Source organism: Melanostigma gelatinosum (assembly GCF_949748355.1).
Source record: "Melanostigma gelatinosum genome assembly, chromosome: 6".
Classification (NCBI taxonomy): Eukaryota; Metazoa; Chordata; class Actinopteri; order Perciformes; family Zoarcidae; genus Melanostigma; species Melanostigma gelatinosum.
Genome location: NC_136639.1, coordinates 22,389,314 through 22,459,949, shown reverse-complemented (window position 1 = coordinate 22,459,949; position 70,636 = coordinate 22,389,314). Strand labels below are relative to the sequence as shown.

Sequence of the window (70,636 nt, the reverse complement as noted above, 5' to 3'; positions counted from 1 at the left end):
TTCATATATAAAGAAGCAAGAAAAACTTGATTTCAAGAATCAAATAAAGAACATTTTGTATAATCCAAACGTTTTAGTGAATTTAATGTGTGATGGCAAATTGTTCCGGTGAAGGGAAGCCTTATTTGTTTTCGGTCGGACAGGGAAACAGAAGAGGATCGGGCTCTCTTGGTAAACACACTGAGATAAAGCTGTTAAGGCTGCTTCAATTTAAAGTGAATAGCCTGCATTTAAAATAAATATGACAGGTTATTTTCTTTCTTCCTTTTTGTGTCATTTTAAGACAGACAATTAAGAGCCTCTTACACAATTGGGTGTGAAATGACCATTTTAAGATGCGGGTACACCGCAGACAAGTGGCATTAGCCTCCATGTCTGAAAAATCAATAACAAGTGGCGTGATTCACCCAACCACTGCATTTTAGCTGCTCCACAGCCTTAAACCACCCTCCCACCCCACCGTGCGCCTTCGACCCCTCTCCTGCCCCCCTATTCATTGTAAATAACTGTTCAAACGCACAATGCGCCCTGGACCGCTTTATTCAGCCTCACAACTTCCCTGCGTTTTCATTGGTCCCCCGAAGATGCGGTGACAGCTGATTGGATGGAAAGTTTATCCTCTAGTCCGGACCCCCCCCCCCCCCCCCCCCCCCCCCCACACTCGCAGATATTCGTGATCCGGTGCTACTGTGAGTCCAGTTGTTTTCACATCGCCTCAACCAACAAAGAGACCCGGAGCTGCTGTCTCTTATCTCCAATGTGGTGATTGATGCGCAACTAACGACCGACGCTCCTTCACGTCGAGGCGAGAACTAAGAGATAAAGAGCAGAAATATACCTTTGCACTCCAGAAGACACATTTGGGAGAGAGTTTTAAAAGTTCCACACGGACTTGACTGAACGCAAAGAGCGAAAATGGTGTCGGCCGGACTGGAGATCCTGGGACTATCGCTCTGCGTATTCGGCTCGCTCCTGGTGATGGTGTCGTGCGGGCTGCCCATGTGGAGAGTGACGGCGTTCATCGAGGCCAACATCGTGGTTGCTCAGACGATCTGGGACGGCTTGTGGATGTCGTGCGTTGTGCAGAGCACGGGCCAGATGCAGTGCAAGGTGCACGACTCCGTCCTCGCGCTCAGCCACGACCTCCAGGCGGCCAGAGCGCTCACCATCATCTCCTCGGTGATGGGCGTGCTGGGGCTCATGGTGGTGATCGCGGGGGCGCAGTGCACCAACTGCCTCCAAGCAGAGTACGTCAAAGCCCGGGTAGTGAACGCTGGAGGGGTCATCTACATCGTCAGCGCTCTGTTCGTGCTAGTGCCCCTCTGCTGGATGGCCAACAACATCATATCTGACTTCTACAACCCGCAGGTGCCCGGGTCCAAGAAGAGGGAGATCGGCGCCGCGCTCTACATCGGCTGGGCGGCCACGGCGCTGCTGCTGATCGGGGGATCGATGCTGTGCTGCTCCTGTCCTTCCAGCGGGAACTCTGGATACTCGGTAAAATACGCACCGACCAAGAGAGCCACGCCGAACGGGGACTATGACAAGAGGAATTATGTGTAGTTTATGTGTGGCTCCCGGACGGCGGTGCGTAAAAGTGACCTGCAGCTATTGGAAAAACTTAATATTTGCACCTGCAGTTGTTGTTTTTTGTTTTAGAAATCTGAACTTTGAAAATCAATGGAGGCACATCTGCTGTTTTTTATACACTGGCCATTCAAAACGCTCGGATCACACATTCACAAATCCTTTTTGTATCTTCAAGAGATTTTTTTTAACAAAGACTATCGACTACAAGACGTATGCTCTCAACAAAAAGGAGGATCTTTGTTAGGTACCTGCTTTTGTTTCTTAGACATTATTAGTGTTTTGACTTGTTTACCGCTGTAACTGCAAAGTTGTTTTTGTCTAGAGGAGCTCTTGCCATCGAATACATACACTCTTCTTCTTTTTTTGCCTTGATGTGCATTGTCAGCACAAACTTGTAACCGAGAATGATTGCACTCCCACACATTCAAAGACCCATTTCCTCGAGTGGAACTATACGCCGACATGTTGAGGACTCCAACAATGTCTAACAGCAATAAAGAACGAGGAGGAAAAGTGCGTCAATGAATCTCGGCCAGGCTTTTTGTGTTGTTTCAGAACTTGATGGCGGTGACTGTGAGGTTTTGCAGACTATCATTTTGGACCTGTAGATTCGGGGGGAGTGTGGGATCTGTGGGTCACAAATGTTATTACAGTCCGCTATTCGGCTGCACTGAGCACCTGCGACGGTTGTTTTTTTTGCAACACTGTCGCTGCAGGACGTTTTTTGTTTTTTCATAAATCTTCCGAATAAACTTCTTCGTTTTCTGTTTTGTTTGTTAAACTTTGATGTAATGATTCACTATTCGTGTATATGAAGATGCAATATTGTGTCCTTTTATTAAGATTAAACTGAATATATTGTCTTGAAATCTTCCGGTTAAAGTGTGTTCTTCAGTTGTGATGGTCCGCAGACGGCTGCGTAGAGCCCTCGCGCGGCTGTGCGTAATGCGGACCGTTCCCACCGTGGATCCATAAACCCCCACGGTGGGAGAAAGTATTTTGGTTAGCCATAGAAATCCAGATAACAATGCCCATTCAGCCAGAGTGGGGCTCTGCTGTTCAACTCACAATACTCCACAACCTCCCCCCTTCAGACCCCCCCCCCCCAAACCCGCATGCAGTCAATGAATGGCGTTCAAATCGTGGTGAAAGTTCCTGGAATCGTCTTCCCGCGAGTCACTTCATTCATCCGTCGTCGCAGCTGCCCATCTCCCTCTATCAGGGCGGTGCCAGGATGGATGCATGCGGGCTTCACCACAAAAGATGACACGCTATCACTCTTGAAGCAATTCGTTTATCCACTGCTGCATGGGCACCGCGTTTAGCATATACACTGAGCGGTCATTTACAATATTGAGATAAAAGCAATATACAACATCAATGGAAAAACAATCAGAAAAAAACCCCAGAAGATATTTCAGTCTTCCAGTAACAGTCCTCTGATTTAACACTGTGACTGGATTACAGCAGCTTTTGCTGGTCACTTCAGAATCTTAGCAGGTCATATATCTCTTAAAGGATGAAAACATGCAGAAAGTCTGATTACAGCCAGGGGAGTGTGTGACTTCACAACAGAACCTCAAATGCAACCAATGCTCAATCGGTTGTATTCTACTGGCTCACTGTATTATTTACCAGAGAATATGCCCCTCATTCCCAACAAATACTGTCCAGAGCTTTCAACCAATTCACACAGTCTTCCTCAGCGGATGGGGTTTGCTCAGTTGCCATGGAGATGGATCAGTTGACACTGTTAAACTCAACTGTTGTGATTTCAGCACTTTTAGGTCTTCTCATGGGTTTTGGCCAAATAGTTTAAAAAAAATGAAAGTTCCTTCTCGACCTTGGAAATAGTTTGACGAAGCAATCACAACTCAAGTTCCTCTTACAAGCTTTTTGTAGTCGAGGAATTCTAACGAGCCGTGCACACGCTGATGACCATATGATTTTGGATGAAAGGTCTGGGGGGGGGGGGGGAGTGTCGTAAGGCTTGAGTTGGGATTGTTTTGTCAAATCATATCATAATCATAAACAAAATTATTTCACATTTAGATTGTGGATTAATCAATTTGATCAACAAAAAATGAATCTTTGAAGTTATTTTATTGGGGAAAAAATGGCAAAAATGTACTTATTCCAGCTTCTAAAATGTGAATATTTGCTGGTTATCAGTCTTATTTAATATTGAACTGAATATCGTTGGGTTTTGGACAATTGCTTAAACTAAATAATTAAAATATGTTAACCTGAGCTCCAGCATCTGACACAAGCAAACAAATAATCGATGAATTGACAATACAATTGACAGAGTAACTGGTCGTGAAAAAATAATTACTTGGATACTTTCATGCTGCAGTCAACTGAGAGATGATACCATTTTTAACCAAGTTAGATTGTTGAAACGACGACACAGGGTGATGTCATTCAGAATACTGTGAGTATGTGATTTTGTCTCCGAGGGCTGCAGTAGGCGTTCCTACTTTGGGGTCTGTATGGGTTTTTCTACACAAAGACACTCCCTGGAAGGTCCAGTCTGGTCCGCCTCACTGAGATGTTTTTGTGGGATTGTTAGTTCCACTCCTCTAGTCACCACATAGAGGGGTGACGAAGCGCAGGGTGTGTGTTTGGGGTGAGGGGTGTGTGTGTGAGTAAGGGGTTAAGTGAGTGTATGTGTGTGTGGAGAGTTGGGGGTGGTAGAAGGGTGGGGGGTGGGGGGGGCACCTTTAAAAAAGGGCCCTCATTCCAATGAGGAGAGAGGCAAATAGGGTCTGCGACGTCACTCAATGGGCGCTCGCCATGGTAACCAGCTAGAACCTGCAGTTGCCTGGTTACGGAAGCCTATAATGTGGTGGTATGGATGAGCCTAATAAAAGGCCTGGCCAGCAGACATTCCTGCAAGCATGGACACACACACACACACACTATGCACAGCAGTCTAGAAGATGATGGGGGGATTTACTTGAAGCCCGTAATGGTCACCGGAAAAAAAGAGCTGTGACAGCAGAAACACGTTTGTTTCATTGTGTTGTGTTTCAGTGTTGCCGTAAAATGTCGCACGTCAGAAACACAAACATTTCTTCTGGTCGACGCGAGGAAAACCATGAATGAGAAATAAAAGTCGCTGATATCTCAGAGAGGATTCATAGAACCCCTTTTACCTTTAAACTTGAACCTCCCTGAGCCCGGCGGAGCGGGGGAAACTCGGTTAAGGTCATGTCATGTCAGAAGAGGGTGTTGTGACGCTGGTTTCAGATTTCTGCTGCAGCCAGTGAGCGTTGTGTGTGTTTTTTGGGAGGTTGGGCCGAGGAGTCCTTTCTCATGACGTGAACTTTCAGCTCTGAGTCTGGCCTTAGGTCGGGTGGGTCAAAAGTCACTCCCTTCGACCGACCAGGCATGATCTCATCGAAGCAGAATCCCCCGCGTTTGATGGAGGGGTCACAACCCTCAACCCCTCGAGCTCGTCACACCAGCAAAGAAGCAGCTACACAGTCTACTAATGGAAAGTTGGGCAATTTGAAGTTAGAATTTCATTTAATCACAGAGATTCTTCAAAACAACCACAAATGTAGCAGTTAGTCATTATAACAGAAAGTGGATCAGTGTCATTAATGACTGACTGCAGGTGCATACAGTCTGCAGACGTCCCAGCTGGATGGAGCTTAGTCACAGATAGCGAAGCCAAGAGTCAGCAGGTGGTTAAACATGGACAAAAAGTGGCTTTGTATACAGAGTTAAAGACCCCATGAGCCGTTTGTTTGAGAAACAATGTAAGAGGTAAGAGATGGAGATCAGACAAAAAAAACACCACGTTTCTTTTCTCCTGCATGTCCGCAAAGTTTATGGCTCGTGACTCACAAGTTTTTGTTGCGGCCCAGTAGCACGACCAGGCTTCCTGTGCAGCAGACAGCGGAACAGGAAACAGGAAAGAACATAGAGGGTGTGGGAGAGGAGGAGGAGGGGAGTTTGTAAAGTGTGGTGGTTAAAGCACTCGCAAACACACACACACACACACACACACACACACACACACACACACACACACACACACACACACACACAGGTACAAGAGAATTATGTATGTAACTTGGTCATCTTTTTCATCAGTAGGATTTCCAGTCAAATTTTTCTAGACTGTCTGGATCAGAAAATATGTGATTCAACAAGCCAATCAGATTGTATTTTTTAAAAGTGGAGTTAAGTACGTTCAAATGAATGACAACACTACGTACAGTATCTGCTGGATGTGAAAGTGTTTGCTAACAAGTTCGTCATATCCAATTCATATATGTCAACGAGGCTGGTTTCCTTGATCCCCAAATGACCAAAGAAATCAGTTATTGCAACTTTAAAGCTACCTCAAGATTTGAAACGAATAGTAAGGTCATTAATATTGCTACATCTGTCGGATCACACTTGAACACCCGAACATTTCTGCCAATATTCAATCGCACCTTCCCAAAACAGAAGTGTTGATGTGTAACGTGAGACAGGCCAATAACTTTAGTAATTTTACAGTAACAAACAAGTGTTTTATCAACAGAGTGATAAATAGTGTGCCGTGAAGGTTTTATCTCAGAAATATGAGAGAGGAGTCGTCAAAAACAGGGAGTTTCAACTCCTTTCATGCCTGACTGAGTGAGATCATGTTTCCATTCAGTACATCATCATCGGGAGGAAATTTCAAATAGATAGTCTCACGCGCACACACACACACAGACACACACAGACGCACACACAAAGAGGTGAATGACAGCCCTCTGCTGAGATGAAGAGGAGGCCTGGCAGCATGAGAGGAACGTCTGGGTGGGATCAGGAGACATTTCTGATTTGGCATGGTTTGCCAAAAATGTATGTGATGTCAGTCAGGATGGGAAAAAACCCTCCTCTAACACCAGTGTTTATACACCAATCACAGTGGCACAGGTGGTGTTGCTTTAAGATAAAGATAAAGGTTTTTATTGCCATTGTAGTGATACAATGAAATTCCGTTTGGTAGCCGTCAGCAGCGAACAACAATAACGATAACAAACAATATACAAGATAAAAATACATGAAAGGAATAGGGTTGGTTATTTGGAGTCCCATCTTAACATAGGATACGGCAATCAGTGGCTAAGCAAACTAACAGCCCGTCTAAAACACACACACACACACACACACACACACACACACACACACACACACACAAACAGGATTTGGAGTTGTACTAAGTGTATTGTTTCCACACTAATTGCATCTTGCAGGAAAACTCTTGCTTGTTCTTCTCAGGAGTCAACACATGAAACAGTGGAAACAGTCACATATACAGCAGAACAAACCCACGTGAAAGGTTTTGTTTCTTTTCCTCTGTCTTTGTGCATGGGACCGCAGTGTATTTTTCAAGAATGAAAGTTGCAGTGCATGTCGTCCACTAAAGGGAGTCCAGCATGACTGAGCCTCCTACCGCTGAGAATGAAAGAAAAGTCACCCGGCTGCAGAATGAAGCTGTTGTGTTTTCAGCCTGGCCTCCTTCGCCTCTTTCTCCCTGCCCATCCCAGTGTCTGTGTAAGCTTAAATACAATTTGAGCAACACACCAGCTCAGGTTTTCCCCCACTGTGGAATAAAAAGCAATCTGTGGAAAACATATTTACGCATAAACATACTCAACTTAACCCTGACCCTAAAAGCCCCATATGTGGCAGTAAGTTTTTGTTAAAATCATTAACTGTAATTTTGTTTTTTGAATATGGAAAGCACAATATTAACCAACATAATGTGTTTGCTCAAATTACCTTAAAGCTAAATGGGGCAATGCAATGCTCCAGAAGTACGGGGATAGTTTACACAGGAGCAGACAGGAACAGCTAGTTATTGGGGTCACGGAGCGCATTAATCCAGCCATTAAATTACTATTATTTTCACAGGATTTTTTTTAAGTGGCAATAATGACTTTATTGATATAAATGGTAAATGCATCAGGATCACAAAAACTAATTTGGACTGCCAGCAGGTTGTAAGCCTTAATATAATGATTAAGGATTGTAAAATATCAATAATTCGTCAGTAATAATGGAACTTCCAGGCGGTCTATGTGAGGGATTCTCTTTGATATATTCAAGCCAAGTTAAACATCAACTAAGGGTGTTACTTCACTTGATGTTAGGGTTGGTAATGTTGAGAAACTAGTCAGACTACACTAGATTACAAAAAATTATCCAAACAAAAACCCAGCTCAGTTTGGCCAATTCTTTTCCAATGAAAGTAGCTCGCAGCACTAGCTCGAAAAAGTTACTAAATCTAGCGGGAAAGTTGCCAAGTCGGCAACACTGACAAGCAGTTGTCATTCCCAGGTCGTCAAATACCGACGCTTTGTCAAGCCCCTCGGCATCTGATACCAACGCACACCAGACCCTTTGGCGTCTACTGTATATAAGACGCTCAGGTCTTTCAAGTACGGTAACTACCATGTAAACCAATCTGCCTCATTATTAGAGGCGCAGAGAAAACACTCCGTGATAGGGGGGGGGAGGTCAAAGCAACAGGAGACCGGCGTTCGCGTTGTTGAGTTACTGTAAAGTTACTTTATCGATGTTTGTGACGTGTTTTCAGCACTTATATTACGTTGTGTTTGCTTTACTTCGTTTACGTACTTATTTTAAGTCCAACCAGGATGTTATTTTTCCTGAACCTAACTCAGTGATTTTGTTGCCTAAAACCTCAGTAGGCCTAAGTGTATTTGTTTGAATTCCCAACGTTGCCCACTGCGTTTACTGCGACCGTGTGCTGGGCTTGTGTCAGAAAGTGGCGCCAAAGGGTCTGACCAAGCATCAGCATGTGACGACTTGGAATGAGAACGTGTTGTTCAGGCCTCTCAACGCCCCCCCAAAAATATGTAACTATGAACATACACAATGCACATGGCTATTGTTAGCACTAACAGCAGACAAGCTAGCAGCTAGTGGAAGACTTCTGGGACTCACAATGAGTGCGTCTCTCGTTTTTATTTAATTCGTCGATTGCTGTCTGGATGTACATGTCACAGCCTGGCCACTCAACATTTATGGATTATAATGGATTATCACTGATCCATAAACCATCATTTGGTCATAATTTATGTACCAGTATTTAAAATCAAACATATATGAAAGGTGGCACAGTATTTAACCCTCTGAGACCCATGGGAATGTGGCATTACAGTCTTTAAGAGGCTGTCTGACGGTTCAGACTTAAAGCTAGAGTGAAGATACTGGGATCATATGAAACTACGCAACCAAAGGAATCCATGGTACCAACCAATCAATCAATCAATCGTGTCATGCTAGCTTTTAGGAAATGGGGCCAAATAGCACCCCAATGTCAGGCAAAGGTTTAGCGAGGGAAAACTGGCATGGTGATTTTGGAAGGGGTCCCTTGACCTCTCACCTCAAGATATGTTAATAAATATGGGCTCTATGGGTACCAACGCGTGTCTTATTTATAGACATGCCCACTTTAGGATAATCCCATGCATTCATATTTGAATATTTCTTGGAATTGCAAAAGACTCTTGTGGATCCAATGAGCCCAATCCTATTCCTGTGTGATGAAGTTAGTCCCAATAGCAGCATTCAACTTGAAGTCACTGTCACCTGTTGTGACCTCTAGGATAATCACAGCCTCATGGAACTGTACAACCACAAACTACAGACCTAGGGCCTTCAGAGGATGTATTGCTTCTCTATGTACATTGACAATGAGGGGGTTTCTGAGAAAAAGTTTCCAAAAAAGAAGTGCTTTCCCTTTCAATTGTCAAAATATGAAATTCTTGCAAAAATCTCCAAATGTCAAAGGTTTTTGATACCAAATCACAGAATGACTTTTTCTTTGGTGTTCCTCGAGGTCTTGGTGTCTTAATGTGGTAATATAAAGAGATCTTTGATCATTTTGATCAATTCCCAAGTGGTAAAAAAAAACAAAGGTTCACAGCTTTCAGAGGATGTATGTGGCTTCTATGTGGCATCTACTGTTGTCCTGCTATCTCCTCCTAGAGATCCCCTCTCCCCCTAAAACATAAAAAAACAGGTCTACGTGGGTCAGACAAATCCATAGAGATTACAGGCTTTGCAAGAGTCTCAATCATGAGCTGGCAGAGCAGTGGAATAAAAAGACAAATAAATGACATAAGTATGTATTTCAGATGGTATTATTATATATTGATATTGACACCTTCACAACAGCTTTCAGTGGATGTCGGAATTAAGCCGATTCAGCCACAGAATTCCGTCAACATCAACAAGTGTCAAATTCATGCGATTTTTCCAGGCAATGCTAATCTCTTTTGCATGAAAGCACTTTGAAACAATGGAAGAGAGGAGAGCGATTCAGGGCACAACACCCCAACTGTGAGAGGTCACGAGGGGTTAAAGGTCACAGGGGGTTAGGGATCATTAAGGGCCTCTGTGGGCCGACAGGCTGACATGAAGCTAGCAGCAGGTCGGAAGTGGGGATGTTTTTACTTGTTCTAAACGTGGCGGATTTCTGAGAAATGTTTGTAGTTTACTATGTACTGAGCCTGTGTGTGAGCGTACATATGCGTGTGTGTGAGCATCCTCTCACAGCATGACGGGCAGACAGTCAGCTGTAGGTCTTTGTCTTTGTCTTTGTCTCCGGCTGTCCGGTAAAACTAATCCTATCTGGAATCTGGGATTGTTAGAGACGCACGAGAGGAGCAGGATGAAAATAGTTGAGACTGTTGGAGAAGGATGAGAGAGGAAAAAAAGGAAGTGGAGCAATTCGGAGTGATTCTTATTTTACAGGACATATTACAAAACTCCAGCAAAGAGACGAACTGAACCATCCACAGATTTTATACTCGCAGGGTGAAAATAATTCAACTTCAGCGACAGTGGATTTCAATAAAGGACACTGTCTTTGTCACCAGTGGCAATAAAGATACTAGTTGTAATGGCGGCAAACATCGAAGCAAATCGTCAAGCTTAATATAATAATGTTCTATAATATAAAAACACACTAGTTATTGTGTTCTGGGAATTGTCCGATTTTTGTGATTATGCAAGGACAATATCGTAAGTATTAAGCTGCGTTGAGTTGCAACTATATAACAACGGTTGTCATATGAAGACTGCTGCAGCCTGTGTGAAAGAATATTATAATTAACATTCAATCACTCTTCATCTTACCCTAAACTAAACGCAACAGGTTTTTATGCAGGTTTCATACAGATCAATATGTATGACAAGTGGCATCTAGCCATGTACGTACAATAACAAAGCTCGGACTGGTAAGTGCATATGGATAATATGGTAAAATACTGCAAAAATAATCATATAAGCCACAACATACTGCATCATTACTTCCCACAAACATCCCCGAGAGCTCCACTCAGCAGCTCACCCCTGAGGAGCAAAAGGCAACGCGCCCGTTTGAGTGGGAGGCCTTCAGAAATGCTGCTCTGCACATCTACACATCGGCTGTATGATCCTGTGCCGGGGGCGGGGGGGAGTATGTTCCACTCAGTGTGTGTGTGTGTGTGTGTGTGTGTGTGTGTGTGTTGGGCCTGTTGCATGCCACATTCCTCCAATGCAGAGCGGCGGAAAGGCCAGCGGCCCCACTTCACCAGAGGTGCAAAAAGGGGGGTTGGGGGGGGGTTGATGGCTGAGGAGAGAAGAAGACCGAATGATGGGCTGAAGAACATGGTGGATCTCCTCTCTGGAACACTGACCGACCCTCTGTGCTCACTGGCCAGGTGATTGAAATCAGCAGTCGTTGAGTCAAAGAGAGGACTTGTAGAAACACTGAGGAAAACTAAAACATGAGGTTCAAAGTTCACTCTTGACCTCAGAAACTGCATTTGGGAAAACAATCTCCAGACTCCACTGTATTTGTGCTGCTGCCATACGTTTGAACGTGTCACAGATCGACACTTCAGTGGTCTCATCGCGAAAAGTGAATACATCGTGCCAAATTGTACGATGTATTTTGCGACTTATGGCCACAGTGGTCACTTTTTAGCAAATGTGACATCGCCCCTGTTTAAGGATTTCTCACCCGTGTTGGTTTATATGCTTAGAACACCCCCAACTGAAGGGACCCTGTTCTCTACCGCAGCGTCATGAACTTTGAACCTCGTTTTAGCCAACACAAAAGCCTCAAAAGTGCTCGACTTTAACATCCACAACATTGCGATTCCATCAGCTGATGAAGATCATATAATATGATCTTACTGGACTCTTTTGAAGAGTTAATCCAGGAGTTTGGCCTCCCTCGATCCAGTCGATGGCAGTTAGCACTATGCTGGGCTCTCAGAGAGAAGCGCCTGCTCTCTGATACCATGAACATATTTGGACTGGGTCATGGGTTGGGGAAAACAATCAAATCATGTTGAATCGAGGTTCTGATTATCTAAGACTTTAAATTGTATTAATGCCACAGGCCCCATGTTTATTTTGTGTATAACTTGGACTCAGTTGTTCCTGAAGTCACAGAGTTGACAAATACTGAAAAACCTTTTTTGTAAAGTGTTATTGCAATCAGTTGCTTTAACTCTTTCAAATATCAATATCCCGTAATCTTGTACCCACTTTACTCTGCTTTCCTGCCATGATCTGCAAACACCGGAGTAGATATCATTATTTGTTTCTATTATATTTGTTTTTTAGAACTGTGCAGTGCTGAGTGTCATGTTAAAAATTGAAAAATGGCAATAAAAGCTCCAAAACAGCTCGCAGTGGGATTCTCTTGTCTAACTAGAATGTTTAAATTACAACCAGAGCAGAAACAAAGACAAAAAAAGGTTAAAAATAGAAGAGATAAAGAGGATGAGCAGACACGTTTCTCAGCAATCATGTCTCTAAAAATAACCCTCCTCTCCGCCCTCGTTAATGATATAAATGGGTCTTCCTTTCAGTTGGGGGCATTAATTCTCCTGGATAACATCACGCTGCTGCGACTGTAAACAGCATCATTATGGATGTAAATAGTTCTCAAACTGTTGACTCAGAGGAAGCGACCAGACGCAGGCATTCATACACAATTAAGTGATGATGATGATGAGGCACACTAACTCGACCGCCCCTTGCCTCGGCTCGACGCGGATCGTTTCAGTCCCGCCACTGTCGCTCAGTCCAGGACTTTTCCGTAAAACAACCCCGCCCCAACACCCTCCGCTCTGTAAGGTCACCATCGCATCCTGATCCAAGAGTGATAAGGATCTTAATGACCCCACAGAGAGCGAGCTTAGGCTCCAGCACTCCAGTCGCTCTCTGGACCGACGGCTAAATCACCACTGGGAGGCCCCCGGCCCTACTTTCTCCAGCGCGCACGCGCACCAGGGCCCACGGCCCTCACCTTTGCCCCACATGAGAAGATTGAGCTCAGGAGAAGAAGTTAAGTTCATTGAAGCTAAAAGAGTTTCACACACACACAATTAATTTTCGTGGAAATACACAGGCCGTGTCAGCAAAACAAGAGATTGGGTCCAGATGAAAAGACTGTAATCACTTTGGATCGCTCTCTGCCACCGCACGCTGCGAGTGCCAACAGAGGACACTCACTGCCAGATCTTTGTTTTCACGACACGAGAGAAAGTTCAACCTCACTCATGACGAATAGATTAGGTCCTTTTTGCACACAAACCAACAATGGTGCTTCTTAACGTGGCTCAGTGGGACCATCAAAAAATAATATACATATATATACATTGCCACCCTCTTCAGGATGATTATCTTTTTTCTTCTTTATGACAGTTCCTAACAGTCACACACCAGGCCATGTTTTACTGACTGGCAGGAGAAACTGTCACCTGATAGCTCCTTCTTTCAAAATTTAAGTTTTGCTCTTTTAGCGCTGTCATTTTTAGGCGACGAAATAGAAGACAGGAAATGACAAAAAGGACAAGATTTGGAGTATTTGACATTGTAACTTCTGTCCAAAATCTCACACTGCAAGCCTCTCAGTGAAGTAAAACAGGTCATCCATGTGGAACGTGGGATCACTCATTCAGAGACTGGCCAGCAACAAAACAACTATAAAAGGCGTGTAGAGATAATTAGAGCACCTGCTAACAATATGAATCTAAAAAGATTTTCCACATTTCACGTCTCAAAAACTCCAAGAAACAACATTCAAGTAACAAACTAAGATTTATTAAACATGTTTAAAATGTAAAAATGTGACGAGCGACTCACATACAGACGGGAATAAAAAGACAAACGTGACAAGAATTTAAAAGCAAAAATAAGACTTCCACACATTTACAAAGACTGTACAATATACACACACGTTGAAATCATGGAGAAAGCTCTCTTACGGGCGGCACCGTACATGCCCGACACAAACTCTGTTCAAGACCCAAACCTAGACTCAGGCTCATGTTCCCTCTCACGACAGGAGGGTGATGAGTGCGTCCAGGAACTTGCTCCGGTCCTCCGTCTTCAGTTCAATTACTGCAGAGAAACAAAACACGGGTAAGAATGAACGAATGCTGAAGGAAACAAGCGTTCACATCTAACAGCAGCCAAAAGGTAGTTTGGGATAAACGACTCCGACAGGAAGGAGTCGAAATACTCAACAAATCTTATCCTGCATGTGTGAAGTTACATTAACGTTACAACCTCAACTGATGCACATCACAAAAATCCCCTTTGTGATATGAGCGCTGAGAAACTCTGCTTGAAATGAAGACGAGGCTGCCCCCTAGTGTCTGATGAAGAGACAGACAACTCCCCACTCGTAAGGACTTTAATGAGGACCAGGACACAACACATGAGAAAAGTAGATGTCAGTCTTACTTGAGGTGTCGAAGTTGTCGTGAAGAGTTCTGGAGCTGGTGCTCTCTGCGGCTTTCTCAAACGCTCGACCGAAGAAACTGTTAGAGTACAGGGAAACAAGGTGGAGGGTTGAGGGAATGAGGCATTTCAGCCACACGCAACACAAAGTGAGTCGATTACATGATTCTGTGAAGAATAAATCACCAAAAGTTGCGAGAGAAAAGTATTAATTTTATCTCCAAAGCATCACATTACATAGCGGGAACAGAATAGCAAAAACTATACCAGATATGTAATATTTTACTGTTCAGTAATCTCAGATTCCGGAGTTATATTTTACACAAAAAATGAATGATGATGACAGATATTATTTATTAAGAACATTCCTTGCTCTGCTCATATCCCACATATTTAAAAAAGAAAATGTGAGGTCTTACTTCTTCTTGTCAGATGTCTCAGACTCTGGCGGGATTCCCACAACAATGACGGAGCCCTTCTCCACGTCCTTGGGAGCCGCCATGATGAGAGGAAGCAGTTTGCAGCGCTTATTCCTCGTCTAGGCCACACACAAAAAACAAAAAACACAACGAGTGAGGCTAACAGCAGAGCGTTTTTTCCAGAGCGAATAAAAGCTTCTTCCTTCACAGTGCAATGCAGCAGACGACAGTAAGCTACTCACGGAATGGACAAAAGCCTTCAGGAGGTACTTGCAGAGCAGAGTCAAGGCCATGGGCTTAGAGAAGAGCTTCACGTCCGGTGTTCCCTACACGTGAAAGAGCAGCAGGAGGAAAAGTGTTGAGCCGAGCAGCACGGATCTGCCGTTACAGACGCATCATTCGGACACTCGTACCTCCATGAGGTAGCAGTAGAGGAAGGGTCCCTGCGACACGATGAGGTTGGTGCAGATGCAGCTGGCGACTGTCTGCTGGATGGCCATCAGCTTCTTCTTAGCCAGGTCAATGCCCGAGTGTAGACGGTCGAGGTTGCCCCTAAGAGACACACCAACAGTTCTTTTCCCTTCTTATATAAAATCGGGTTATGAAGATTTAGACACTTTTACAGCTTTAAACCACTCGTTCTGGTCGTCTTTATCAAAACGCGGCCACAAACCTGGAAAGAGAGTCCAGAGCCTTGATGAAGTTGTCGCTGGCGCTCTCATCTTTCTCAGTGCTCTCCAGCAAGGCAGCAGTCGCATGCACCATGTCACTGGCCAGGAAGCGGTTCTTGAAGCCAAAGTGAACGCCAAATGTCTGGATGCGGATGTCCTTCATGCTGATGGAGGGGGATAAAAAATAAAATAAAAAAAAGACGAATAATTTCAGGCTGCCGGTCAATAAATGCTTCAGAGAGTCTTCAGGTAATCTCTGGATTCATACCCATATTTATTGGAAGACTCCTCAATGACATCCCTCAGGTTCCCTTTGATCGACATGTCCATGGAGTTGAACTTCTGCCTCACTTGCTTCAGAGGCAGCCTGTTGAAAAGCAAATGTCAGCCATTAAAACAAGCGAGGCAGCTCTACTTCACAAACAAAAGTACTGACGTCCAAGCAGTGGCCCTTCACCCCATCTCAGCTAGGAACTCCTGGAGCTTCTTTTGGCCATTTAACGTCCACAGCTTGAAGTTGCACGACGTGTAGCAGGAATTACAGATACTCTCATACAGGGACCAGTGCTGGTAGAGGGCGAGACGGAGGCTGAAGAAGAGCGTTAAGGAAAACTATGACAATGACACTTGACCGTAAAAAGGGTAAACAATATAAAAGATCCACACCGACAACATGTCGGGTTAATTAAGGATACTCGTATTCAAAGGAGATCCTCATACAGTCGATGGAGAGCGAGTTCTCCTCGTCCTCGTTCCGGTGGTTGTGTCGGGAAACGTGACGCTGCATGGTGGCGATGTCAGTTACATACTTCATACTAGAAAAGGAACCAGGCGGACAAGAATAATTCACATTAAGCAAATGCATCGTGTGATTAAATTCTAAGGAAAATCGATTGATGTTTTGAAATATTGAAGATATTCTTACTGTGTGATTTTATCATGAACCCACTGGTCCGTCAGGCCAATGACGGCCCACCTGCAAAGACAAAAAAAAAACAAGATAGTCCACCTCTAAGTCTGGCCAGTGCGCTTTCACAATTTCTATTACATTTAAAATAAAATGACATAGCTTACCAGAGCATGTCCTTGGTGTCTTTGGTCAAAACCCACGCCAACTCAAAAAACATCAGCGCAGCCTGACATAAGACACATGAAACCCACGATTAAAACATCAGTATTCAGGGTATAATAACAGGATATGTAAACCATAAGTCAACATACAGCTGAGCATAATGAACTCTCTGTGTACGGAGATATTTAAAAAGATTTCCAGAATTCTAAAAGGATGAAAAAGTACATTTTAAAAAGTGTCTGTCTACTCACAGAGGTCCCGTGATATTCATACTGCTCATAGTCAAACAAGATTTCCCGCCTGAGAAATGAGTGAAACATTAGTGTCAATTCACAAATTGTAACGACTATAAGACAAACACCACTCAATCTCTTTAAAAACACTTCACCTCCGTGCCTCCCACTCCCTCTTCGCTCGCTGCCTGTCGATTCTCCTCTCAACTGCCCCCTGCAACGACAAACGCAGTCACACAACCATCAGAGCCACGTCAACACCCTTCTGATTTATGTCGGCGACGTATTCAAAATACGCACTTCATCAAATCTCCGCCGTTTCCCAGACGGCTCAGAGCCTTCGGCACTCTCATTTCCAGAGTCTCCTCCTTCCTCGTCATCTTCATCTCGAAAGATGTCGTCGTACGGAGGAACGCCGAGATCATCGTCCTGTTTGATTAGCAGCTTGATCTGCGGATGAGATGACGAGAGTTTTCCACAAGAGTAAAGCATGAAGCATGGGAGCACGATTTCCTTCCTTTGTTGTATCGCTTCCAAGAGATAACATGGAGGACGTGCTTTGCCACTGCAGAAGCTAATAAAGACAAACAGCTGTTTGAGCTGAATTGATCATTATGCATCACCTGGGAGTCATTGTAGACATTGACCACATCTACAGGCCGGTGAGTGTCACAGATGAAGAAGACTGAGTCATCATCCGGCTGCAGCATCTCCAGAAGGTCAACGTTCGCCCCGCAGTTGATGAGAACAAAATAGCGGAACTACAACACACCAAACACCAAGATTATACACTTAACAGTTTAAAGTGACAGTGTGGGAAAGCCTTGGTTCTTCCTTGCTCATCCTTCTGTTATTTAAGCACACATACGCTCACCTGCTCTTTGTGTTCGAGGAAGGCCGTGCTGAGGTCCTGCCAGCCTGTAACTGGCACCAGTGTGTACTGGACCTGGTCACAGTGGAATAGCCCCTGATGAAGAGACAACATTCAGCAACATTCAGTCTTTAATTTACGAATTCATATCAGCACAGAGTATAAACTTTTTTTCTAAACCAACATTTAATGTGTGCGGCCATTGCTTTGGTCTCAGAAACATCCATAGTTTAAATTTAACCAATCAAAGGTGCAGCAATTGTAAACAACATAACGCTAGATTATATGAGGAAGTGCTGCTAAAGTGTCACAAATAACTAATTTAATCTAAATGTATGAAGGGATACAATCTACAGAATAGCAAACACTACTGACGTTACTTGTTGATAAAGTAAAACGAAATGCTCAACCGGTGGTCACTCATACAGCAGGATACATGATATATTTAATTCAGGGGATAACAGTAATGTTGTTATCAGTCTGAACAGAGGTAGCAGGAGCTAATGTTTGCTAACGGTTAGCACGTTAGCTTACCTGTAGTATCTTACAGGCGCAGAGAGCGTCGATGTCTGACGCCACCAGGAGTGCGACTCTCTGAAAGCAAACGTTTAGTGAAAGGTAAACGATATAATATAAATACGTTGCGTCTCAAACTGACTAAAAGGTCCGCTGAGTAACGTTAACGCAAACAATACTTCATGTTTCAAGTTTCAGTCAGTTGCCCTTCACAACTCACCTGGTTGGCAACAACTTCATAAAATTCCTTCCTTATGTCCGTGATAAACATTTTCAAAAGCTTAAAAAAGTTTTTAAGATGAGGACAGACCGGGTAAAATACCGCTAAACCGGCATGAACAGCGGGATGTTTTCGGGTTGCTGTCAGACACGGAGCTTTCTTTGCTGTTCCTTGTTGGAAATGTGGCGCCAAATCTGCACGTCACATCCAGGTCAGATTCCAACCAATCACTGAGAGGAAAGTAACATACGTCATATGTTCAAGCCCGCGCCCACCGAATGAAGTCAACAAAGAGGAGAAACCGAGAAACCTGTCAAAGAAACCAGACTGCAGTTTGTACGGATTCCCGCGACAGTATTCCCGGATCTTGTACTTTACTCAAGTATTTCAAATGTGGTGCTACTTTATATACTGCTCAAACATTGTACTTTTTACTCCACTACATGTATCCGACAGCTTTAGTTTGACTTTGTATAATACATTATTAACACAAAAACATAGATCAACTTATAATTATGCCATAGTATTATGGGGTAAGCTACACATCAGTATATAAAGTAACTACAATTGTCTCCACCTTTACCAGCTGCATCAATAAAGTGAAGAACATATGAATGCATAATCAATTATAATCAAGTAATTTAATTGATTCTGAAATGGGCCATCCTACATGAGTACTTTTAGTACTCAAATACTATTTTGCTGCAAATACTTTTGTACTTTAACTTAAGTAAAATTCAATGCACTTTTACATTGTAGTATTGCTATTTCTACTTTTTTAAACTATTGGAAGACTTCTTCCAGGACTAGCAAATCCTGATTGGGAGGGCTGAAGGAACTCAACAGTCAGAGGACTCCATCTTCCCCGAGTGCAACCCCACTCCCCTAAGAAATAATCCCACATTACATGTTAAAACTATTGCTGCTGCTGCTTACAAACATGACATTAAAAAGTTGCCACAGTAAATTTCGTAGTGTCTAAACAGGTGCCTGTAATCATCACACATTTCTGAAAAAATACGCAAAAGACAGTGTGTATTGCAAGATTATTTAGAAACATCGTTTAGTGTCACCAAAAGAGTCATTAAAAGCATCACAACATGTACAATCAGGATACGGTTTCAGCACGAGCGGCTGCTATATGGTGCTACAAGCCAAGACAAATCATGACGAGCGTGTTGTAAATGAAGCAAACGGGGGAGTTTTAGCAGCATCCCTCGTCACGAACAGAAGCGCTGAAGGAGTCCAGACATAATTAACAACCCGATGCAGTATTCATGAACTGAAAATCACATCAAATCAATAGAAACAGATGGAAATGTGGGGAATTGGAAGAAGGTAATGAAGAAAATATGTTGCTATTGAGCTGTAAAACATGCAGGATTTTTCAAATGGAATTTGTCTGAAAGAGCCCTCTAGAAAGCCAAGTGCCCACGAATATGATTCATTTTTTCATTAAATAACATGACCACATTTAATATAAACAAAGACATATTCAAAATTCAAGTAAACTCCCACATGCCCCAAGACTAAATACACTTAGACCTGTACACCATGTCATAAATATCAGTAAAATCGAGCAACTCAATTCAGATATTAGTTGTCTCAGTTTGTAAAAATGTTTGATTTTTTTACACTCTTTAAATCTTCACATTTGACTCCATCGACGCCAACATTTATGGAAAGTACAGGTTTTTTTCTGAGGTAAAGAAAGGCAGCATGCCACATTTAAACATCATGTCGTATCTTCCCAGCTGAAAAGAAAAAGAAAAAAAAAAAGATGTAAAGATTAAAAACAAAAGTTGTGTCCGCAACGCGACAGAGAGCTTACACCGTAACATGCAGTCCACACTTCATTCCTTCACAAAGTCATGTAGTAAACAAAGGCACACGGTCATCTGTTTGGTCTGAAACCACTGTGATCAGCTGATCTCAGCCCGACTCACAGCTACGAGCACAAGTGCTCAGACCTGGCAAAAACAGTCATGTCTGCGGGACATGTTGATGTTTTCTTTTCCAATTGAACACCCACCGAACAAACACAACAGAAAGAAAAATCTGGAAGAAAAAAAAATTAAACAGAAAGACCATAAAAAGAAAGTTAACATAAAATCTGAACTGAATCACAGTTAAGCGTTCACTGCTTTAAATGAAAGTTGATGAAAACTACCAGGAAACTTTACCAGCCAATAAAATGAACAGGATATAAAACCTGACCAGCAGGAGCACTGAGAGGCTAGCACCATCACCTGGAGAGGTTCCAGTCTGACCTCACTCAGGTTCATCAGAAAGATCCCCCCCCCCCCCCCCTTCCAGTCATATTGGCTGATGGTATGATGGTAGCAGACGTGCTGTCCAGTCAGAGCAAAGGTGGGATCATTGTTCTCGTTTGTCACAACGAAAGTGCAGCAAAGCAACGCAGAAACCGTGAGGGGAGATGAATGGAGCTGCTACATCGGCGCGATATACTGAGGGCTGAGCATGTGAACCCTGTCCAGATATTAATCAAACAATCTGTGCATGGAAACATTCAGAATATAATATAGGACGACAGATTGAAAGCCCTGCAGATGGAGACAGTAGAGCGATGTGCAGATATGAAGATATGAAGCTCACCGCATGGTTTTGATAAACCTGCTCAACACATCGAGGTGCTGTCAGAGCGGCGCCGGCCTTATGTTGATACGTACCGTGTATGTAGATTTCACCAAACATTCTGGTGATATGAAGTATTTTTGTCAAAAAACAAACCAACAATGAATTGATCTTTCGAATAAAGTCTGACATGTCTTATTCATTGGTGCCGTAGACCTCCATTGTTAATGTAAATTACTCCGTAGCTGAAAATAGTCCCCAACAAATGCCCTATTTACTCCTGGTTGCATTATGTTTACTCAAAACTACAGTGCCCAGCTGGTTTAGTAAAGTACGGAGGCTTTTTTTTTTTTTTAAGATATGAAAGTACAAGTCATGATTTAAAATTACACAAAGTTTCACATTCAGGTCTCGTGATCCCACCTGAACCAGCTCCATCTGCTGAAGAAGACTTGGAGAAGCTCTCAGTCATTAACAAGTGGATCTTTTTAAGCTTAGACTAAAATCACAATTATTTTCGTTATCCAATATCTCAATTATGTCTTAAATTCATTGATTACTTAATTATTTAGTCCGTTAAAATTTTTCAAAGCTCCAAATTGTTAGTTTTGTCTTACCAACAGTCCAACCCTTGATTATTAAATCCCCAACAATAAAAAAGCAGCACAAATTATTACATTTGAGAAGCTGTAACCCCCGAGTGCTTGGCGTCATTGGTCGATAAATAAAAAGAATAGAAGAACATAAAAGATGGATCAATTAGCAAAAGCATTATCGATTAATCGCCAAATCGTTTTTCGGCAACAGGTTGAGCTCTGATTCTCTTCTCCATATATTGTTTCCCCCGAAAGGTCTGGAACCAACATCAGCGCACCGACGTCAAACACTGAAGACTTTCCTTCAACCTGCTTGTTGAAAAAAGCTGCAAACTTTACAAAACAATCACCAGATAAGTGTCCTTTACGCGAGAAAGCCGCTGTTTGATGGGCAGTTGACTATTAGTGCAGAGCGTGTGTGTGTGCGTGTGCGTGTGTGTGTGTGTGTGTGTGTAGGGCTGGGCCTTATGAAACATAATAAAACGTCATGGTATTCACCAGGCCCTCCAATGCTAACAACTTTTATATGGAATATGACGTCCGTTGTTTATGGAATTGTTAAACTGGGGGTGTTTTTTTACAGCAACTCTCAAGTGTTTCATACATCCCCACGATACACTTAGAATGACGGATGACAAACGATAGATATTGGTGAACTGGCCGGCCGCGGAGTGATAGGATGTAACGATAAGGATTACCAGGTAACCCGGTGTGAATGATACCAGTAACGGTTGCGGCTGCTCTAAAGGGGCAGGATGTAGTTGGAGTTGGCCAGCTTGCGCTCCTGAGCGGCGGGAACAGTCTCTCTGTGACGCAGCGGTCTGTGGCAGTCGGCGTCCCGAAGAGGAGGGTAGTGCTGACGGTAACACAACCAGGCGAAGAGGAGGCCCAGCAGAGAACCCACCAACACGTCTGCACGGAGGAGAGAGAGGACACACGTGTGTGAGGAGTTTCCTCCCACAGCTTCACACAAATAGTTCTATATATATATATATATATTTCTTTTTTTTTTAGCTAACGTTTTGGGAGAATATCAACCCTCAGAGAGATGTTTGAGGTTATCAGATTCAGTTTACTTAACACAAGCTATATTTAGTTGTTGTCATACGCACAACAATTATAGAGAAGCATTTGTCGTTGGAAACGTAAATCATTGATCTCAATACTCATTAAATATGTATAAAGTCAAATTAAAAGAACTGAATCTAAGACATAACATAGTGCGAGTTACAATATCGGGATAAAACAACAGACGGACATAGTGTGAGATATACATTGGACTCAGGGGGACAAGTTCAAATCTGAGCCTGCCACAGACTTTCCCTGAGCTCACAAACCCTGAGATACACAACATGTAATGAGCATGAACACGCATTCAAAATATTACATATTCACGTGTAAACTAAATGCTGATACAAGAGGAGGCTGGGGAGGTTAGGTCTGTGAGCAGCAGCGAGGACGCAGAGCTCAGTGACTGAAGGGGCACCGAGTGTTTTATACGGGAGAGAGGTCGTGTGAATACATGGCAGGAGGGTACTAGTGCAATAAATCTAAGAACAATGTGGACATTTGACTTTTATTCCTTCCTGGTTGAGTTAATATTTTACAGATAGAAGGGTAAACACTGGTTTCCTGTTCAAAGTGTCCTTACAATATGGACAGAACTGAATGCATCAAGGTAGATTTGAAGGAAGTCTTTTACTCTGAAATTCCTTTAAAAAGTATCAAAGTTCAAGAGTTTTACCATCTGGAATGAATTTATATTAAAAAGATTTAAATGAAACAAATCAGAAGATTTAACTGCATAAAATATCCAGCATTTTAGTCGATGGATATGTATCGTTACAAAATAATTGCTGCATTAAAGTAAAGGAAAGAATGATAATAATATTAATATTAATAATAATAACTCAATGTAAATCTTATGTTCAATGCCACAAAGGTCAAATGAAGAGGTTTGTAACCATAATGAGGCGTTGCATTTGAACTGAGAGCGGTTACCAGAGTCCAGAGACAAGCCCATCAGAGTTTGTTAGCAGAATTATGAACACGACCATCTTCATGTGGCAAAAAAAATGTACACGCAAAAGAAGGTCACCAGCGTGGATGAGGTAAATACTGCTATACAGGCTGGTGGAAGTCGATTAAAGGAAATAACAACTCTCATTAAAATGATCCCAGCAATCGCCCCCAGTAAATTGTGTTCCCATTCTTCTCACATGCTCTTTCACTGGTTTCCCTTTGAATCATCTTCCTCTACTGGTCACCAATTGTTTTTTGTTGTTTTTATATGATTGACATTCTCTGTGACTCTGACCTTGCCAGTGGTGTTTGTAGTCGCAGGTCCTGGAGAGGGCGATCACTGTAGCGATGAGTAGAGGCGTGAGGAAGGCACACAGCCGCCACGCTCTGCCTTGGCCCGCTGTGCTGAAGCAGCGCAGCTTTCCCGCGACATACAGCGCCGTGAAACCCAAACCTGCAAAGGCAACTGGGGCCGAGGAGAAAGGAACAAAAGGGACGATCAGAGCCGGGGGACGTTATTTTATACAGAATCAGGGAGAACACAAAGAGAAAACAAGTAAAAAGAGGAGGATTACAGATGGAGTTTGGGATTCTCTCATGCTCATGTAACAAGATAAGAGCCTGGAGGCTAAAATACACTTATATACATGAACCACTGTCCTTCCCACTTTGTGCTTTCCTCGTTGCCTGCCGATGAAAGTGTAACAGCTACAGTCTGAGGCATTATCGAGCATAAAAAGGCCCTTACAGGAAGAGTGCCCGCTGGGAAAGCTCTTCCTGCCCTCCACGACAACATCTGGGTCACCGCTGCAGCGCAACTCCAGGTTCATCTGACCGTCTGGGAAACAGCGATAGAAGAAGTCGGGCCGTGGCCTGATTGGGGGGTAGGGGACAAACACAAAGAGGCCAGATTTAGACAATTTATCCAGTATGACACTGGGTTTCCGTATCACTGACCACGTTTGTCTTTGTTTACCTGCCAACAACGAGTTTGATGACGTTGGTGAAGACTCCGTTCAGCACCAGAGTCAAAGTCACAGCTGGGTGACAAAGGGAGACGGAACGGAATCATCGAAATGACAAAATACAAACCAATGTTGACATTTCTTTTTGATGACGTCTGTATGCAGCTGTCTCACCCAGCGAGGCCTCCCTCAGATCTCCTCGCGCCGTCGTCTTCAGGAAGGTGAAGATCAGGATGACAATAAGCGGGGTGAAAACCGCCACACTCTGAACAAAACAAGAGGAGAGGGTGATCACTTAATGTCGGTCTGTAAGCAGGTGTACATATTAATGACAAAAGGTTTTACTTGGTTGCTTCTTCTTGCCCGTGTTTGTCCCATGATCAATGTTAAACACAGTAGGAAGGAAGTGAGTTCACATACACCCGTTGTTGTCAGGGATGAAATACTAGTGGAACAAACTGAACCGAGGGATTCATTTGAACTCAGGCGTATTACTCACAAACATAAGAGTGGTGGGCACGTGGTCTCTCTCCACACGATGGAACTTATACAACCACATCTCCTCTGGCTGGATCTCCCGGTAGAAAGGAGAAAGCTGCTCCGTCACACTGCAACAACATAAAAAGAGGACTGTGTTTTATTTTCTCGCGTCATTAAATACAATGCCCGCCTTCTTAAATAACAGAACCATAACGCAGGGGTGCAAATGATCGGATGTATTACTTACAGGAACACGAGCAACAGCGCCAGCCGGATGGAAACTTCCGACAGGAAGCCGCGAAGCAGCCTCCTCTTCATTTTGTTTCTTGGAGTGGACTTCAGTCAACAGCAAACATCGTCACTCCACTTCCATTTAACTTAACTGGGACTAGTAAAAAACAATGAAGATATGAGGTTAAGTTTATGCCGTTAATTAGCTTGTTACAGTAAATCAAATTACTACATACATCAGTTAAACAGAACAAATAACTGTGCTCTATAATCCTGAAGGAAAGGAAAAGAAACGTGGCTTTAAAAAGGTCGCCCATACAGGTTTTTTCTGTATTTGTGCCGATCTTTTTTTTCGGATGGTGTAAGAAAGCAGAGAGTAAAGTCACCCGACATCTTCCTGACACTCATGTTATTTTTGTTAGGATGTGCTATTTATATAAACCAGGAACAAGTTATTATTCCCCCTTTAACCATAGTCTGTAAAGAAAAAGTGATGCTTCTGAATTTGACCATTCAGACAAGTGTCAGTGTAAAACAAGGGGATAATATCCTTGTGGTCTTATGAAACACATCAGTGCCTCCCTAGATTTCAAACCCCACAGACTTTCTCCATGACCTCCAAACATCCACATCAGCAGTCGTTACTGACCCTTGTCCCTTATTGTCTCAACAAATGAAGGAAAATAAACAACCCAAAACGGAACAAATGAGGAAATATTCTCCTTTCTATAAAGTGTCTCCACTACTTCTACTCTGAGTGTATCTGGTGAAGATATGTTGAGTATCTTGAAGCTTTGCCTCTGTGTAGCACCTGCTGTCTGTCTAAAAGCTGCTATAAAAAGGCCAACATGCTGCACCAGCGACCTCCTCCTCTAGGTGATGGACAGATTTAAAAGCTGTTGTTGAATTGAGTAAAAACATTAAGTCTGATTTTTATGACAAAAATATTAAATGCACGGCTTCGGGCAACACACAGGACAAGGCTAACAAGCTAACATTAGGTCCCTGTGTTGTAGAAACGAGATGTTAGCAGACTAAGCTAAGCTAGCAACATCTGTCAAACAAGACATCTGGCCCATTTTCGCGTTGATAAACAGGAGATTCCAGCTCCGTTACTAACCTTTAACGGCTGGTTATTTTACCTCTTCATGCTCATGTTAACGTGAAGCGGGCCTCCACACCCTCTGTTTCTGCCGACGGTCAGAGTCTCACATTTGAGGACTTGAGGGGAAACAGGGATGACACGAAGGAGATGAGCCCCGCGTGAAGCTAACGGCTGCGTCTGAGCTACTTCTGGTTTGGTATTTTCAAAGTAAAAGTATGTATTTAAAACGTAGAAATGTAATGTAATGTGAGAAAATAACCTCAATTCAAGATCCACTTTCTCGCTTGTTCTGGTTATCTCGACCGTACCACACTGTTATAGTCGGTAGATTAAACTGAACATATAAATTCAGTTTTTTACTGGTATTACATTTTATTTCTAAACATATCATTCAGAGTTTGAATCACGTTACAGATAAAATGCGACTGGATATTCGGTATAACTCACATTTACATTATTACTCAATAGTATTCATCAGTTATTATTTGGCATAATCAATTTGATTACATAGCATGCACAATTGTAAGAATCAGGATATGTGTAATAATAATTGCATTAGACAGGCCCTATGGATTAAATGAGCTTGCTGTGTGACCACAGGGGTTGTAAGTCACTTTTTTATTCCGTAAACTCTGGAGTTTATCTAAATGACGAACAAAACTAAAAACATGCATTTGACCAGTACAAAACTGGAAAATGTGGGAGGTCTTTAGTTTTGTATAAACCGGAAATGGTCATGTACGTAATCGTATCTGTCTTGACATGTGGATGCAAAAAGCCACGTCCACTTAAAGCAATCTAGAATGAATGAATTTCATTTTCCCATTAAAAAAAAAGTCGAATGAGTTGTGTTTTAAATCACATGCAGTACCAGATCGTTTATTATCGGCATCACTTTTTACTATCGGCAGTACTTTTATTTTGGTAAACACCTAACCATTAACATGATGAATTGCATTATCTCTAGTATGCTTGGAATCAACATTATTTAAATGTCTCCTAACGTGTTAATTTTTCATCACATATGAATATTATTTTGAAGTAGTTGACTGAATGTGTTAAAATAAACCCCATACAGCGAGAGCGTTTCACTGAGACAGAGTACAGCTTTATTAAAGTTAAACTTCAGGCATGTCTGAACTCTTCAAACTCAACTTTAGAATGAAAAAGGACAGAATCAATATTCTCAAATAAAAAGACAGTCATGTACAAAAAGAGTGTCGTCTCAACAGTCACACACATTTAGAAGCAGAATTGTACAGGCAAAAAAAAAGAGAGCACGCCACAGTAACATGATTCTATGCAAATTCAATGCAAACTACGGTATTTACAAGTTCTTCGACAATATGCAGTATGCAGTAACACAGGTCGAACAGTAACCAACATGGTATTTTGTGTTCATCCACGTTTTAATCAAAGCAACACCAAGAGAGATAGATATGACCCCAGTTAGAGTTACTGTAAGTAATGTTACTACAAGTAAAAAGATTTGAGTGCTTATGAAGGTGAATTATTTATTCATGTTTTCAAACACTATTTCTGCTCGGACAGCATGTCAATTAAAGGAGCCAGTCGGCCACATTGCACAAACAAAAGACGTCACACTGAACTGAAACATACAAGGAGGGGGGGTTCCATCCTAAATTTAAGTGTACATAAAAAAATTATAATAATCCTGGACACTTAAAACAAAACAAAAAAAAAAATCCTCCTCGGGTGTATTTAAGGGTCACTTAAATGAGAGCAAACATGCCATCTCTTTAATAACAAATGGGCACTACGATGAGAAGAAACCAACATAAAACATACAGACAGGAAGCATGTTAAGAGAATGAAACGATTGACGCTGTAATACTACTGCTGGATCAGCTGGGAAGGGCAGGAGGGATCAACAATGATCATGCGATCTGCGGGTGTAAAAAAAAAAAATAGTAAAATAAAGGCTGTCACACAAACTCTGTGCAAGAAAAAATTGACTCTCCAACTGAAGTGGATTAAACCAGTGTCTGATGTTGGAAGCATGCACTTCTGCTGAACAGGCACCTTGACAGAAAGAAAAGGCTTTAGGACCAGTTCAATAACTCAGACATTTTATCTGAAGCCGCAAAACACAAGAGTCAAGAAAGCCTGCGGCCGAATAATCAGACGTGTAAAAAAAACAATAAATAAATAATAAAAATGAAGAAAATTCAAGTTTACACACGCGGACCATTTGTAGCTTGTTGTAAAAGTGACTTAAAGATGCCCCTTCCCGATACCGAACACCTAATTATTAGTACTGAACAAAAAGTTTGTCTCTGAATGAGAAGAGTTTGGCAAATCAGACAGCAGCAAGAAATCATCGAGTAGAGTCCTTTTCTTTTTTTCAGGAAAACAAAAAGAAGCAGCTTCCTAAAGGGTCGGTCATGAAAGAATGAGGAAAGAAGAACAGCTGTTGAATGCAGAAGAGCGTGCACAAATGACTCCTGAAACCCTCTGAAATACAGACATTGACGTACAAGATGAAGTGCCTCTGTTATCTATGCATGTGTAACTGTTTTGCTTATTGTTACTTTACTTCAATGTGCAGAACGATGCATGCGCAGTGTGGCCCCAGAAGACTTTTCTGCATACAATGCCCCCGCCCCCCTCATTTATTTCGTCCCTTTTCTCAGTTTATCAGGTACAATGAGCTAAAACTAATGCAGACTAACACAACAGTCAATGAATCCTCCTTCATGAACCTCTACAGAAAAGTTTCAGCAACCTGAACATCATAACCTTCACGAGTGAGGATTTACTGCAGGACCGTTGTGTCAGACTGCATTAGTTTTAGCTCATAGTTCCAAATAAACTGGAGACTGACTGAATGTGCTCGCTGCGTTCGATGAGAGCCTAAATGTTCTGAAATGATTTGGAAAAATTGGCAGTTTTACCCTGTAGCTCGACTCGAAAGGCCGACGACAACAGGCTTTAAAAAAAAATGAAAATAATAATAATTAAAGACACAAACATACTTTCAGGTAACCGGGGTTGAATCACAAGCAAATGTCTGAGACACGTTTACAGATAAACTTCCTTGAGTCCAGGCTTGAGAAAAAAAAAAAAAAAAAAAGCACAAAAACTGCTGTGAAACTGAAACTTTACATTCCTATATTGAACTGCTTCACACTGCTTTAAAACACCAATTACAGTGAGTCACGATACAGGTCGATGAGCAGCGGCTGTCACCAAAAGTGTGGAATCATTACACCCAATGTGAGAATAAACTAAAACGTATGCAATGACTAAATACAGATATATTGTGTAAAACTCCCCGTGTTTTCTTTTTTAAAATTTCTATTTCACTTAGACCGTGGTGGAGGAGGAGAGACACATTACTGCACTGGTGTTTGAAAAAGAAATTGGTATAAAATGTGGTGCGATAAATACACAAGAATTTGGATTTGACGGATGAGCGATTAAAAACACTGTACAGAAGTTTGTATTTGTACATCATACTGGACTGTTGTTATAACCACTACGTCTTTACACAAAGCCCAGCCATGAGGATGTTCTCCGGGTGGGAAAGGAAGAAGTGCGTCTCGAGGACGCTGCAGACCTTTTCTGTACGAAGCCGGGCTGGCAGTCACTCCTACTTGTGCCAAAAGAAAGCAGCAGCGCTGAGGCCACTTTCCTTAAAAAAACAAAAAGAGAAGAAAAGAAAAACAGGCCCAGCAACTCTCTCGAGAAAAAAAAATAAGAGTTTCAACACAGTTATAATTCAGACGTTACTACAAGAAGAGGTATCCATTTCGAAACACTTGTCTTATGTTCTTTTCATACACATTTCTGTATATGTATGATCTAGCTAAAGTGTGGAGCGACAAGCCGTGTAAAAGTGCTTTTCAGGAAATGTTTGGCGAAACAAAAAAACCAAAGAAAGCGGTCACAGTACACGACGTTACTGAAACGGACTGCGTCTGGGCAGTAGTCACTACAGCCAGAATCAAACTTAAGGCTGATCAACAATACTTTAAGACAGCACCAGCGATCACAAGCTGAGCCCCTCTGTCTACTATACAAATAACAGCAATTGCAATTGGAGGAAATGTGGGAACAGAACAAAACAAATAAAAAGGGAAAGCGTTTCCTTCTTCCAGGAACGACCAGAGAGGCGAGGCGCCGCCCCTCCCGATCTTCACGTACTTTACAATACCATGAGCCAATTCATGTACACAATGGCGAGTGAAACTGGCAATATGAAAAATCACAAGTACTTCTGTAATGTCATACCATTACGCTATATACCATTATATTTCACCTTAATAGGACTATGTTCACAAGGAGGTCTGCGCAATGCTTAACACCGAAACAAACAAACGTAATACACCACTCACTGAGATGAAGTGAGAGAATCTGTCTGTAAACATTAACAAACATAGATACTGTATATACTTATATTCATCTATACCCAAGAAGTATATTAAAAACCATGTCTAAGGAAGGTTGGAATGTAGTGTGGTCCTGAAAAGAATTGCACAAAAATCGGCCACCCCCCCCCCTCCCCTTTTTAGAAGACGAGAGAAATACGATCACGTCTTGAGTGATGATTGGCTGTGGAGGAAGAGGAGGAGGAAGGCCGGCTCGTTTCTAGACAGCCATCCTGTGTGTGGAATAAATGCCGACCGCAGCTTAAACGAGCAAGTAAACGAGGAGAGGAGCAGCGTGACGATGGAGATGTTCAGCTTCTCCTCCTTCTCCTCTTCCTCGAGTCCATCAAAGTTCCAGTATCTGACGAAGTGACAACACTCACAATTTCCACAGCTGTAAAAAACAAAAAGCGAAACATAGTGAGGTGGTGGTCTGGTCTGTGGAGAGCATTAGTGGTGGTGTTTGTGGCAAAGAGAGGAGGGAAACCGGCGCTCAATGATCCCTGGTCACTTCCCCCTGCAGACACTCCAGTCGTTCTGCTCTTGCAACAAACGGCATCGAGGTGTTCGTCAGCGTGTCTCGGGCTCGGGCCGCGGCACCGTTCAAAAATAAAATGAAGAAAAAGCACTGTATTCCCTTTCGTCAGACCGGGATCAGAGCCCAGGAGGCCAAACGGGAGTGCACTTTGCAGGGAATGAGGTATTGAGGGGAGCCGCGGTGTCACTCTGAAGCCGGCCGGTCCGCCTCCGGCTCCGGCTCCTCCTTGACGCCGGCGGGGCTCAGGGCGGAGCGGCGCGGCTGGGTCGAGCCGGAGTTGGAGCCCAGGGGGCTGACGGGGTCGTGGCTGGAGCAGCAGGGGCGGCCTTCGAGGGCGGAGGAGGTGAGGGCCCCCGCCTCGTGAGCCCGGCAGAAGGAGCGCGGGCAGAAGTCACAGAGAGACGAGGCCGGGGCGCCGCACACGCTGCAGTCGTGCCACGGACACTCCCAACGTCCTGCAGACAAGCACAGAGGTCACTACGGGTTTCAGACCGGGGGGGTCGAGGCCCCAACAAGATGAATGTGTGGGGTCATGAGGGTCGACAGGATAGGAGAACAGAAAACACACATTTATGCTCCTCAAATTCACATTTGTTTCAGATAAGTTCATATCTCTGCTTCCTTGTGGGAATCACTGAATATTTAGTTTTCTCTTGGAATTTCTGTTTTAAAATGTTTTAAATTACACATGCGCGCGTGTGTGTGTGTGTGTGTCTGTGTGCCAACAATGGTAAGTGTTCAGACCACCGAACATTCAGTTCAATAGAAATGACGTTGTTGCTGTCAGTTTTATTTACTGGTTCTTCGGAGGTTGATATCTGAAAAACCTCAGCAGATGAGCGAGGACAGTTGTTCCCAACCTGGGTGATCTCCACAAGAGGTCTCAAACTAATCTGAGGGGTTGTGAGATTATTAGAATGACAAAAAATGTTGTTTGTAAATAAATGTACAACAAAAAATCTTGTTGTTTTTAAAGACCTGGCTGTAATATTAGCTTTTTACTTATGAAATACTGAATATGTTTCAGGCCTCTAATGATTCAAATAAAAGAAGGAAAACATGTTCTTTGTAAACCAGTGACATGGCCTACAAAGGTTGTGTACCCGTTTTTTAGGAATTGACCTGTTGGTAAAGGAAGTTATGTTAGTTTGTGGTCATAAGTCAGGCTAGGTATCAATAAAGGATCGTGATGCTGCTGAAATCAGCTGAGATTGTTATCAGCTAGATTTTTGCCGGCCCACGTCTACAGATTCTCCTCACACAGGCTCAGTGTGTCATTACCGTATGGCGGCTTGGTGAGGTTGAGACACAGCAGGTGGTACGCCTTCGGACACTCCTTCCTGTCGCACATCACCAGCTCGCCTCCCTCGCCACAGCAGAAGCAGAAGTACTCGTGCGTGTGCTTGCCCTCTGGCCGCAGCTTCCGCTTCTTCGGCTTCAGCTTGGCGTTCCTGGCCTTCTCCTCCTTCTCCATCACCACGGCGCTCTGGAGAAAACATCGGGAGGAAAAAAAAAAAAGTGGTATCAAAAGGACAGGGTTGCTCGAGAAACTGCACGACGAGAGGTCAACGTCCTCACCGTTGGCTGCACCCCGAGGAATCCAGAGCAGTTGTCTGATCCGCAGTGACAAGACGACCTCCGGTTGCCCACGCAGTGCAGGTTGTAGTTGAACGTCAGCTCCGTGTCTGCGGGAACACCACAGACAGATTTCACAAATCGCCCGGCTCGCTCCAAGAGCACGTAATGTTGGAATGCAAAACAGAACGTACGTGCGCGCGTGTGTGCGTGTGTGTGTTATGTTTCCGAGTAAACTCACCGGCCTCGATGTCACAAAGGGTGAAGAGTCCGATGCGAACCTCCCCGTTTACCGTCCACGTCTGGGTCTCACAGTTTGGACTGCAGCTGTGGTTCATGAAGCGAGCGGAGTTTCCCTTCGGGCCGGCGTCGATCACGCGATCCTGCGAAGGACAGAGGGACAATTGAGACACCGGGTGTGTAAGGAGCGAACAACGTTCACCAGGGTCACTGGCGTTACCTTGGTGAGGGTGAGCATGTAGAAGTTGGCCATGTGATTCTCGTGGGCGCGTTTGATCCGCTGCTGGCACTCCTCCGAGTCGATCACCTCGCCCACGTACTCCATCACAAAGTCGCCCTGGAGGGAAGAACAGCACAGACACCCTTAATTAAAACGGCTCGCAATTAGTGAGAAGGGCGGGAATCATCCCGTCATCACAATGCGTTTCAAAGGCTTTTTAATTGACAGTCTGGTCATTCGGGCTTTTCATTTACTTGTCATTTCAAACTTAAAAGTCTTCTATTAGAAAACACGTGTTTTTGTGACTCACACTGGTCACCTTTTCGATTTTCTTTTCAGTAGTCCAACTGTCCCTAAGGTGTTTTTGAATTTGATTATAAGCAAACCTTGACTGAGAAAACTAAAAATTGTTATACGCATTGAAAGCACTGGACGTGCAAATTTTCAAGCAAAACTATTAGTAAGTGGCCGAACACACAACAAAAGCGTGTCAAACTCCCCTACTCAGCCGTCAGAGCGTCAAATGAGGATCCAGCGACCAAACTGTTTTTGTTTGTTACAGTACCTGTTTGTAGAGCGCTAGAAAGGAATCAAAAGCTATGGACATTTTCCCCAGAGGACGATAGATTACTAAATATGGCAATATCAATTGTTATTATGAATATATAAAAATTGAAATAGCTTCAGCGATCTTCTCCTAAAATACTACTGGATCTGTGGTGTAGGCATTTCAACTCTGATGCCTGCATCAATTGACGCTGGTCATTTATCACTTCCAGTGCGTTTGGGCCTTTAGTTTCCATTTGTCAGATATTCAAGTTGGATCCTGATCCATCCTGATGTATCTGTTTTGCAATCTGATGACCCATTGATGTCATTTTGGATTAAAAAAAAAGGGCCGAGCTCAACACCCACCTTCCTGAGAGCCTGGTTGGTCCTGAGGCCCCAGCCGCGGCCGTCTGTCTTGATCACTTCCGTCTCTGCATACAGCCGCTTGGAGAAACACTGGTTCTCACAGCTGTCCCCTGCAGGACACACCTGACGACGGCAACACAGAACAAAAGAAGGCAAGGTGCCCCTTCAGAGGGCTGTCTCGCTGTTTTTACAGTTCGAGAGGTGAGCTAAATAACAGATATGCGCTCAGACCTGTGGGTGACACTCGTACTGCAACATGCGGTTGAGACACTGAGAGTGGAGGCTGCAAGGGTGCTCGTCCGCTGGTCTGCAGTTGCATCGCGGGATTTCTGACAAGTCAGCTACGTGCACCTGCACTTTCCCCACTGGTTTGTTGGACTGATACAAGAAGACACCAAAAGGAGATGTAAAAACACAGAACTTATACAATTTTGGGCTTATTTGTCTGAAGTGGGATATTTTTTAAATGACGTCACCTTGATGATTTTGTAGGGTGGAGGTTTGCGAGAGTTGCGTTCCTGCTCTAGAGCCTCCCTGCTCTCCCTCTGTGCCTTGAGCTCCTGGAACCGCCGGGCGGCTTCTTCCAGAGCTGAAACACACCAACAACCTCTCAGATCTCAGACATCTCATCCTCGCTCCAAAAAAAAAAAAGGATGACAATCACGGCAGATTTGGCCGAAAAGTATGGGGGCTGAAAAAAACCTTTCTGGGAAGAAGTTACCGGTACCTTTCTTGAAAGTTTTGTTGATGTTGATCTGACCCGTGACGAAGTTCTTGTCGTTCTCCACGTAAGGGAAGACGCGGCCCTGGTTGATCCAGTAGTAGTCGTGGGAGCCAAAGAAGAAGACGGGGAAGTCGCCGACGTCGTGGCGGAGGCTCTGAATGTTGGACGGCACCAGGCGAGGGTTGCAGATCTCCGCTGGCCACCACCTGCGAGGGAAGCGGGACGGGGACGGTGAAAAGTGAAGAAGAGTGCGGTGAAAAAAGCAAACCATTAAAAATAAGAATGATCATGGCTCGAGTGCAGAGGCACACTTGCAAACATTTACTTTGCTCACAATTCGCAACTATGTGAATGATAATTCATTGGTTTCTGGCAACAAACATTGATTTATCAAGCGCCTGCAAAAAAATCTGAGATCACGGACCGATAATATCTACATGTTTGGCCAATAGAAAGGCAGGATTTAGGGCACATGATGCTTTTTCTTACATGGAGGAGACATTTGTGTCCCCTGCGTCTAAAATATCACAACACTCAAATTTATTGCACTGAACTTCTCCAATAAGACTATATTTGTACATATCTAATGTTAATGCGAGTCTGTTAATAGCCCGTCTGTGGTTCTCAGCCCAAAGTCAGTTTGTTCCTACTGAGGCCATAAATCTGTGGTTGGGTTTGGCGTTTTTTTAAATGACATAAACACAGAACATCACCAGACTTATCCTTTAAAAGTCACCGTACCATAAACGGACTGCACAACCCCCACAGCAGTCCCATGACCGGTGCGTACCTGTAGTTGCCCAGTTTGACCCAGACAATTTGTTTGTAGTGCGGTTTCTTCCCCGCCCTGCAATCGCTGCAGGACCACGCCCCCGCCGGCATCTCCATCTCCAGACACTCCGGGTGGAAGGAAGCCGGGCATGTGTCGCAGCACAGCAACTTGCCTCCTACATTTGTAAGATGTATACGTGTGTGTGTGTGTGTGTGTGTGTTTTGTGTGTGTGTTTTGTGTGTGGGTGTGTGTGTGTGTGTATGTGTGCATGCGTTGTGGGAAATGGGTATGCAAAGAGAGGAGGAGTGTATGATTAGGTGATGCACCTTAAAACCTGGACAAACTCTGAATCTCATTTGCAGACAAGCCTGAGAAAAAGTACAAATGCTACAAATACATCTGGTGCGGTATGAAAATAGTGTCCATGTAGGGAAAATATCTATAAGCTATCATAATTAGATCTGGGCATTATTCTGAAGGAAAACAAATGAATGCCAGGAATTTTTTGTTTGAGTGGAGGCTTCTGTGAGAGCCACCGCTGCACGAATAAGACCGAACGTGGTTGGAAACACCTGCGTGTTCTCAGCTCGGTTGCACTAACTTTTCATTGCAGCAGTTCCGGCATGTCTGGCAATCAGATTCAGAGCAATGTACCAAGACCAGTCTAAGGGAAACACATGCGGCAGCACAGGAATAAAAAAAAAATTAAAATCAGCCAGCGAGTTAACAATGAATCAGGGTTATACTTAAAAAGCAGGCATGCAGTCCTGCTAGTAAAGCAAACTTTTCCCATCACACAAACCGCATCCTGCACAGACCAGCTTGCATGGAATCATGTTTTCTGCAACTTTGAAAGAGAGCAATCTCACTATTCTTGCGCTGATCTTTGCTCGACTGTGATCAGATCTCGTCCCGATTGAGATTATATTCCATCCAAGGCAGGTCAAAGCTCGAGGAAATGAGGTGAGCAGAATTTTGTTTTCGTCTGAGGATTTCAGTCGAAAATAATAAAAAACAAAATAAAAAAAATTAGTTGCAGTCAGCATAAAAAGGTGCGAGGCCTTCCAAATAAAAAAATTTAAATAAAGCCCAGAGTGCTGAAGCAGTGTATGCCCCTCCAGCAGCGATAAGCTCCACAAACCACAGACAGGACTAGTCCACGGCATCATACAGTAGTTTAAGTACTGGTGGTTTGGTGACCAACTCTGTTTTTTCCTAGCAAAGAAATTTCACATGAAAAGAACGTTTGATTTAACTTGTTTATAAACAGCTTTATTGCAGAGATTGTTCATGCACAGCGCGAAATAATCTCACAATGGGCCTCGTGCAAGAACCACGCACACGAACAGACTTGTTGTTGAGCGGCACGTACAAGAGAACTTGACGCAGTAACTTCTCCCTGGCTACAAAGACAATTCAAAACAAGTCATGTACAGTCTGCCTTTCTCCACAGGAAGAAAAAAATAGACTTTCAAAACATATGAGAATAATATTGCTATAATAATAGGAGAATATATATATCAATAACCAAATAAAAATATATATCTACAGTAGACCAAATTATCATGGTGTGCCAATTTACTAAGAAAAAAGAAAATTTGCTGAATAATAATCTCTCATTCATCTCATCATGCCATCATGTAATTTCTTTAGCATCTAAGGTCAGGTCAAACTGTTTCTTCTTTGAACATGGAGGTTCATTCTGGACTTTAGAATAAAACCTATACTGCCATACAAAGTCTCAACTCAAGGTTCTCCTCCAACGGGACGTCCCATTGGACGCCAACAGAGAGACAGAGGTTATAGGACCACCTGTTGTCACGTGACTAGGGACGCACCAATCAGACTTTTTGTACGTCCCAAAACCAAGTACCGATCCGATACCAGTGTTTAAAAAGTGCTTTCTTAGCTTTTCAAAACAAAATGTATCAAATAAATATATGGTATTGTTTATTATTAAATTATGAATCGTCCACCAGCAACTTGGTAAAAAAAATAATAATATTTTTTTAATGCATCAAAAAATGTGTCAATTTGAATTTTAATTCCAGTAAATAATAGTATATCGTAAAAATAGTATACAAAATTTTTTTTTTATTGAATATCGGTGCTTCCACCTGCCGATGAAGGCCTTGGCCACAGGAAGTAAACTTATTTCTGCGTCAGTACAGAGCTGCTCTGATGACACATCGCTGTCCGCTGTATTAATATTGTCTCAACTTTGTCTGCTGTTCTCCTACAGCATATCTTTTTACTCTTAAATAAAGCATTTCAGTATATATTGCAATTCTGGGGCATCAATTATCCTAACTATGATTGCAACAAGCCTCCCCCCCCCCCCCCCCCCCCCCCCCCCCAACAGCCATTATAACTTGTGATAGTGGGCGAAGGACAGGTGTTAATAACATTATTAACATTTTCTCTGTTCTATTCTAACCGGACACTGAAAACTGCAGCTAAATTGGATTAATCCTGTTATTTACACCTGTGTTTTTCCTACTGTGACAAGTCAAAAATGCCCACTGTGAAAACGGCTCAACGCACATCGATCTCTGTTTGGTAAATCCGATTTCTCACACGCCGTTCAGAAAAGAGAGGTTTGGAATAAGAATAGAAAAGTGTTCTTGCATGAGGCCCATTGTCTTCTGTTAATGTGTTAGGGAACTTGGCTGAAGTTACTTTGCGCCACTCTGCGTTGCAATTAACTGCATCTTTTTTTTTAACCAGTTAATTAACTTTGCACCTCAAGGCTTTGAAATGAAAGATGCCTACAAAAAAAAAGGGGGGGGGGGTGCAGGCACGACACAAACACAGACCAGCTGGACAACAGGAGAAAGAGAAAAACGGTTCAGTTACCTTTCCCAACATTCTTTTTGGTAGCTGACGAAGGAGAGGGAATCATAGGTAATTTCAACTCAGCACGATTTGACTCAGTCAGAAGGTAGTGGGACTTATAGGCATATGAACTTAATATGGTGTCAGTAAGGTCTTGCACTAACAGTCCTACACAAGACACACAGGAAGAGACGGGGGTGAGCCGCAGTCAAAACTCGAAATTACCCATAATTCACAAGAAAGAGCAAACACTCACAGTCTCGCTCTCTCTCTCACACACACACACACACACACACAGTCTCACAGAAAACAGAACAAACAAGTAAAATAAACTTGTTCTGACACAAAGAGGCTAAACAGTGCACTCAACTTGGACAGGAAAAAACAAAAGGGTGAATCCTGTGTTTTCTCACTGGTCACCATCCAGGACCGATGGGACCGCTCTAAGCAGAGTGCAGTGTAACAGCCCGGATCATTCAGAGTATTAGTATCGTGATGGAAAACAAACATTACATCTCATGAAACATGGAATATTAAAAGATTAAAATGATGTTTATGAGGTTTCGGTTTTCACTCATGTTACTGCCGTTATGACTTCATTTTATATAGAAAAAAAGGTTATATTCCTGAAAAGAAATGGTGGGCGATCACGTCCTGTTGATGCCCCAATGTGAGGTGCAAGACAGAAGAACTGATTTTGCCGTTTGTGGAGATATTAAGAACAGCCAAAATGTTTATTCTTTTTAATAAAATAAAGACGGCTGCAGGAGAGGCAGGCCAGTGGCGTGTGCAGTGGTGAGAGCTTACCTCTGGCACACAGGAAGCACCAGCCCACGTTGATGGGGGAGGTGAGGAGGCCGTTCCGCTTGGCGCCGCCGTGGCTGCTGCAGATCATGATGTGATGGGTGAGGGCCACGCTGCCCGCCGCCACGCAGCTGTCCCCCGTGTGATAGGCCACCGGACAGCGGATGCAGCGCATCAGGCGACCTGGAAGAAGGGGAAGGGGGGGGGAGACAGCTGAGTTCAGCAGCCACTTTACAGCAGTCTGGAGATGGGAAAATATTCACTCCCTATCACTGCAGAGTTAGGTCAGACTCCTTTACGGGTTTCAGCTGTAATTAAAAAAGGTACAAATTGTAGCCAATGGTGTCACAATGTGACTTTTTCTAGGTGCATTTTTGGCATCTCAGCATCTGAAGGTCATATTCAAACCAAAATATATCTGAACTTTGTTGCGAACACCGTGCATCTCCTCCCCTTATGTTTTTTTCTTGCAGATGGGTGATTTCCAGCAAACATAATGCACCATCGTCTAAAAAACATTACTTTGTTTGGTCTGCAGCCTCCAGATGCCTCTCACTTTAAAAACCAAATAGAGCCCTTTAAGTTTCAGGTGAAACCGGATGTTTGCAGCAACAATTGTGTCGCCAAACCCTCTGCAGGATGTGCAGTGCAAGATTTCTAAAGTCCTCTCTTTCTCAATCTGATTTCCCTCTAGAAAAACACTATTTCTTCCTCTTGCACTTCTTCTCTCTCCCATATACAAGGAGGTACAGCCTTCACCCTTGCATCATTTGAGTCTGTTTTTTTCTATTACTATTGGTCAATAACATCAGCAAGAGGCCCGGAAGTTTTGTTTTTCATACACTTTGCTGATGCCGGCTCATTACCCCAAAGCTTCCACTGCAGCCTCAAAGAGGAAGTCAGAGGAGCTTGAAAGAAAAGCGGAGGCTGCTTTACCTTTACTGACCCGCTGCAGGTCTCTCTCCAGGCAGCAGGTAGAGCAGCTGTGCTGAGGGCAGCAGAAGCCTCCGTCCGAACCGCCGGTTGTGCCCGGGAGCTGGCGGACGCAGTCCTCGTGGTAATAGCAACCGCATCCGGACACGGAACAGCGCGTCACCTCCCGGCCCGCCGTTTTACAGCTAAAACAAGTATGATTGCCTGGAGAAAAAATAGAATGAGAGAGAAGCCGATGAACGCACAGAGCCGAACACAACAGCTGCGATGGTAAAGGTTGTGTTGCCAAATTCGCTCACCGTTTCTGCATTCCAGGCAGGTGAATCTGCCTTCGGGCAGAGACGTCAGGCCAAGACAGTCCAGGTGAAACTGTCTGCTGCAGTCGCCTTCGCACACCGCCAAGCCATCTCCGTACACCTCGCAGATCTACGCACAAACAAGGCAGAGAGAGACGGTTTGTGTAAAAAAAATAAAACATAACTGGAAGCTCATTGCGTGAGAGAGTACGACACGAGAGAGACGGTGAATCATGAACGGCGCTGACCTGGCAGACGGTGTCCCTTTTGCCGGTGCTGCCGTCCTGACGGGACAAGCCGGAGTCCACGGACTGAGTGTCTGAAGCGTCTGCGTCGGCTGCTGCTGGACTATCGAGGCTCTTCCCGAACAGACCCTGCGAGACGGAGAAAGAGTGAGCGCGGTGGTGCGTTTAGTGTGAAGAAGCACAGGTGTGACCACATGTGTACCCCCCTCATTATTAATTGATGAATCATTTGATTCATGGTTTGGTCCATTCCCATCGCAACTTTCAAGAGCCCCTGGTGATGTTTTCAGGTACAGAACCCAGAAGTATTCAGATCACAATCATGAATAAAAAATACTCTAAAATATTCATATCTAAGTAGCTGGAAACAATGAATTTTTACTGCTGATTAAACTCTTCGGCTGAGTTGTGTAAAAAAAAAGAACCACTGGTGAAAATGCACAAATAAATAATATGCAAATAGGCAAAGTTAAACAGACAATGATGATCAGATGACTGACGGTTTTTCTTGTAAATATTGTGAGACAAATATTGTTTATTCTGACTTCTGCATGTGGACATATGTGTATTGATACTGCAGTATTTTCGTTATTGTGTGTGTGTATTTCTGTACCTGTGGGTCGTTGAGGCCTCTAGAGTCGGAGTCAGAGGTGTCTCTGTACTGAGAAGAAGCCATCTCCACGTCTGTCGACGCTCTGCTTCTCTTCTTCAGGGGCTTGCAGGCATCCGAGATCTCACTGGCTCCTAGAGGGTCGCAAAAAATATATCAAAAGATGTTTCTATTTTCTTTCCTTTTTTAAAGTCTAAAGAGTTCCCACAGCAGAGGTTTTAAAAAGGAGCCATGACAGAAGGATCCCCTACCTTTCTGTGAACCGGTCCTCGGCGTGGTCTCAGGAGCCATCTCAGCCTGTGTGTGTGTGTGTGTGGGGGGGGGGGGGGAAACGAGGAAGTTCAGGTCATCGTGCTGCTGATTTTTATTCAGATAGCAGCAAGTTAGTTTGGGGAAAGGCCAAGTTCAAACCGACATTAACACTGCATAAAATATTGAAGCCCCGATCATGAAGACTCTCACAATGACGTTACACACGTTCAAACACACAGGTGGTAGATTAGTCTGTAAAGTGGAAAAGATGAATACCACCGTTTACCTGAGAACTAGTGCGATGTAGACAAAACTATTGTTGTCGTAACAACTTTCTATTGTTTGTAAAATCCTCTTTCTTAATATTACAGTGTTTTATTATCTGAGAAGCCTTGAAGTTACTTTAACCAGAGTTCGCAGATTGTTTATTGCCTCATCGGTACCTGACGTACGCCCCTTTTAACACCCCTTGTGTATTTTTTATAATTTGCTTTAACTTTATAGCTGACAGAGTTGAAAAAGAGTGTTCAGGAAATGTGGGGAGGAACAGATATGACATGCAACAAAGGTGCAGCACTTTTTAAATGTTTTATTCTGCGCGGGACGGATACCTGTTCTTTTTTGGTTTTCTTCTTCGGGACGGGATCGCTGCCTCTCTCCGACTCAGACCTGCTCCTGACTGACCGCCGCTGCAGCTTCCTCTCCTGAGAACCTGAAAAACACATTTAAAAAATGATCTCTTACTGACCTGACAAACACGTCAAATATTTGGCAAAACGCACCCTTCTTGTCGATGTATTACCAACCGTGTGGACTGCTGTGGTGTGATCCAGGAGAGGAGGTCTGCTGCGTTCCTCCCTCCTCACTCCTTCGACTGGCTGGGGAGCCTCTCCTCTCCTCCCCCTCTTCCTCCCCCTCGTCCCCGTCCCCATCCCCATCCCCGTCCTCCTCCTCCTCAGGACTGGGCTCGGGTTTTGCTCGGCTGTCCTCGGGCGAGCAGTATCCCAGGTCGGGCTGCCGGGCCTCCCTCGTCCCCGTCTCCTCCTTCTCTTCCTCCTCTTCTTCTTCTTCCTCCTCTTCTTCTTCCGGCTCCTTTTTCGGAGACGGCGCGGCTTTTTTCTGCAGCAGAGGCCAGTCGCACTTTGTGATCTCCACGTTCAGCCTCTTCATGGTGATGGAGAGAGGCAGCAGCTTCCTGGCAGCGGCCGTTTTCCAGGCCCTGACCGGCGGCGGCGAGTCCTGCCGCGCGTCGCTGCCGGCGTTCGGCTTCGGGGAGCCGGCCTTACGCTGGTCCCCCCTCTGGCTCTTCTCTTCCTGCGAGGCCTGGGAGTTCGCGCTGTCGTCCGTGTTCGAAATGCTACACTGCCGGCGCGGCAGCAGCCGGCGCGGCGGCTGCTCTCTCTCCGGCGACTTAACTCCCCCTTCTTCCTTCTTACCGACCGAGCCGCTGGAGCGCCGGTTTCGCTTCTCGGCTCGGATGCCGGGTTTCTTGCTGGACGGGCCTTCGATAGGGTCTGGGTCGACGTAGATGAAGGTGTAGTTGTCGATGCGCTCCTGCCGCGACATCGTGAGGGCGTCCTCGGCGTGGCCCACACCCGCCTCCCACTGAGAACGCTCCCGCTGAGGGATGGGCTTCAGGAGCTGGAGGAGGAAACATGAATTAAATACCAAACAGCTGATGAACTTTATTTCTGAATGGAACCTGATATTATCAATATTGGCTTACCCAAATATGTATCGATACATGATGGTTCAAAAACGGAAAAAAAAAACATACATGGGATCATTCAGTGTCATCTACATAGTTTGCTCAAATTTTCAAAAGAATGTACTTTATTTTAAAATGGTAACTTCATTTTACTGATTTTCACAGCGGTTGAATGTTTTGCAAGTTATTAAGTGAATGCATGAGTTTAGGAAGAGAAATTGTAATACTGTAAATATACATTTTTGTTTTGTTTTGAATGGATGAGCCATGTGATGGTATGACATAAATAACAGTAAATTCAGTCATTTATACACTAAGAAAAATCGAAAGAAAATGGAAAAGTGCCCCGAATAATTAATTCGAAATAAGTTGAATTTGAGACTTAAATTCTCTAAAATATGCGATTGGTTTATGCAAATAAAGAGGTCTTTTTCCAAATAAAAACACCAACAAACTAAATTTAAAAAATGTAAATAACGGGCCCAAATAGTTCAATGCATTGAGTTGAACTGTGAAATACTCCTCTGACAGCTGCACTTGAGGAATTCTTTATGAGCCTATCCTGACAATCAATATACATATAAACAAAAGTTGGAGGGGCTAACTCCTAAAGATTTGCATCAGGTCTCAGACGTCCAGTATCAATCGGGTTTTACTTTTACCAAAATGTTCATCTTTTTCTATATGTTATATTCCTTATATACTCTTTACTGGACTCCTGGAATCATAATACTGAAAGTTGACATAGCATCTGGTCTTCATACTGGATCAGGCTGAGAACACTTCTCAGATGCATCCGTACGTACTTTGTGTTTCTCTACAGGGTTCGAGGCCTTGCGCAGAGTCTCAGCCTGAAGGTCCTCATACTGCTGCTTCCCCTGGTACAGGACTATCCTCTTCTCGTGGATCCACGCTCGCTCGGCGACGCTGCCGAAGAACTGGACGTGGTACTCCCTGTGACCTGCACAGAGACACAGAGAGGAAGACGAGCGCGTTCAAACGTATGTTAAGAAGAAACGGGAAGATCCCGTTGGGTGATTTTTTTTTTTCCGTGCACGGACCTCTGGTGTTGATGCGAGTGTGGACCTTCATCTGCGGGTCAGAGGAAACCATGCAGGGCCACCAGGGATAGGTCCCCACCTTGGACCACACCAGATCTCCGATCACAAACTCCTTACAGAAGCCCGTCTCCTGGATCACTGACGGATGGTGGACCTTCGGAACCTAAACGGGGAAACAGGAGCGGGTCACCGACTGTTTGCTACGAGCTACAGAGATTTATGTGGACAGAATATCAAACGGCTGCGGAGGGTGAACCGACGCGCTCTTGCCTTCGGCGTCTTTGGCTCAGTTTTGATAACGGTCTTCGGAGGCTTCTCCGTCTGGGCCGGGGGCGTCTCTGTCGGCCGGGGCTGGACGTGGGTGTCCTCCGTCTGCTCCGCGGTACCTGCCTGTGCCTGCGCCGGGCTCTGGTCCAGGTTCTGTTCCTCGACCTGCAGCTGCAGCCGCGCGCTCTTTTTCCTCTTCTCCTTCTTCCTCTCGTGGCGGCGCTGAATGGGAGTGGCCTCGTTCTTCTGAGACTCCTTCTGAAGAGCAGGAAATAGAAAAACAAAACGGTGGTGATGAGACATCGGTTCACTTTTTTCTTTTTACATAAAAGGCAGCTCAAAGATGGATCTGTGTGTCTGCTGAAATCACAACTCCCTCAGAGCGCCATGAGTAAAAGAAAACAGTGCAACAATTCCATATGAATATTAATGGGACAGATTAGACTTGTATTTAGGATGCGACGCAATCTTTCTGTGGTTCAATGCCTTGTGATTTTATACAAGGTAAACTGTTGAGCTTAAAAATGTGGAAAATTAAACAGAAACATTTTTGATAGTGGATTTAACCATTTAAGTACGGTAATTTTTCAAGGAACGAATGTGAAACAATTATGTTTCAAGTCTGTTGCATTATTTGCAGACATTGATAAGAAATATGCAAAGATAAAAGCAAGTCCATGCCGAGATCAATACTGCTGATGGCAGACTGAGATGTGGTTAAGAAGTTCAAGATCAATAAAAACTTTCACACTCAAGAGGCTCATCGTGTTACAATAACAGTTATTTTCACTATGAATGTATCTGCAGATTATTTTCTGGACTTTTCATTGTTCAGAAAATGTCACGAAATAGTGGGACATTTGTTTTCCTGTTAGTTTCCCAGAATCCAATCTGACGTCTTCAAAACATGAAGATGTTACATTTACAGTGAAATAAAACAGAGATAAATAGATAATCCTCTCGTTTGAGAAGCTGGAGACAGCACTGTATTTTTTGAATGAACAATCACATCAACAATTAACAAGTCAAATGCCATGTTCTTGTGTGTGTGTGTGTGTGTGTGTGTGTGTGTGTGTGTGTGTGTGTGTGTGTGTGTGTGTGTGTGTAACTAGCTCAGACATGCAGACATTACCTGCAGTTCTTGCAGCAGGTCTCCGCACAGCGCAGACTCAAACAGCTCTTTCCCGTTCTGATACGTCTTTATGATCTTCAGCTTGATCTCTGGAGAGCTGGTCTTTTTCAGCACCCCACCGGGGGTGTTGGACAGACCGTGGGGGGGTTGAGAGGAAGGGGTGCTGTCCACAAGGGAGGGCGGGGGACTGGAGGAAGGCAGGAGCAACGGGGGAGGAGGGGGAAGAGTGTGCGTCATGATGTGAGGCGTGTGGGGCAGGTGGTGCTGGGAGGGCGGCGGCAGCGGCGGTGGGGGACTCTGCGGGTGCGGCTGGGTTTGTATGTGAGGCGGGTTCGAGTGGAAGTGGTGCACGCCGTGGTGGTGGGGGTGGTGGTGGGGATGGGGGTGATGGTGATGGAGGTGCGGGTGCAGAGGCGGGGACACGGGGGACAAAGGCCTCTCCTGGAGACCCGGGCCCCTCAGGACCGTCCCCTCCCCCGGCATGAGGCCGTGATCGCCGTAGCTCCGTATGGCCCCGTAGCCGTTGGCCGAGCCGTTGGGGAACTGTGAGTACATGGAGAACTTGGCCTGCGGCTCGTACATGCCCAGGCCGGGCGGGTAGCCGTTGGAGACATGCGACATGTCCTCCGAGGCCGACGGCGGGTAGGAGAACTCTGCATCCAGGGCAGCATCGTAGGAGGGACCACCATCCTCGCCGGGGTCACTGCCGGTGTCGCAGGTGCCTTCCTGTCTGATGTTGGCTGAGTCAATGAGCTGAGGGGGTTGCTGAATTGTATTTCCCATGATCCCTTGCATGAAAGAGAAGGAGAAATCCATTGTTGGGCTCCTGCATCCTTAACTGTCTTTTTCTTTGACTGGACCTGATGACAGAGACGTATGCAGTTAGAAGAGGCTCTGATTAAATCCGTCACTTTTCATCACAGTTATCACACCAGAACCAAGACGGACAAATAACTTGTTCAGGATCATCTCAGTTGTCCTGTAAGAAGCCCTGAGAAATGATACGACATGCAGGACACACGTCAAATCTGCCCTCTGCATGACCCTTTGAGGGCCCCTGTTGACCCCCTGGCTCCTGTCACATTCTATTCATAATGTACGTATAAACGGGATGCACAATTCCATCTGAACTGTAATATGGCCAACTGCAATTTTCAAATGGCAGAATAGCATTTTAGATTAAATAGTGTCGTCCTGCAGAGACGTCCTGGCCTACGCATCATATTCTACAGACTTAAGGACACTTCTTTGTTCTTTACAGATCCACGCAAATATCACACCAGAATCATTTAAATGAAGATGAGAATGATGATGGAAAATATATAATTTCCCCTTGTATCGCAAATCATAAAGCAATTGCAATACCAATCAAAAATGATCGTAATTATATATTTTCTTTAAATCGTTCAGCACTAGTGTATGCATGCATCACATTAGTGTCAGCTCCATAACATCAAGGCCAGAGGACCAGAAACCTACTCCTATTGTGGGATTCATCATCTTAAATATAATCTGACTTAGAATATTTTGATGAACCTGGTTTGCAGTGCGTCAGTCAGTTTGTGATCATCTTATTAAACATAAATGGATTTAGCAACACGCACCATGAAGGCACAATAGAATCAGAATGTTAAAACTAGATTTTGACATGGGGAACTAAACTAAACCTGTGCATGTGGCGCCAACAAAATAATTGCCAACCAGGGGACCTGGGGGCCTTCGGGGGCCCCAGAGCAGTATCACGCTTTGCCTGGCGGGTAATCCAGCATTGATGCTTCATGAAGTCATAGCATATTATGTGACATGTAGCACCATCCTGAGAATACATACAGTACCGCTCAAATGTTACCACAGCTACCAATACACTGAAGAGCTGAAAATCACATAGCACTGTTGATTTTTGTTGTTGTTGTTTTCTATGATAATTAACTGAATTATCTCTGAGTTGTTGACTTTAAGACATACTGGAATTTGGTTATGTTTACTTGGGCTCTGGGAAAGATATTTTGATAAAAAATGGTTGTTAGTTGAAGCACAGGGCTGTCTGGATGCTAGGAGACAATAAGAGGACCTGTGTCAAGTCCAATCATGATCCACATATCACCGTCAATTACTAATTCCTGACAGCTCGTACTTCTAATTAAGAAGTTTCTCTCTGACAGCCATTAACCATCTGTGCAGTGCCTCTGCTCACGAGATCAGTTAGTGTTTCACCAACACAAACACATGGTGGCCTGCGATCACAAAACAAAGAGCAGCTACCTGCGCCCGCTTAGCCCTCTTATACTCAACACTTGTACACATATATATATCTAATGATTAACTGATCAGGTTAAAAGTGTCGGCGCGTGCATGCTCACGGTGAATCGAGTCATTCCACTGATCGTGGTTCCGTTTGTGAACACGCTCGGGTTTTGCCCAGCGGTTGGCAAAGGTGGATACCGGTGATGTAAACATCCATAAAGGTGTCAACTAACGGTCACTAGCTACCTATAACGATTTGTGTTCCCATTTTAGGGTCCGTGTGTGTTGTGGGAAACATTAATACCCGCTCACAACTGTGGCAAAGACGACTGCGCAGACAGAACAAAATGCTTCTCTGAATGATCTTATAGCTTTCTGCGATGTTAGCCTAAAGCTACCTGCCATCAAAAGGAGCTAGTCTTGGGGAAAAAAAGATGTGGACCGTTTTTAGCCGACCACGACACAGAGGGGGGGGGCACCATTTATATTAGTTTGTCTTCAGGCACACACGAATAAGCGTTGACAGTTATTATTTATCAGTTTGTGTGCACCACACATGGAAGAAGATGAAAAGGGGGAAGCTAATGTTGCTAAGCTAACGCTCCGCTGCCAATATGGCTGCCTTTGACCCTTCAAATCAAATTGTCTGGCGTTGATTATACCTTCATCACTGGCGGCTTTGGTGAGAAATGTGCCCGAAAATGAGCTAGCTACGTCCCCAAACAAATGGTCCGAGCGGACGGAGAGAGAGAGGAGGGGGGACAACAACATGCAGCAGCGATGGCCAACACGCTTATCGCTAAAGAGGAGAGCGAAGGAGCAGCACAGATTTAGATGCCGAGCAGAGATGCAGGGAAATACACATATATATATATATATATATTAGAAACATATAAATACCTTCAGCGTGTCCCATTCTAAACACATACACCAGCCAGCAACGGTTCCTCGTATAATATATAAGGAGAAAAAAATGAAAAAAATGTCCTGTTATATAGATAAAGCTCAGGCCTTTTCCTTTCTCGATTTAACGCAATTCTCCACAGAGAGGAGGAGGGGGTGTTACGCTATCTGGTCTCTGCCCAATCCCAAAGCTGGGCTCTTCTTCAATGTAGGAACTGGAGCCTTTAGTAGAAACACTGCTGCAGACAGATATGTGTTCAGTTCTCGTCACCCTCCTGTAGTCTTCTTAGTAATAATAATCTCTAGCTCCCTCTTCCTCTGGTTTAACAAAAGCACCCAGCTTCTTTTTTTTCTTTTTTTAGTCCAGGCCGAGTGGTCGGTTTCTCCTGCAGCTCAACGCCAAAATCCCACAGATCCGGACCCGGAGGGGTTATAAGGAGCACTCCGGGATGTGTAGTTTACTTCTGAAGGCATCTGCTTTCATATGAAAGAATGTGGGCCAGAAAAAAAAGGAGGTCGAGGAGCAAATGTAATATAAGTCACACACACACTGAAATGAGTCTTTTGACGAAGGGATAGTGTAAAAAAAAAGAAAATAAACCGAAACTGTTTAAAATGTGTATTTCAATACTGTCACATAATTCACATAAAATATTAAAATATTTGTTTTGATTATTTTTATTTCATGCTGACCACAACGTGATGCAGATCCCGTAGTTACGTTTGCAGCAACGTCCAGTCGAGTTTGATTGGCTTTTATACGCCTCCTCTCCTGATCTGCAGCTGAGAGGAGCGGGACATGAAAGACCTCTCACTCTGCCTCTAAATCCTGGCACCACAAATGGTGTGTTGTCCACAGATTATTGGCACCACAGAAACCTGTTGGACAATATAAACAGAAAACAGTTCGACTATAGCTTGTTATATGATAGTACTACTTTGATTAAAATGAGCTCAAAACCCACATACGTGTTTATTCTGAGGATTTCAACCCTTTATGTTGCATCCTCCTTTTATGTCGGACCATGACTGCACATTAAAGCCCATCTCAAACTCACTTACCCCTACGAATAACATATCAATTTATCTTGATATTTGGCCGAATAAAAACAGATTTTCAAAAAGACTGAACAGTCGCTGGTTGACTAGGATGATTTACATTTGAGCGATGCTCAGCAAACTTTCCTCACAGCAAAAAGCATTTCAAAATCAGAGGAAGTCTGGCTAAAGTGTAAACTGCAGGTGACAGAGATTATATCTGGCAAGGTGGCCAATGACCACCACACCAAAATCCACCCACCCCTAAAGATTGTTTTTTTTGCAGATTAAATTAGATTCTTGACTTTTTATCTTTGTAAAGATGAACTGCGTCAAGTAATGTTTGGAACAAGGGGCAAAAAGACTCAGAAGGGAGCGTACAAACAGCATGTGTAATGAAACTAAGGGTTTCGTATGGGGGTCAAATAGGACATTTGGGAAGCAAACCAAAATGAGATGAGAATTGAACGCCAAACACAGGTGAAACTGGTGTGTATTTATTAATATATAGTATATATATGTATGTATATATATATACTAATGGTTATTATTATCCAGGGTCCCAAAGCTGAAGAGCAGTTGCAGCTCTTGCAAAGCCAGTCTACATGACGACTTAACATCTCAAAATATTGTGAACAAATTCTAAAACTAGACATTATAATATGGGTGTGAAATGAAGCATGATTCAGCATGGCTCACTTTTTAAAAATGTCTTTGGTCTGGTTTAAATATAAGTTATTCGTACAGGACATCTGTCATAAGCAAAGTCATATCATATATGTCTCTCTTGGTATTGTATGTGGTATTTGATATTATATTATTGCTGTACAATACTACATATCATATTATGTTATTATACTACTATGCTATATTGTTGTACAATACTATGTATTATGGTATACTATACTACTATGTTACTACACTTTATACTAGGTCTCTACCCATACTATATCATAATGTACCATATTATGCAACAGTATACTGTACTCGCTATTTTCTTTTATATTGATACAGACACTGATTTCATAGACTTGACCCTGCTAATATTAATCACGCCACTGTCACTTTATTAGCACCACTCACTTTACCATGTGTTTGTCTCCAAATGCTGTTGTGTAGTTTCTATTTTTATTTTATTGTAGTTTATGTACCTCCTAGTATTTATTTATGTCACTTTATATACGCATCTGTTCTTATTTCAGGACTTGTAAAGCTACAACAACCACATTTAAACCACAATCAATAGAGGTGTGTCCTTTCCAACTCAAACATTTTGCCATAAAAGGAGGAAAATTATGAGAATTACAATTCTGTCAAGCTTAAAGGTATCATTTCTAATATTTCTGATTGATTTTCCAATGATACAATCTGATTTTAAGAAGGTCTGAGTCGAAATAACAACTGGGACGTTATTATGTTTAACCACAGAGTAATTCATCTTTCAACAACATAGGCGATCTTCGGTGGGACCGCACACAACATTCACGCATGTAGTGTGACCTTTCAGTGCAGCTGCCTGGGAAGGCTGTACATGACGAGGGGACAACAAGCAGCCGAAACACGACGACTTTAGAAGTGTAAACCCATCGTAAATGGGTTTATCAGCTCATCAGCCGTTACTTTCGTCACTCCCGTTTACCTCGACCGATTTTTGTGGATGGATTATTCTTATTCAAGTCTCACAGAGAAGCCTTACAACGCCTATTCAACAGCGGCAGCCATAGCTCCGTCATTGACGCTGGAGGTTAGTGAGCTCGTCATCCGCCGACTGCCATTAGCTTAGCCAGCAGCAAGCTAACGTGATAGGATAGCCGAGGTGTCCTAGCTAGCGTTAATGGTTGAATCTGCTAGCACGATGCTAATGTGAATCTTACCGTACTGGCAACTGTCAAAGGTTTTTTTTTTTTAGATATGTGGGTTGTACACCAGTCACCTTAGCTAACATCAGTGGTACATTATCAAATGGTTGAGGATTTCCTCCAGAGTTTATCATTATGTAAACGTTACGTCCATTTAGCACAACAGACGCTGTAACACTCAAACTGATGTTAGGCAGTAAGCACGGTCCGTAACTCATGTGAGGTTATTTTCAAATATATAAGATCCATTAAGAGTATTGGTGGATTAATCTGTTGGCGTTACAGTGACCGGGTTGATATCTGTCAGCTAAGCAGCGACCGATGTTGTTGTTCCATAATATTGAGCTAACCTGCTGTCCGGTTGCGCTCATGCTAATGTTAGCTCAGTCATATTATTTCATTCATAGTTCGCTCGCTTGCACAGCATAATATCTGTCATGTGTTCCCTGTGGCAGGTGTGTGTGTGTGTGATCTGACAGATGTTGCTCGTGTTATGCTCGTTGTATTTTTCAATGTTTGCCTGTTACTACACCTTTTGAGTGAGTTGCAACCAGACACCTAACATTACTCTCTGTCTGTCTCCTGTGTGCTTCAACAGAGTACTGTAACCTGCCCCTGCAATGGCAGTCTTTAGTCACCAGGTGCTCCTTGCAGTCACAAGATCACGGTAAGTAAGCTGCACGTGGCTACATTTACATTCTGTAAGTTAGTAAAATACGAACTCCAGAAATGCAAAGCAGGCTGAGTTACGAATTGATTTACAAAACGCAGAACTGGTTCTCTTCACAAAGTTCAACGACAGTATCTACAAGCTGTTACACTCTCTGTTGTGTCTGAGGAGAGTCACAAGCTGTCTTTGTTTACCTACTGTCTGCTGCAGAGAAGTCTATTCAATGTGTCTCATGACACACGTGAGATAAACACACTGCTGTGGCTTCCACTGATGATGCAAGATCACAAACTGGCAGCTGATAGGCCAGCTTTGTGTCACTGTCACTACCCTAACTTCTCATGACCCCCTGCAACTTTAGTTATCAGATTGGTGCACAATGTAACTCAGTTGTACATCAGGGTTTGGCAACATGGCAATATATAGCATGAGAAGATCTACCAATTTGTCAACTGTCAACTTAACCATACCACGTATACGAAGTTAGCTCTGCTTTTAATATCTCTAGATCAATAAAGCCACCGTGGCATCAACATTTTTGCATTTACAGTTATTTGATCAGCCATTCCTATGTTGTTATTTTATCTGTAGTAAATGTGTTTTTTTTTACCGAAACGTTTCCCTCCTCTGTTACTTATCAATGTACATGATGGAAGACTTCTATCCATATTGCTCAACCTTTGGACACATTTGTGTCCCATTAACGGTTCCGATGTGGAGTTTTTGACGTTTTTATAGTAGTGCTGTGGAGCCGTTCACTTTGTTTGTATTTTCCACACGTATAAGGGACACATTTCACACTATTCCACTGATCTACTGGTGGTAGTAAAACTGATCTACTGGTGGTAGTAAAACTGATCTACTGGTGGTAGTAAAACTGATCTACTGGTGGTAGTAAATCTCCAAGAGACGTAGCCATGCACCAACAAAGGCTGGGAAGAAGAAGACTGAAATTAACGATTAAAATATACCCCAATTTAAGTATTTGTCATCTAGTAATTGTTGCAGCTCTATCATCTGAATTAATGAATTTTCCAAATTGTAGTTGTGTATTTTAAATACATGTTTGAGCTCTATTGTATTATTTCTTTGCTTTTTAAAATGCATAATATTATGTAACAATTAACCAGTCTCTGTTGTTGCGGTCAACAGGGGATCCTATTTGTTAACCAAGAGGAACAGCTGCTCCTCTCTGTCTTCCAAAGCCTATCTCCACGTAGACCCTCCTCGCCAGGTCTCGTACCCGCTCACACTCGGGCACTCCCGCTACGGCTCCCCCCACTCTTACCGAGGCCACGCCATCGGCCGCGGCCACAACCCGGCTCTGCTCGCCCGCTCTCTGCACAGCTCGGGCGTTTGGCTCCAAGAAGTAAAGCAGGAGGACACTAAAACTTCCCCAGCCGCCGCCCAGGATGCTTCGCCGGAAGCTAAAAAGTCCCAGCCTCCGTCGGCAGCCACTCCGACGTCCGCCAGCACCGCCACAATGGCCGCCGTCCCTCCGGTGCAGGAGAGGGCAGTCGTGAAAAAGTCTCTGTATCAGAAGATTGTGGATGAGTTGAAGCACTACTACAACGGCTTCCGGTTGCTCGGCATCGACATCACGATCGCGGGCAGGATGGTGTGGAGGCTGCTGCACGGACAACTGCTCACACGCAGGGAGAGGAGAAGGGTAAGAGAAGCTTCATCGACTCATCAGAAGCATAGGATGCTCTACTCAAAAGTGTCATCAGTTAATAAACGACATTTAGGAAAAACAAAGGCTTTTTCGTGTCAGGTACACCATTAAACCTCCTAGTTTCTATTGGTAATGCACCTGAAAGTAATTGAGCTCATGGAGATCTTTATGCTCATGAGATATTATAATTCAGACTTCCCACATCTGTTTCCCAAGTTTAGGACTTAGGTGTTCTTTGTCTTGGCCCGGCCTTCTGCACGGATCCTCCTCTGTTGCCCTTTGATCACAGCAGCACTGTCTGTGTTGTTTCCTTTACAATTCTCTGGTGTCTTTTTTTTAATCTTGACCAAAAGACTCCAGGAGCAGTCGTCCCGGTTCTTCCTCTGGGTTGTTGTCAGCGAGAGGTATATTTTATGGCCTGAGGGTTCAGTTGAATGTATCACACCGTAGCATGTCAAATATTAATGTGTACAGTGTGTTCCCGAAGTCGTAACTCGCGTGAGCAACAGCAGGTATGCAGCCGTGTGGTGCAGCGGTGAGACAGGCATTCCTGTAAATAATCATTCAGAGTTGTAATAGTGTATTTTAAGTCACAATACTTCAAATACACTATTACAACTCCTTAATAATCCTGAAATAGGTTTAATCTGAGACATTCAGTTCTGGTGTTGGTCTGTACAGTCTGCTGTGTTTTGTTAAGAACTGTGTTACAGACTATTTGCTTTGTGATATGGAGGGTTGAGCTGTGTGCTGCACAAACACATGACATTGAACCATTTTCACTGTCTGCAGTATTTTACCTTAACTTCACATTTCATTGAAGCTAAAAGCATCTATTGCTGCATGTCTTGCTGACTGATTGGTGCACACAATATTTGGTTTGTGCCGATTGGTGATCGGATCGTACATCGCCGACTGGTATTTCCTACGTCGATATTAAGGCGATCTCAACTTTTTATCAGAACGAAGATGTTATTAAAATAATCTCTAGACTATGCGACATGTCACCGAAACGTTGCTCTGCGCTCAATAAGAGGAGTTAATGTTATATAAATGAGTTGTGATATTAATGATAAGATAATAGTGTCAAACTTAAGATGCTCCGATGGTCCGTTGTTTGAATAGAGGAGACGTAGCTACTCAATACATTGTCTTTCACGTTTAAATATTTAAAATAAAATGTTCACACTCTTTTGTAAATTTCTATAAAAAAAAGCGTAAAGGTTTGATTATTTCAAAGCGACGCCAGACGCAGAAACACGTGCAAGATGATTATTCAAAGTCTTTAATCCCAATTAAAATCCCATATCCCCCAAGACAATATATGCAGCCTCATATATGCACCCTCAGGGTCCCGAGTTGTGCACAGTGGTAAAACTATATTTCTGCAGAGCCACGGCGCACGTGTAATGGATCTTACATGCAGAACTCCTCCGAAGACGACTGCGTCGCGGCGATGCTCATGTCGCCGTCCACATTTCCCCGCGTTGACCTTGTTTTTCGTCTCTTGTGTTTCCAGCTGTTGCGGACCTGCGCTGACCTGTTCCGCCTGGTGCCCTTCACGTTGTTCATCATCATTCCTTTCATGGAGTTCCTCCTTCCCGTCTTCCTCAAGCTCTTCCCGGAGATGTTGCCCTCTACCTTCGAGACAGAGTCTAAAAAGGCATGTGTTCATGTACACACACACACACACACACACACACACACACCCTGCCGCCTGCATGACCTCGCCAAAGGGTTCATTGTAATTATATAACTGCTCGGATATGTCTGCTGAACTAAGAGCCTCAGGTAACTCCGGCAGCAGACTTTATCTAATCTTCATTTACTTGAGGAGCTGTAACATACATGTGTTCTGCATCCTTTTTTTAAAGCTATTGTTCCTGTAACTATAAGGACACCACATTCCTTTTGTTAGCTTCTGCTCTCCTGTAAAAGGAAAGCAGCAGGTGTCTGTACTTGGCCTGTCCTCTGGTGTTGCTGGTGGTTCTGGAGCACGGTTGAGTGATTCACTGAAACGCTCTCGTGCTCCTGGGCGGTGCAGGTGTGTCCGGCATTTAAAAATGTGACTGAACATCAAAACAATAACAGTAAACAGCACAAAACGGGAGTTCTGAGAGACAAACGTATGATCTATGATAGAGTCAAAACTATGTTGGTGTAAGTACAATACTATGTACGTTTTTTTTTATCTACATTGTACTAGGTGAAAATGCTGTAACGGTTCAAACAGTTACAGATAGATAATACCTTCTGTGAATTGTAAAAATCTTTTTTTCTCTATTATTATTATCATTATTATTATTATTATTATTATTATTAGGAGGGACATCATCGCTATTTTAGCACAAGAGAAAATAGGGTGCTTTTGAAAGCAGGGTTAATAATAATATTCTGGAAAACATTATCAGGAAATAAGGAAAACGCAAAGAAGTAAAGACCCGAACAGGCAACCCGTGTTCAAAATAGTTTGTAAAGTCAGCTTTTTGTACTCGAGCCAATGGCTGCATCTTTTATTAATCCAACTACTCAGTGAAAAGCTTTCTGTGATGTTTAACTGTAGAGAACCTGTAATCAACACAGTGTTCTGTGCCGATCAGTCTACAGCTGCACATGAAGTATAGTTTGGTTCAAACTAACCTGTCTCTCCCTCCTTCATGCAGGAGGAGAAGCAGAAGAAAGGTCTGGCGGCAAAGCTGGAGCTGGCCAAGTTCCTCCAAGAGACCATCGCTGAGATGGCTCGCCAGAATAAAGCCAAAGCTCAAACGGAAGACGAGACGCAGCGCTTCTCCACATACGTTCAGAAGGTAAACTACAAGATAACACTTCAACATCTTCAGTGCATCAGTGGCAGCACGTCCATACACGGCTCACGTCAAGACCCCTTGATGGGAGGAGCCTGTTTTCTTTTCAACGCTGCTCGTTATTAATGTTCAGGAATCAAACTGAGCCATAGTTTAGATTATTAATGGGAATCTAGACGCTCAAATAATTTAAATACTTAAATCAAGCAAGAGGCGGGCTTTTACTACTTAACCACTTTCTTTCTGTTTTGATAGATGTGGACAAACGCAGACGACAGGTGGATTTTAGCGGTATTTAATTACAATGAACTATGTGATTCAACAGCGCAGCAAGAGCTTGACGTCAGCTTGAATCCATCTCTTTCCCCTGTTTTAAATCGCATTTGATCGCCACTTTGCGGACGCAGCCGTGCTTTGAAAGTAATGGAGCAGAGCGACTCCCACAGTTTTGAATGTAGTGTTAATAAAATAGTGCGTTCCTCCCTGAGATGCTGTAATTGTCCAATTAACGTGTTCTGAAACTGCTGACACGGCTTGTCTGGACAGTATTTGCTCCGCCTGGTTCCGCCCCAGTGACTCTGTGTGTCCTCGTCAGGTCCGGGGCACAGGCGAGCAGCCCACCACGAAGGACATCGTCCGGTTTTCGAAGCTGTTCGAGGACGAGCTGACGCTGGAGCACCTGGAGCGGCCCCAGCTGGTGGCTCTGTGTAAACTGCTGGAGCTACAGCCCATCGGCACAAACAACTTGCTGCGTTTCCAGCTGATGATGCAGCTCCGAACCATCAAGTCAGACGATGAGGTGAGATGGAGGACCAGGACGTGGCGGTATTTTACTGTTTTAAGGGACTGTCGGCGTGATGTTACTTCTTTTTTTTTTTTTAAGACTCTGCTAATTGACTTTTATATCGTAGCGAACAAAGACATATTTTTTAGGTAAAACCACTGGAAGGTTTCAGATCGAGTTCTTCCTGTCCCTCTTAGTGTGTAACTTTTTCCAAAGCTTGTGCAACAGTGTTGGACTTCCCTCTCCGTCTCTTCACAGATGATTGCAGCGGAGGGTGTGGCAGCTATGAGTGTGTCAGAATTACAGGCCGCGTGCCGCAGTCGAGGGATGAGGTCTCTGGGTCTCACCACCGAGCGGCTCCATCAGCAAATACAGCAGGTGAGCAAAGCAGCGCTGGGTTTGTAGCTTTACTTTGTTGATGAACACTTAATACTGGTTTTACAATTGTATGATTTCCCCAGATTAACATCCCCAGGGGATGCATGTATGTGTATGAACCATAGACTGTCTATGGTTTCAACAATAACACTGCTGCCGTATTCATGCCTAGATGTTGCTATTTTGATGGTGGATAGAGGATGTTAGCAAAGCATAGCACGAATCGATCCAAACTCTATTCAGAAAACAAGCATTTTAAATGTGGTTTGCTTGTCATCTTGCAGCCAGACCTGACAAACTATGAATTCAGACTTTTTACATGTTGGCATTATTATGTAGTTATTTCAGCATCCTTCTTATCCGTTTGTGGGGATTCAATTACAGAAAAATCTGTTTGTTTTGGGTTCTTGGGGCGTCGAGCACGATGTAACATTTGCTTTGTGTTTAGTATACACGCACACACACACACACACACACACACACACACACACACACACACACACACACACACACACACAGCATAAGTTTGGTGTTCAACAACAAAACAAAAAGGTGCAAATAGCGTTTTTTTGTTCATGCAGAACTGACTAATAATGAAAGAGTGATGCTTTCTATGTATTGTCATTTGTTCCCTAAATAATAAATGTTCCTCTCATCTAGTGGCTGGACCTGCACCTGAAGGAGAACGTTCCTCCGTCGCTGCTGCTGCTCTCCAGAGCCATGTACCTGACGGATGTCAAACCAAAACCTCCAGTCATCCCGCCTGTTCCCAAGCTAGAGGTTCGGCCTCCTTCACATCTTAGTGCATGTTCACTTGAATGTGCAGATTAGAGAAAGCTTAACATTCATGCTGGTAAATCGCTAGCGTGCAGGTCCCTGACCTTTGGTACCGTTCAGTGTTTGCTCTGCTTATGGAAAGCACCAGGTGTTTCATAACTCTTTATGTTTCTGGTGCCTGGGCTCCAACTAACGATCATATTAATTTACTGAGTAATTGTTTCGTCTACCAAATCTAAAATCAATCTATTTAGACATTTTCTCTCTGTATGTGTGTCCTTTGCATATAAGAAGCGTTCATTCGATCTACTTCACACTTGGTGGGTGTGTTGCTGGGGACCCGAAGGGAGTGCAGGGATGACTTTTGTCCAATTTGTATCTCGCGACACAATATTAATACATTTTGAATAAACAAGCGAGCAGCGGCGGCAGGGCTCTGCAGACGGTGTGGAGCATGTCGTCCGTAGGCAGCGGGCCTTTGGAGTTAACCTTCGCTGCTTGATTTACTAACATTAGAACCAAACTCTTCACTCTTCAGCAGCTCCAAACTCTGCTCTGCACGAGTGAAATATTAAAAAAAGCACGGTTAAACGGCCATCTCAACTTCCTCGACCCAGAAGAGGCGTCTTCAAACTGCTTTGTCTCACCAACCGTCCGAAACGCAGAGACTTTTTATTTGCCACCATATATGACCAAAGAAAATGTAAAAAAAATGTTGCTTCTGAAAAATAATTTAAACTCTTTTCTGATGAACTTTCTTTCGATCTACTCATTCCCCCTTATTTAAATATCCAGTATCGATGAATATGCAAATGTTGAGCTGCTGGACACCAGACATCTCCTACTTAAAGGACTTTAACACAGCCGTCGAACAACATCCCAGAGCATGCAGTCACTTGTGCAATGTGTTCATCTTATCGGATGTTTGTTGTTTTCTGCAGAAATCTACTCCCCCTCCAGCGCAGAACACGGGAGCAAACACCACCTCAGTCAGCGCGGACATGTTGGCGGACCCTGCTCTCATCATCAAAGACAGACCGGTCAGTAAAACAGATAAGATCAGATGTATTGATGACCGAGAGGAAATAAGGTCAACGCTGTAGAATAGATTTCTGTTTAAACAATAGGTGTACTTGTGGTACTGCATCTCACTATCGTCCAGTCCTGGGATATTTACAAATACCAAGACACTCCCACAAGCTACAAGTAGAACTACAAAGGTCTCCACCAGGTGTCTCTGCAACGACCACCAGTATATGTTGTGTGATTGAGTTAACACAACCTACAATTGGCTAACTCCCTGTCTAAACAGAACCTGTAAAGCGCTGTTTAGTTCAAATCGCCACAGATGGCGTGCACACAACTGTGTTATCACGAGCATCCCCGACCAGCCGGGGGCTGGAGTTGCATCCACCCCACACAGCAGGATGCCAATTCCAGAGTTGCCATCAATGACATTATAAAACAGAAGGTTTGCGTCACTGTAACTACGGGAAGTCCTTGACCATGCAGCCATAACTGGCCACCCAAATATTATGCAGTGTGCTGCAGCAGAACAGACTAGTCGTGGACAGACCGAGCCCATGATCCCCCTGGAGGAGATGATTACAAAACAAGAAGAAAAATGTACAGTTTCTTAAAGTCACTGATCTTCACAGTATTTGTCCAGTTGCTGAAGGCGTGTTTGTAGGTGCAGATTTACTTTACTTAAGGTGGAGCGACCTTTAAGGTGGACCAGCTATTCTCGTTTAAGTGACAAGTCGCTCATCTGAGTTTTGCACAGAATGCAGCATTTGTAGAGCATCGGTTGTACAGAAGAACCTTAAAATCCTGCAGTAGCCCTCATCTTATAAATGTTTTTATTAATCCGTCTGTCGTAGGTGGAGGAGATGAGAGACAAGGCTCCGATTGTGTCGGACAAACCTCTGACTCCTGCCGAAGTCCTTCAGGTGAGCACCCGTTGTTACCGTACTTGGACCTGTGGAATCCACAGAAACCAGTATGAGACGTTATGCAACCCGGGGTTTCATAATCCAGTTAGTTCCTCCTGGCTTTGATCGTTCTCACACGACATGCTAATCTCTACAGTTCCAGAAAGTGCTTGAATACAGTCGAGACTTGAAGGGAATCTGTTCAGTTTAGACATATAGAAGTAATGACGAGTGGTTTGACAATCTCAAATACAAAAACAGCTACTGGCTGAATTGGAACTGAACATCTTAACATCTGTGTGATGTTTAAAAATAGCTGATAAATATAGAGCTGCCACGCACACTCTTAACAGATTCTTTTTTAAACCAGCCAGTCACTTAAAGAGACACCACGTCTCTCTCTCACACACTCGATCTGACACTTTTCTGTCTCTGTTTTAACACGACTGGGTTAGTGTGTTCACACAACTGCTGTTTAAATGTCTGTACCATTTAACCATCCGTTAACACATTCCTAAACACACATGTATCATTCAGGGTGGTGGTGCTATTATTTCCCTATTCTAACATGGGTCAAATAAATCACATTTTAAGGACGCTGAAACATAATTTCAGTTTCAGTCAAGTTAACTGCTGATAGACATGCAGGTTTGCTTTCATGCTCATTGAGAGAGGAATGTAGGCACTGAGCTCTGTCGGTGTAGCGCAAACTTTTGTAATTCTATTCACCTGCTGTTGACTTTACTCTTCTTGTTATTGAGGCTGTGCTTCATCATGTCATTATACATCAGTGAATGTACGGTAATAATCAGTACTGGATGGAAAGTCTTTGTGTCTCACGCTGACCACGTGACCATGTGAGGACCACGGAGCATGTCTGGCTGGGGACCGTCACATCCTATATCCCATGATTCCTGTCACCTAATGGCTGATCCACTAACGGCTAAATGCTATACACATTAAAAAGACGAATACGATTAAATGTTATTAATGCGGGAAAACTGAGTATTGCAGTTGTACTGACCTCTGCGACCTCCTCCGCAGGCTAAAGCAGCAACAGAGGTGTCCCAGAAGAGCAAGATGAGTGCCAATGGTGTGTAAAGTGGACTCTGGACTGGAGAGAGGAGTGACTCAGCTCTGTGTCCTCAGGGTGGCGGGGGGGGGGGGGGGGGCGCGGTGGTCAGATGGCATCTAGGAGTCCTGTCCTCTGCTCGTCCCTCTCTCTGTCCACACCCACAGGAAGGTCTGCTGCCTCTCCCCTGTTGTCGCCGCAGGTTTGTCTTCGCACCGCCAAACCCTCTTGCTTTCACATTTGTGCACTGCGTTCTCCAACGGCTCGCCGGACTGGCAGACCATTGAATGGCCCGATAACTTTGGACCCGACGTCCTGGAATTGACGCCCAAACCGCCCACGGCAGAGCCAGGTCAACTGTCTGTCTGACGGGAGAGTCCCCTCACAGTGACGGTCTCCTCCTCCTCCTGTACATTTGTAAATATCCTGTATATTTGCGTCTCCGTCTTGCAGCAGCAGCAGCTCTGTACATTTTGCTGTGCAAAGGCAAACGCTCATCTCTCTCTGCAGTTTTACTTTTGTTTTTATCTGGATACCTTTGTCGCTCCTCTTTGGGGTTTTATGAGAGAAGTCTTTTTTTTTTTTGAGATGTTACCGAACTTTTTGGTTCAGTAGCTCCCCCCCCCCCCCCCCCCCCCCCACCCGAACAGGGTGACGTAGCGTAGCTGCTTGCTGCTGCATTTAACAAATGAAGACTGGTGTATTATTAAAGAGAGAGGTCACTCCTAAAAGGTGACCGTGGTAACGTGCAGACCGCCTCCACTGGTAAACCACTAAACAAACATTCTGTAAAAAAAAGTGATTTTATTTGCAAATACAGTATATGTATTGACTTTTATTAACACTATGATACTAAGATTTCTTTAAACTGAAAATAAAAACTTGATGACGTCCACAGAGATATATTATTAATATGGGGGAGCAGCTTAAATCCTCAAGCCACAACTGAGATGCATGTTTTATTTGGCATTGTAGCTCCAGAAGACATGTAAAGCATTGATTCTCCCAGCTATCCGACTGCATTAAGACCCCGAGCGCTGTAATCAGAAGGTTTACCACATCATCATGTGCTGCATAAATACAGGGGTGTGTGTGTGTGTGTTTGGCAGTGCTTAACATTTCTCACCCCTCTTTATACATTGTGATATTGTTGGAGTAACTTTCTGTCTCCACACATTTATTTCCTCCTTGCTATTTATCCATCGACACATCCCACAAGCGGATGCAATAAGTGAAAGGATATTTTTTTTAACAAACAAAAAAAAAAGCTTGCAAATGAAGATTTATATTATTGGTTTTTACATATGTGCCTAAAGTTAAAGGGCGCTGTGTTTGTGTTTGCATTTTTCATCAGAGTTTCTATATTGTACCATTGTCAGTTTTTGATTGAACAGTCACCTCCCAGTTAAAAGTTTTCCTTTTAGTGGAATGTCTCCTTTTTTCCTTCCATATTCAATCCAAATTTATAATTTCCTTATAATCAACTGTTGATAGTGATGAAAAAGCAATCACCTTTTCAATCAGCTCTGCACAAATAAATTAAATGAATTACAGTATTTGCTTTATCATATCTGGTTTGTAACCTGCTGCCATATTGCAACAAAAAGTGCGCAGTCATAAAACATGAACATTTATTTTTGTAAACAAAGGGGTCGGTGCTGTTTAACAACACTGACGCTGCTCAGACTTTTTTTTGGAGTTTCTGACGTTGATGAGTTGTACCGCCTACATTTCTGCTGTGCCTCTGAGACCCTGAAGCTGAAAAATAATTTCTGTCCCAGTTCTATGAATTATTCTGCATCCACGATTACATTCAGCCACAGATATTACATCTTGTCCTAGATGGTCTTCCCTGCGTCACCTCTTTTATGATATTGTGTTAACAACACAACGCCTGTGTGGAAACCTACTGCCGTCTCAGATGGTACATCAATGCCATCAGGATGTGTCCTCTGTCTTTAAGGATCATTTCTTTTAGTTTAAAATAATGCACTGCTGTCCAGTTCCATCTTTCCCTGCATTGAATGTATGCATCACTTGACTGGGGCAAGTGAGTGTGTGTGTGTGTGTGATGGAAAAACAAATTCACACAATTAAAATCATTAAACCCTTTGCAGACAGTGTCCTATCTCTCTTTGTCGACAATACAGATGAAGTCCAATTTATTTGGATTATCACTAGGAAACTACTGTAAACTCCACATGTAGTTTATTGCTTTGCTAGACCTGCTTAATGATTTTGTCCATGTTTTTTTGGCCACATATTAAGGTCACGTGGGTACCTGTGTTCACAGAAAGACTCGCGTCAGGATTTTTAAATGTATTTCTTATTATGACCAGCAGGTGGCACCATCTGCACAAGAATCCATGTCTACACCTGCAGTCACAGGAGAGTCGATAACGTCTACATATCAAAATATAATGGAAATACTCAAAGTACAGTAACTTCAGTTAATGTAGCCGACTTAGTTACATGCCGCTAATGTCTATTATGTTGTAAGAAATACTTTCATGTTGTAAGATGTGTCGTGTAATTTTGGGCTGCTTCTTTTAACATGTGGCCAGGGACAACAGGCAGACATTAACCATACGCTGTAACTCATTTAGTTATGTTTTCTGCTTTTGATTTAACAAACAAATGAATAATAAACAAATATTCACCTCTATTGTATTAGAATAAAAGTTGGAACGAGACATTTCAGAGACAGACATCTCAAGTGTGAAATGACCCTTTAATTCACACCATCACCTGTGTTGCGTTCAAATCCCTGGAATATGAAAAGTTAGTAAATACAACTCTCAATCTCGTAGTTACTTTTACCCCCAAAACTCAAAATGTCCGACTTTGACACACATAACACGAAGTAACGTGTCAACAAACAAGTCCGTCACGCAAGGTAAAGTAAGGCTAAAGCAAATTATGTCAAATTGAAATACTAATTTGATAAAATGCACGTTTACCTTCACGACCAACAATTAACTTACTCTGTCGGTGTACTCGCTGTCAGCTAAACACAATTTTTCCATTTAAAAAATATAGATTACCGTTTATGGTCAAGGGGTTTAAAAATATGTTACCCTCAAAGGAAGAAGAAGGAGGAGGAGGAGGAGGAGGAGGGTCATACGGAAAGTTCAAGAGGCACCGTCTCTTAAAGAGAGAGACGTCGGTGGAGAGGAGTGCCGTGACAAGGTCAGTGTTATGTGTCCACGTTGTCAAGAATATGCAGTTTTTCAGTTAAGAGTTGTCTTGGAACTTTTTCTACAGCTGGTGTTTTCCAGTAAACAACATTATATAATTAAAAACAAGCGTGAAGAGCAACACTTAGCCGCCTCCTTGTACTATTTTAAGGCTGGCAGCTGGTCGTGTTGCTTCATGTCTATTAAAGGACAACAAGCTAACAGGTGCACAACAACATAATGTGTTCAGCGCCCATGACCATCAAATGAAATAGAATAAAAACCCGGCGCTGGTCACACCTGATACACAACGTTTAGTCCTCTAATGCAAATATTGACTTACTGTTCTCGTTACGTTTGTGGTACAATGACGGAAAAAGACAGAAAACACCTGCTATGGAATAAGTGACACGTGCAAAAACACTTCAAGGTTGTTGATGTGAGTGTAAATAATGAAATAGAGTGTGGTGAACATGATTTAGGTCAATATATCCTCTCCAAACAGAAACGTTGCCATGTGATGTTTTAATGTATTCTATTTTAATGTAGATAATATGCTGTGTGCTCAACAGGAAGACTTCCTACATTTTAAATAATACAATCTAACGTTTCTCCTTCTACTTTCGCTACCTCTTGTTCTCTTTATGTTTCCTCTCTGCAGCTCAAAAGATGAAGCTGACTGTAGCACATCTGTTGTGTCTGTCCCTTCTTTTGGGTCATATGAATGTTTCGTTGGCCAAGAAAACAGGAGGATTTGGTGGGAAAATAAGTCTCTTTAAGAAGACCCCCAAAACAGATAGTCTGGACAGGAAGTCCAAGGGTGGAACCCTCAAACAACCTAAACAACCTGAACAGTTCAACCAGGGAGGCCAGCCTCAGCAACCAGGCCGACCAGTGGGTCACCCTAATCAAGGAGGTTACCCTAATCAAGGAAGCTACCCAAATCAAGGAGGTTACCCTAATCAAGGAGGTTATCCAAATCAAGGAAGCTACCCTCAGCAACCAGGCCGACCAGTGGGTTACCCTAATCAAGGCGGTTACCCTAATCAAGGAAGCTACCCTCAGCAACCAGGCCGACCAGTGGGTTACCCTAATCAAGGAAGCTACCCTCAGCAACCAGGCCGACCAGTGGGTTACCCTAATCAAGGAAGCTACCCTCAGCAACCAGGCCGACCAGTGGGTTACCCTAATCAAGGCGGTTACCCTAATCAAGGAAGCTACCCTCAGCAACCAGGCCGACCAGTGGGTTACCCTAATCAAGGCGGTTACCCTAATCAAGGAAGCTACCCTCAGCAACCAGGCCGACCAGTGGGTTACCCTAATCAAGGAAGCTACCCTCAGCAACCAGGCCGACCAGTGGGTTACCCTAATCAAGGAAGCTACCCTCAGCAACCAGGCCGACCAGTGGGTTACCCTAATCAAGGCGGTTACCCTAATCAAGGAGGTTATCCAAATCAAGGAAGCTACCCTAATCAGGGAGTCAGACCAGGATTCCCAGCTGGAGGTTACCCAGCACAGGGCTCCCCATACGGAGGAGGTTACGGCAGTTATGGTGGTCAGGGTGGTTATGGAGGTTATCCAGGTGGACACATGAACTACAACCCGAACAACAAAGTCCTGAGCCCTCACTACGGGGGCAGCTATGGATATGGGGGCCACGGTGCTGGTGGCGGCTCTCCCTTTTCCCACTCGGTTCAGGCAATGGGCATGCGTCCCTCTGACAGATCCAGAGGGTTCGGACGCGGCGCGGTGATGGCAGCAGCTGGAGGGGCAATGGCAGGGATGGCCCTGGGCTACGGGTTAGGGAGGTTCCCCCGTCCTCCCTTCGGCTTCCACAACCCCCAGGAGGAGCATTACTACAACCACTACATGTACAGGAGGTATGGGACCAAGTCCACCGATGCCAACGACTACAGCAGAGACTACCGGTACAGCCAGCCCCCTCAAAGCTACGACAGCTACATGGACTCCTGCATGACGAGGACCGACCTTCTGCCGGCAGAGAACCCAAAGCCAAACAACGACCCGGCTGCTGCTACCACAACTACAATTACAACCACCACAACTACAAGTACTCCTGTAACTAACACAACTACTTCCGCTGCCCCAGACGCTGGCATCGGCAGCAACACAACAAAGAGCAACGGCACTGCAGCAGAAACCTCCTCGACCTCCACACCTTCGACTCCGGGCCCTCTAAATGAGTCTAAAGCCGACCCAGTGCCTCCAGCTTCACGGGTTCTCAGACAAACTGATGATGATGGTGACACAGTCAGCATCGCGGAGATCGGCTACCCGGCACTGATCGAGCAGGTGAAGGCCAGGAGATGTGTGGAGCTGTACATGGTGTACTCTGACAGGTACCTGAAGAAAACGACGGAGCCCAGCCCCACCGGTGGGGTGCAGGGACTGGAGACGGGTTTGGGAGGTCTAATAGCTGTGATCACCAGTTCTACACTGATGCTGCTGAATAGCAACATAATGCTGCTGAGCTGAGTCCTTCATCAAGTTAAAGTGATGGAGAGTGTTTGGAAATGAGGTGTACAATAAAGAATGTGTTAAAGATATTAAGTACACAGCGTGGCTCTTTGGATGAAAGTGGCAGTTGGATGAATCCCAATAATACGAGGCCAATTTGTTTTGATTTAGAGAAACACATCTTGACGAGCTTTGGGTAGATTGCCATGATGGAGAACTTTGGTGATCTCCAGACTCAACTGAACTTGCAAATTTTAGCATGGAAACACACTCAGCTAAGATAGTGAACATGGCAGTGGCAGATCTAGAGAAATATTCATGGGATGGCATGGAGAAATACATACATATCTATATATGCTATACATGGATTTAATCTCAAACAATCACATGTGTTAAGATTTATTTGGAAAAGCCCAATAGATGAATATATTTCAACTGAAAAACTACATTATTTTGGCACAGGAGTAAAGCATTGACTAGAACACAAAAATGTGTCATTTTTCTTTGGGGCTTTGGTCCTCTCTTGCTGCTTACACATGCACTCAGACATCAGAGTTTCGCGGATGACCAGCCACAACTTTTCATGTATGCATTTTTCTTAAATGAATGTTAATTATGTTAAACGTTGTGAGCATGTTAGCAGGCTGACACTAGCATCCAGCTCAAAGCACCACTGGACCCTCTGGACAGCACAGAGACACGAGCATACTGTAGCTGTTGACTCAGACTTGTTTTATTTGTTCCAACTGTCCAGGGATTAGTCTGTACCCTGAGGCTGGAACATGGTGTCTGTCATGGTGATGATCTGAGCAAATCAACAGCTCTGCTATAATGAGGACGTGCTAATAGTAATTGTTCTAACTCATGGTGCAGTCCTGCCTGATTCAAGGACAGTCCAAAGCGGAAACGAGTGATTATATTAGATAATAAGAATATAGTTCATATCAGAAGATGAATAATATTGGTGATTCAGACAGAGAGGTTTTACATTGAGTGTAATTGTAATGGATTATATCAATTCATAGAGGTCATACAATTAAACAGTTTATTAAAATATAAGAAATTCAATCAGAACCCGACTTAAAACGTTTTCTAAATATGTATGTATGGTGGATAATTATTGTAAAAAAAAAAATATATATATATATATATATATTATATAAATCCATCCAATATGTTGCCTCTCTAACCTCTCTGGTAAAATGCTCTTAAAGACCTCTGATTTACTTATGACATTCGATGTACAAATGGAAGTGAAATCCTGTTAATTTGGTTTAATTTATCTGTGAAAATATTGCTTTTGTCCTGTGTTGCTTATAAGAGGAGTAAAAATATATATTCATATGAGAATGTAGCATTATAACTGCAATAAAGACACCATAACCAAAACACATAACTAATGGGCTTTGTTGGTCTGAATTATTAACTGAATTAAGAGATTTTTTTAACGTCATGACTGATTTTTATTTTATAGAAACTGGTGGTTATGGCTTACGTTATTATTAATTATTAGAGTTTTGAATGGTGGACTTTCGGTGGCTTAGCAGTTGGCGTCAGCTGTATTCTGGCACCTGAAGCAACCATCACGAGCTCAGCTACCTCTATTGAAATTCTTTGCACTCTGCTTTTAAGACTAAAACACAATGCTGCTCAGCAGCAGCTGAGAGCTTCTGAGTTGAACAGCAAGTGGCTAAAAGGTTTAGTCTGCATCGTGTCAGTGAGTCTCTTTTTACAGAGTACATTAAAAATGAATGAAACTGGCATCGTGTAATGAGACTCTGGGGGTTTTCCTTTTCGGAGGGTCATCGCTAATTAAAGCATGAAGCATTTACATCTTTGATGTAAATAAAAGTGGCAATGCCACAATACCACAGTGAATATGTCCCGTGTACACGTCCTGCATAAAAGTACAGAGGTATTATCAGCACTTTTTACCTCAAGTAAAACACATTATATGTTCCCTTTCAGGTTTTGGCTTGTTTTTATACAATAACATGCCAGCAGCAGTTTAATGTTTCCTCTGAATCTTACACTCTCTTGTACTGCACTGCCTTGCATCACATTTCAAAATGTTTTATATCTGCAGTTTCAATCTGCAATGCAACATATTTTGTTTTCACATTAAGGAAGTGGAGTTCAAAGCGTCCTGAAATGTACAGGATAAGTGGATTAAATGTGCATGTAAAGTACTTTATAGTTGTAATAAAGTACAGTAAATGTAGTTAATTTGTACAATTGATTACATTTTACCACCACGTTTTGCTCCATACTACTCATTTCCGTGTGGTGATTTTCGCCATCATCACAGGTTTGAGGATGCTGGGAAATGTGTCAGGTGAAACCTCGCCCCTGTCTTCTGTGTCTTTGCACGAGACAGTTCAGAACCGGTTCAGGACAGACACCCCACCAGAGACTGTTCACAGCCGGGTTCAAACGGAGCTTGTTTACGTTTTTTATGACCTTTTTCGTTTTTTGACAAGCAGCGCTATAAACATTGAACAAAAACAGAAAATGCCAGCGAATCAAAACACTGACAGCAATCAATCTTAAATCAATAAATACAAGTGTTTTATGTTTCTATTTTTACAATCTAGGTTTGATGAAATACATTGTCTGAATACATTTTTTTCTGTGCTGAAAAACCGATGGTTCATTGGCGGAGCTCGTACCGCGTGACGTCTGCGGCTTGAACCAGTTTCTTAACTCAAGCGCGTGAGCGCGCGCTACATCAACACTCGAGTGGAGGAGACGACCCGGGACGCTGCTGAGGCTCAATAACACGGACCAATCCACACGGTCACCATCACGGTAATGCTGCTCCTTTATCTACACACACTGCAGCCTCTGCATGTAATGCTGCTCTGAGGAATAAAATACACATTGTTGTTGTTGTTTACCTCACGCCACCATCTCTGTCTGTAATAAAAAAATGCGTGGTAGCTAAATGACTCGATAGTTGATTGAAGCCATGTTGTATT

The 70,636-nt window shown here is 43.5% G+C and overlaps 6 protein-coding genes across 6 annotated transcripts; 3 read left to right on the top strand and 3 right to left on the bottom strand.

The window, feature by feature from the left end:
• Nucleotides 1-737: 737 nt before the first annotated feature.
• Nucleotides 738-2,326, top strand: cldn5a (claudin 5a). The gene has a single exon (XM_079270643.1). It carries the CDS (start codon nt 916-918, stop codon nt 1,561-1,563), a length of 648 nt encoding a protein of 215 aa, XP_079126769.1. The 5' UTR covers nt 738-915; the 3' UTR covers nt 1,564-2,326.
• Nucleotides 2,327-13,748: 11,422 nt separating this feature from the next.
• cdc45 (CDC45 cell division cycle 45 homolog) lies at nt 13,749-18,514 on the bottom strand. Its single transcript, XM_079269747.1, has 18 exons — nt 18,358-18,514; nt 18,156-18,215; nt 17,625-17,717; nt 17,374-17,511; nt 17,051-17,200; nt 16,906-16,964; nt 16,769-16,817; nt 16,520-16,581; nt 16,371-16,421; nt 16,141-16,260; nt 15,903-16,034; nt 15,714-15,812; nt 15,448-15,609; nt 15,188-15,326; nt 15,017-15,100; nt 14,775-14,893; nt 14,359-14,435; nt 13,749-14,013 (listed from the first exon to the last, which is right to left on the bottom strand). The coding sequence occupies exons 1-18, from the start codon at nt 18,406-18,408 to the stop codon at nt 13,949-13,951; spliced, it is 1,710 nt and encodes a 569-aa protein (XP_079125873.1). The 5' UTR covers nt 18,409-18,514; the 3' UTR covers nt 13,749-13,948.
• Nucleotides 18,515-19,391: 877 nt separating this feature from the next.
• Nucleotides 19,392-26,498, bottom strand: plpp5 (phospholipid phosphatase 5). The gene is made up of 8 exons (XM_079269647.1): nt 26,367-26,498; nt 25,263-25,403; nt 25,035-25,143; nt 24,710-24,800; nt 24,547-24,610; nt 24,319-24,443; nt 23,866-24,036; nt 19,392-22,460 (listed from the first exon to the last, which is right to left on the bottom strand). Exons 2-8 carry the CDS (start codon nt 25,331-25,333, stop codon nt 22,291-22,293), a joined length of 801 nt encoding a protein of 266 aa, XP_079125773.1. The 5' UTR covers nt 25,334-25,403; nt 26,367-26,498; the 3' UTR covers nt 19,392-22,290.
• Nucleotides 26,499-31,463: 4,965 nt separating this feature from the next.
• On the bottom strand, nt 31,464-49,055 carry nsd3 (nuclear receptor binding SET domain protein 3; the record flags this gene model as incomplete). The annotated part of the gene is made up of 24 exons (XM_079270825.1): nt 49,014-49,055; nt 45,870-46,729; nt 44,741-44,995; nt 44,471-44,633; nt 44,216-44,370; nt 42,508-43,342; nt 42,313-42,413; nt 41,701-41,746; nt 41,453-41,583; nt 40,843-40,968; nt 40,598-40,724; nt 40,302-40,502; nt 39,369-39,548; nt 38,583-38,729; nt 35,745-35,901; nt 34,958-35,160; nt 34,707-34,819; nt 34,462-34,608; nt 34,231-34,353; nt 33,316-33,432; nt 33,097-33,238; nt 32,859-32,965; nt 32,562-32,766; nt 31,464-31,735 (listed from the first exon to the last, which is right to left on the bottom strand). Exons 2-24 carry the CDS (start codon nt 46,683-46,685, stop codon nt 31,464-31,466), a joined length of 4,869 nt encoding a protein of 1,622 aa, XP_079126951.1. The 5' UTR covers nt 46,686-46,729; nt 49,014-49,055.
• A 2,529-nt stretch (nt 49,056-51,584) lies between these two features.
• letm2 (leucine zipper-EF-hand containing transmembrane protein 2) lies at nt 51,585-64,102 on the top strand. Its single transcript, XM_079270649.1, has 11 exons — nt 51,585-51,798; nt 52,512-52,580; nt 53,736-54,252; nt 55,778-55,921; nt 56,922-57,065; nt 57,658-57,861; nt 58,105-58,224; nt 58,885-59,004; nt 59,943-60,041; nt 60,882-60,950; nt 61,977-64,102. The coding sequence occupies exons 2-11, from the start codon at nt 52,534-52,536 to the stop codon at nt 62,031-62,033; spliced, it is 1,521 nt and encodes a 506-aa protein (XP_079126775.1). The 5' UTR covers nt 51,585-51,798; nt 52,512-52,533; the 3' UTR covers nt 62,034-64,102.
• Nucleotides 64,103-65,128: 1,026 nt separating this feature from the next.
• prnpb (prion protein b) lies at nt 65,129-67,747 on the top strand. Its single transcript, XM_079270921.1, has 2 exons — nt 65,129-65,193; nt 65,842-67,747. Exon 2 carries the CDS (start codon nt 65,850-65,852, stop codon nt 67,674-67,676), a length of 1,827 nt encoding a protein of 608 aa, XP_079127047.1. The 5' UTR covers nt 65,129-65,193; nt 65,842-65,849; the 3' UTR covers nt 67,677-67,747.
• The last annotated feature ends 2,889 nt before the right edge of the window (nt 67,748-70,636 follow it).

Coding starts and splice junctions, on each gene's coding strand:
- prnpb (XM_079270921.1), top strand. CDS start 65,850: ATGAAGCTGACTGTAGCACATCTGTTGTGTCTGTCCCTTCTTTTGGGT.
- letm2 (XM_079270649.1), top strand. CDS start 52,534: ATGGCAGTCTTTAGTCACCAGGTGCTCCTTGCAGTCACAAGATCACG. Junction 57,862..58,104: donor CCATCAAGTCAGACGATGAG/GTGAGATGGAGG, acceptor GTCTCTTCACAG/ATGATTGCAGCGGAGGGTGT. Junction 60,042..60,881: donor TCATCATCAAAGACAGACCG/GTCAGTAAAACA, acceptor CGTCTGTCGTAG/GTGGAGGAGATGAGAGACAA.
- plpp5 (XM_079269647.1), bottom strand. CDS start 25,333: ATGAAGAGGAGGCTGCTTCGCGGCTTCCTGTCGGAAGTTTCCATCCGG. Junction 25,144..25,262: donor GCGCTGTTGCTCGTGTTCCT/GTAAGTAATACA, acceptor ATGTTGTTGCAG/TGTGACGGAGCAGCTTTCTC. Junction 22,461..23,865: donor CTACAAACACCACTGGCAAG/GTCAGAGTCACA, acceptor TCCTCCGTGCAG/ACGTGTTGGTGGGTTCTCTG.
- cdc45 (XM_079269747.1), bottom strand. CDS start 18,408: ATGTTTATCACGGACATAAGGAAGGAATTTTATGAAGTTGTTGCCAAC. Junction 16,818..16,905: donor AGGGAGTGGGAGGCACGGAG/GTGAAGTGTTTT, acceptor CTCATTTCTCAG/GCGGGAAATCTTGTTTGACT. Junction 16,582..16,768: donor ATGAATATCACGGGACCTCT/GTGAGTAGACAG, acceptor GTCTTATGTCAG/GCTGCGCTGATGTTTTTTGA.
- cldn5a (XM_079270643.1), top strand. CDS start 916: ATGGTGTCGGCCGGACTGGAGATCCTGGGACTATCGCTCTGCGTATTC.